The sequence below is a fragment of the Desmodus rotundus genome, chromosome 3, assembly GCF_022682495.2.
Source record: "Desmodus rotundus isolate HL8 chromosome 3, HLdesRot8A.1, whole genome shotgun sequence".
Classification (NCBI taxonomy): Eukaryota; Metazoa; Chordata; class Mammalia; order Chiroptera; family Phyllostomidae; genus Desmodus; species Desmodus rotundus.
Window position 1 is genome coordinate 152,062,011 of NC_071389.1, and position 69,000 is coordinate 152,131,010.

Here is a 69,000-nt window from a genome sequence, read left to right on the forward strand (position 1 = left end):
GCTTAGAACTTTTTACTTTCTGTCTTGATGCTAATTGCTTTGTATCTCTCTATCCTTACCAAAGATTCATCAATAATTTAAGGAATTTGCTCAGACAGAGCTATAGATGAGCCTTCATGTGTACTGGGGAAAGGGGTCAAAATCATGTGGCTAACTTTTCACACAGATAAATGGCCAAATTATTGGTGTGCTTTGGCCTCAAATTATGTGACAAAAGTATTGACTGGTTGAAGTCCTCAAGATTAATCTTCCCCAAACCACCATGAGGGCAGAGACCACCTTTTTTATTTTTGTACCTTCAGCACCAAGCACAGTGCCTGGGACAGTATAGGTATCTGATCATTGTTGAATGAATGAGTGAATGAATGAATGAATCTCCTTTGAGTGTCTCAAATTAGACATGTGTCTATACTACTGCAAATGAGCTTTATTGAAGATTAAACTCCTATGTAAACAGCCAAACCAGATCATAGAGGATAGATAAAATACTGCAAAAGGTTTCTGGACTATCCAGGGGTGTCCAACCTGCGGCCCATGGGCTGCATGTGGCCCAGAATGGCTATGAATGTGGCCCAACACAAAACTGTAAATTTACTTAAAACATTATGAGATTTTTTTGTGATTACACATCACAATGTATTTAATGTGGCCCAAGACAACTCTTCTTCTTCCAGTGTGGCCCAGAGACACCAAAAGGTTGGACACCCCTGAAACCATCTACAGAGATGCAATAAACTGTATTCTCACCATATTATTTCTTACTAGAAGCTCTATAGATCCTGTCTCTCTTCTGCATACCTCATCTCTTTGGGGGCTTATGTCTACATAGATGCATCCCTTATGAGCCTCTTGCTAGAGCTATTACCATCCTAACTTTCTGGTGGTTAGCCACACTTGCAGTGAAAAAGTCTATTGGATTTATGACCGAAACAAATTAATGTCCCCATAATGGCAATTGTGGTGGACTTGTGGGAAAAAATAGGGCCATAATGTTTATGTGTTTATGCATTTTTAATATTTATAGGTTTGATGTTACAGCTCTGATCCTAAGGAGAATAGGTGTGTCTGAGATTAGCTCATTTTAAGGAGGTTATAGGCATGAAGAGTTTCTGCTAACTACCCAAGCTCATAAATGCATCCAAATAGCCTTTTCCACTTTTATGGGGCTAATCCTCACATCCCCACACACATAAAAGGGGTGGGAAGGATCCTCTAGCCTCAGAGGGACTCCTAGCTCCAGCTCTCCCCACACTCTGCAATTGCTGCTTTGCTCTCATCCAGGAAGCCATCATGTCTTGCCGCTCCTACCGAGCCAGCTCTATTCGCCGTGCAGGCAATTTCAGCTCTTGCTCAGCAGTGGCTCCCCAGAACCTGAACCGCTTTCGGGCCAGCTCTGTCTCCTGCAGGAGTGGGTCCAGCTTCCGAGGCTTTGGTGGCTTTGGTAGTCAGAGCGTCATCACCTATGGATCATGCTCACCCCGGATAGCTGCTGTAGGCCCTCGTCCCATTCGCCGAGGAGTTGGCTTTGGCGCTGGTAGTGGATGGGCCTTTGGCTTGGGTAATGGGTGTGGTGCTAGCCTAGGGTTTGGGGCCAGCAGTGGTGTTGGTCTGGGGTTTGGAGCCAGCAGCTGCCTTGGCTATGGCTTCGGTGGCCCTGGCTTTGGCTACAGAGTTGGGGGACTTGGAGTCCCAGCAGCCCCATCTATCACGGCAGTGACTGTTAACCAGAGCCTACTGACCCCTCTCAACCTGGAGATTGATCCCAATGCACAGAGGGTGAAGAGGGATGAGAAGGAGCAAATCAAGACCCTCAACAACAAATTTGCCTCCTTCATTGACAAGGTACAGCTCAATATCTGGGTCTGGGATCATGAGAGCTAACATGCATTGCAGTGTTCTTTCCCTTAAGAAGAAGTGGCCCAGGTCTCGGGCATCAAACTTGACCCCTAGATCCTTTGGGTGTCAACCAAATGCATTGCAGTATGATTTCCAGGTCACTCTGCTGCACAGCAAGGACAAGCCTGAGGAACACTGCATGGTGGGATAGACTAACGCGGAGTTGTATCTTTGGGAGGAAAAAGGAATATCCAGCCAAGTCTGAGGGCATCTGGACAAACCAAGACCTACTACCTAGTCACTTAGAACTATCTCCTAAACAGGCTGGAAACACTAGCTGGGAACACCTGACTTCAGCCAGGTGCCAGCTGTTGTAGCTTTAAAAGGTTTTATCCTTTGAGTCCCCCATGCCATCTTTGAAGTTTTCATAGTTCCTGAGGCTGGGTGGCCACATCTGCCCAGGCTTAGGAGATTGGAGAATGCAGTACAAAACAAAGAACTCATACCTCCATGTGGGGTATCCAGATTCAGCCTAGGTACCTAGATTGAGGGAAATAGTGGGTAACCACCACGGGTAATCACTGATCTTCAGGCTGATGAGAAGAACAGTGATGTGGAACTGACATCCCACAAACCATGTCTCCATGGAGCAAGAATGCTCTGATTGTGTCTGAGCTTCACTTCTGTGAGTTTCAGTTTCCTCATCTAAAATGAGGAGTTGGAGCAAATGATCTCTATGTTCTCCCCCAGCCCTGTAAGTCTCAGCAGATGTAGTATCTGGGATGGTCTGTATGACCCACCTCCTAATGCCATATCCCACCTTGGATGTACTTTACTCTGCTCCTCATTTTCTGTCAAGGATGGCTGACATCAGTTTTTATAAATGGACACATCCCAGCTCAGGCAGAATCAACTTTCCAAACTTCCTGGTACACTGGCTTACACATTTCTCAGAGGGTAGAAAGAGAAATAGTCCCGAGGTGCTTTGTTTCAAAAGCCTCTGTTTGTAGCTGAGCCTGGCTGAGCACGAGGAGGGCATCAGAGACCTGCTCTTCCAGGTTCTACCAAATTAGAGGAGGAATGAAAGTCAATGGAGGAGAGAACAATGTCATCACAGTGTTGAGAGTCTGGCCATCTGAAGAGCCAGTGGGCATGCAGGTGACTCTGTCAAGCATTTCAACTGCCCTTTCTGTGCCCCTGTGGATTTAGGTACGGTTCCTGGAACAGCAGAATAAGCTTCTAGAGACCAAGTGGAACTTCCTCCAAGAGCAGAAATGTGCCAGGAGCAACCTGGAGCCCCTCTTGGAGAACTACATCACCAACCTGAAGAGGCAGCTGGATGTAGCCGACAGCGACCGGGCCCGTCTGGAGGCTGAGAGGAACAACATGCAGGATGTCCTTGAGGGTTTCAAGAAAAAGTGAGTGGCATCTGGACTGCATTGACTAAGGATAGACAGGTCCTAGTCCCTGAAGTGGCAGCCAAGCTCAGATGAGAGCAGCTGGGAGAACCAGGGGTGAATGCAGGTTTTAACACCCAGCCTGGACACAGAGGTCGGGGGGCAGTGATAGGTAAGGGAGTAGAAGGAGGCCCTTTGTGGGTTCTGAGGAGAAAGGAGACTTGGAACTGGCATGGGCAATGACTGGGGATGGGTGAGTTAGCTCCAGAGAAAGGAGCCCTCTGGTTTTGAGAATAGTGCCCAGGTTCAACAACGAGTTGAGTCCTACTTACTCTATGGTCATGGGCAATGACCCTAAATCTTTTCTAGCAAAGGAGCATGGTAATGAACTGGATTTTCAGACCCCATATTCTATTTGAGAAAGTAAAAGGGATTTGGAGAAACCAAGGACTACCGGTTCATATAAGGTCTTAAATAAGGGACAGAATGGCTGAGAACATGTAGGTGTGACAGGAAGCTGTGCACATGGGTGGGGCAGAAAGGTCTTAAGAGGCTCACTGGGGAGTTGGAAGTCACTGGCTCTCAGTTCAGAATGAGAACCCACCCTCTTAATTCTTATCATCCAGGTACGAAGAGGAGGTGGGATTCCGGGTCAACGCTGAGAATGAGTTTGTGGCTCTGAAGAAGGTAAGGGAGAGCAATAAGCCCAGGCAAACTTCTCCTTCAGACAGGCAAATGTTCTTGAGATGCCCCATGAAAATGGTCAGGTGGCCCTGTGGTGTGTCAGACCACTCAGAGTGGAACCCCTAAGGTCATACAGGTTCCCTTTGAAGTCCTATTTTGTCTCAGATTATTTAAAATCAGTTAGATTATTTAGATGACCTTTTAAGAGTCTTGGATTATCCAGATTCTCCTTGCCTTTAAATAAGCATCAGGAAAGTTCCAGCAGCCCCGGGGGAGTTTTTATGTTGCAGGCAGAGAAGAACGACAGTCACTAAGCTGCATTTCCACCCAGTGACTTTATCACCCACCCCGTGGCCTGGCCACCCATCTCCAGACTCTGCCAAGGTGGGGAGGCTGAACAGTGCACAAGTAATGGCATCTTATCTTTCTCTCTTTTATGCAGGATGTGGATACAGCTTTCTTAAATAAATCTGATCTACAGACCAACGTGGAGACCTTAGCTCAGGAAATTGACTTCCTGAAAACCTTGTACATGGCGGTAAGGGCCCATCCTCTCTGAGCCATATAAGATCAGTGGTTAACCTGGACTCCTTGGGGGCTTCACCTGGACTGGCATATTTTCTAACATATGCTGCCATACATCTTTCCTCCCATTCAAATCTATATCCTCTATCTGTGATGTATCTGCCAGTGGAGCAGGAAAGGTAAGCAGGCTCCTCAGCAGCCTGACTTAAGTCTATGAGTAAACTCCTTGGATATATGACCTAAACTCTTCTTGGCCAATCCAAATGTTGGGGTCTAGGAATGTCACTTCCAATCTATTGATCAAAAGACTCTGGAAAACTGATTTGCTAGAAGATGTAAGAAATATTGTGTTTGACCTAATTAGTCAAATGAATCAGCTCTCTTTTGCTTCTAAAGTGATCTGTTTGGTCTGGTATAGATCCAGCCAGAGCTGAATGTCTGGCTCTGAGGGGAAATGCTAAAGAAAGCTCCCTTTGGAGCCTTTACCTTGCAGGGCAGTTCCACACTCCCTGGTTCTATTAAGGACTTAGGATATAAAAATTCCTAGACTAACACGTTCTAAAATATTGTCAGCTCTCAATAATCCATAAATGGCACAGTCACTGTATGCAAAGAAAAGTTTAAGTCCCAGCATGGCTCTCACTCCTCTTTATCTAAAACCTAGGCTTCCATGGTCTTGATATTCACCAAACAAGTTAGGGCCCTACAGGGATGTCTGCAAGTACATACGAGAGTTTACATTCAGATGTAAATGGTTCTTGGTCACGTCTTTTTCTTTGCCCTTGTTTGGGATGCCCTGCTCCATTGCTTTGCTCTGAACTAATGAGCAATGTTCTATGCTCCTGCCACCACATCCTGGGGACTGTGATGCAGCATCCTGGCCACTACTGGGACTCTGAGTCCATCTATCTTACTGATCCTTCAACACAGGAAATTGAGTTGCTGCAGTCACACATCTCAGAGACTTCGGTCATTGTGAAGATGGACAACAGCCGGAACCTGGACTTGGATGGAATCATCAGCGAAATCAAGGCCCAGTATGAAGAAGTTGCCAGGCGTAGTCGGGCTGATGCTGAGTCCTGGTACCAGACCAAGGTGGGCAAAGGGGGGCTGAAGAAGGGAGGTAGGAAGCCCTGGGGTGAGACTTGTGTACAATGAAGTGGGCCCCATGGAGGTCTGAGACTCCCAACTCAGTTGAAGCTGTGGTCTTGATCCAACCTTTGAGCCCTCAGAACATCCCCTTCTCCCCATCCCCCCACAGTATGAGGAGATGCGGGTGACAGCTGGCCAACACTGTGACAACCTGCGCAACACACGGAATGAGATCACTGAGCTGACCCGCCTGATCCAGAGGCTGAAGGCAGAGATCGAGCATGCCAAGGCTCAGGTGGGCAAAGGAAAGCCGAGAAAGCCCCAGAGGGAAGAAGGCAGGGCTCTGAGATTTCAGAATATGCAAGTCTGATGACATGGGAGAGACCACTAGGACCCAGAAATGAAGTGATTAGTCCAGGAAGACTTCCTGGAGAAGGGAAATGTGAAAGGAAAGGAGGGTCTACCATATAGAGGAAAAGGTGGGGGGCTGACTTGAGGTGGGGGGCTGCAGGTAAAGGAGAAAGAATAGCTTTACTCTCTGAACCTCATGGCCTTGGAGCAGCAGACATTGGGAAGTGCAAAGTCAGTGGGAATGGGAACTGAAGAAAAGGAACACTTCTTCCCTGGTGACATTGAACTGCAGGATCATGGTCCCTAAGAAAGCATGCCACATGGGCTCCATCCCTGACTTGGCACCAGGCTGTGTCCCCACTAACAGAGAGCAGTGTTTCTAGCCCCACATGGGGATCCCCTAGTCTCTGCCAAAACCCACACAAACTGCCCTTCCTGCAGCGGGCCAAGCTGGAGGCCGCGGTGGCCGAGGCAGAGCAGCAGGGTGAGGCAGCCCTCAAGGATGCCAAATGCAAGCTGGCAGAGCTGGAGGGTGCCCTGCAGCAGGCCAAGCAGGACATGGCAAGGCAGCTGCGCGAGTACCAGGAACTGATGAACGCCAAGCTGGGCCTGGACATTGAGATCGCCACCTACAGGCGCCTGCTGGAGGGCGAGGAGATCCGGTGAGTGCTCTCAGTGCACCAGGAGGGAATGAGGTCAGACTTAGGCATCCGGTCTAAGTACGGGAAGGGGGCAGGTGAAGAACTGCTGAAATAATCAATCTCTGGAAGCAAGAGAGCCTTTTCTGCAAACATTAGTCAGGTTGACCCTGGCAGGGAATTAGAAGATGACTAAATCTGTGACTCCTGAATACAAGTTTGTAGACAGGCTGTACCAGAAACAGAGGGAGTTTTACTGGATTTGGTTAGCTTGCTAACTGGCCTTGGGATGGGGCTTAAGAACACACTGTTTTTCAAAGCTCTGGATGCTGGTACAGTTAAGGGTGAAAACCCTTAAAGGTCCACTGGTCTACTCAGTCAAGAAAGCTCTTCTGAGAGCAAGCAAGTTTTCAGGGAACAACACTGCTTTTTAACTGATTTATTTCTTTCTCACTCCAGGATCTGCGAAGGTGTTGGACCAGTAAACATATGTAAGAAATTTAAGCCTTTTCCTCTTCACATTTCTCTCCCGGGGCCCTTCAAATTTCCTTTAAACTCAGGCCCACATTGGGGTCAGGAGCCCATGGCTGGGCTGGCCAGGATGGTCAGGGGAGCAGGGACCATCTGGCCCCTGGCCTGGGGGCATCCCCTCAATGGAGGTCTGAGATCTCTCCAGAGCCTGCCTTCCCCAGAGTAAGTAATCACCAAGGTCTGCGGGACCTCCTAGGTGGGAGAGGGTTCCAGAAGAGCAGCAGCCCTTTCATTTTGAGTGACTTTGTCCTTTAGGGACAAGAGTCAGAGGGAGGAATGAAAGGGCCTCTGCCAGGGAGTGCCCTACCTTCCTGATGTCAGGGGATGGGACAAGGCTGAATGGAAGTCCCCTGTCACTGCTGCTTCTACCAAAGCCTTGGCTATGCCCAGAGCATGCAGGGCACCTTGCCTGACACTGCAGGGTGGGGCACAAAGAGGATGAGCCCCCACCCCTGCCCTCTGGAATTATAATCTTCTTGAGAAGTGGAGTCCTACCCGCCATCAGCCTACTCCTCAAAGGAACCCTTGCAGGGAGGAATAGACATGGGCAGCCTCCTTTCCCTCACTCACGGATAATACATGAATTGCCAGAAGTCACACAGCCAGTGGCACAACCAGAATTCAAACCTAGATTTCTGACGCCAAAAGCACAAATGTACACAGCTGTGCGGTAGAACTAAGTGCTCAGCTGGGTGGGTGAGGCAGTCGGAGCCGCAAGTGCTGGATGACAGCGCCCACAGAGGGCGGGGCTAGTGAGGAACGGCCTTCAGTGGGAGGTCAGGCTTGAGTGGAGGCCAGGGAGGGTTCCAATAAGAGGAGAGGCAAGAGGGAGGGGTGCCCCACAGATGAGGGCTGGTCTAAGCAAACTTTAGTCAGATCAGGGACCTGGGACACGGAGGTGTGCCCAGTGGAAACCAAAGGGCTATAAGCAGGGCCACCAGTGGGTCAGAAGAGAGCTGACAAGTGACTCATAAGAGGGGCCATATGGGGACGACCGAGGGGCAGGATATAACTGGAAGACAGGAGCCTCATAGCTTTGTAAAGGCTGCTGCTCCATCTCATACTGCAGCACACTGTCCTCCCAACAAAACCCAGCCTGACTTTGACCATACATAAATGAGAATCAACCTGTGGCTACATGCACACATCTGGAGAACTGACTGAATCCTTCCACTTTACTCTGAATGTTTGACTCTAGCAGAGCCACAGCCTCTGAGTCACCTAGACAAGAGAAGGGAAAAGTGGGTATTAACTGTGTAGATAATAGGGACCACTTCCACCCACGCCACTTCCCTGATGCCACCAGCCCTGGCCCCCACCCCACACTGGGAATCCTGAAGGACTTGACAGCCCCGGCGATGTTTCTTCCCCCTGCAGCCGTGAGCAGCTCCCGCGGTGGCGTGGTGTGTGGGCCTGAGCTCCTGGCCACCAGCTCCACCCCCTCCTGCAGCGGAGTCACCTTCTCCAGTGGCAGCATCTCTTCTGGTGGCATGTGTGGCTCCAGCCTGGGTGGCACCCAGGTTGTCATGGGTGGCAGGAACCTGCTGAGCACAGGCTCCCGGGGAGGCTCAGGCTCAGTGCTCCTGGGGGAAGCCTGTGCCCCCAGCATCCCCTGCCCGCTGCCAACCGAGAGTGGCTTTAGTAGCTGCAGTGGGGGCCGCAGCATCCGCGGTTCCAGCGTCCGCTTCATGTCCACCACCACCTCCTGCCGGACCAAGTACTGAGAATCTAGTGCCAGCCAGCTACTTCCCAGGGAAGAACCATCTCAGTGTCTCCTGCTGCCATCCCCAAGACATCAGGACTCTGGGCTAGAGGGGCTACCTCTCCTGCCAGGAAGCGACAGCTCTGCCTGGCCTGATGCAGAGGGGGATATTTTTCACCACCAAGGTGGTCCAACCGCAGCCCTAACCAGATTGGTTTCTGCTTGACCCCCAATTTCCTTCCATTGGATCAATACTCACCACCTAGCTGAATAGCTTCAAGAAATGCAGATTCAATACAATTACAAAAATCTGTGTCTGGGAAGAAACGGAGCAGCCCAAAGCCAAAAAAGAATGTCTTTGGGCACCATTGCCATCCGGCTTCGAATTCATTTGGAGAATGTAAAGTTGGCTGTCCACACTGCAGGTGTCCTTGGCCCACCATCCTTTGGCTTCTTTCCTCTTCCTTTCCCTGGCAGAAGAAGGTTTTTTTCCTTTTTCTCCTGGCCCAGAAGGATCCACAGTCCTTGGTGGCCCAGGGGATCCCTTAGTACCCCGAGATGGTTCTTTTCCAAGGGGCGTATGTCCTGGCTGCTTCTTTTCCTGGGTTGTTGGTTTAACTTCACGGCATGTGAGCTCATGAGGTGTGTTGGGTGCTCGTGGAGAGGTGGAGAGGTATACCTTACACACCTGTTAGTGGTTTGAGGGAGGCTCAGCCCTGTCCACTGCAGGAGGGTTTATGTCTGCAAGCTTCAGGGAGGCCTGGGGTGGGGTGGGGTACCTGTTTGTACTGCTCTTTGTGTTCCTTGGTTTTCAATAAACTTGCCACGCTAACATCACTAGGACCCTGGCCTCTCCTTCTTGATGCTGGGGTGGGGGCTACAGCCTCCTAGACCCATCCTGGGGACTTGCCAGGGGCAGAGGCTGGTATCCTGGGCACAGGGTAGGTGCTGAGAAAAGAGGGCTCAGGTCCTTCCCAGGAGGGGCTCACAGTTCAGCGAGGGAGAGGACATACAGCAAAGGCTCCAAAAACAAGTGTCAAGCAGCCCACTTCTCTCCAGGCATTGCCCTGCAACCCATCGGTGCCCTTCTGACCAAGGGGAGCCCGTCCATCTTCCCTGGATCCCACCCCACACCCAGGTCCTCTGGGATCACTACAGGGGTCTCCTGAATTTCCTGTCCCCACTCTTGTCCTCATCCAACTCATTCACTGTGATGCTGCTATAGAGGTCTTTCTCACAGAGAAAACTGACCATACTTACAGCCCTCGGTGGCTCCGCATTGCCTTCCAAAGTAGCTCAAACTTCTTACCATGACATATAAACCCCGACTGATGTGCTCACACACCCCCTGCCATCCCCACTTCCCACGTGCCCCACTTTTGGCCTATTATCCTTTATTTGTTCATTCAACATTTGATAAATGCTTAGTACAGGCCAGGCCTGATGCTGGAAAAGTAGCGGTGAGCAAGACTTGGTCCTTGTCCTCAAAGAGCTTACGGTCCTGCTTGACCGATGGACAGGCAAACAAGCAATTGGGACTCAATGTGCTACATGTGTGTTAAGACTAAAGTCAATGCTGCAGGGCATGGAGGAGAGGCCCACTCAGGTTGGGGCATCATTAAATGCTTCCAGGGGGATGTGGTGTCCCAGCAGAGATGTGAAGGATCAGGAGTTAGCCATGCTAAGAAGGGAGAAGTGTCCCAAGCAGAGCAACAGCACGTGTAAAAACCAAGTGGTTGGAGAGAGCATGCCCAGTTCGGGGATCTGGCCGGGGTTGAGTTTGACTATAGCACAGGTGGGGGCAGGGGTGAGCCAAGGCGCAGTTGTGACCAGAACCCTGGACAGAGCTCCACTGGGCTCATATCTCACAGCAGGGACTGTGTGCTGCTTTGCCTCACCTCCAGGGTCCTCCTTAGAGAGCAGGAAGCTCATCTTACACCTTTACATGTGCTGCCTTGCCCAGACTTCATCCAACAACTGGACAACTTACAGGTTGTTCTGCTCACAGCCTAAGGCCTGCCTGACCCAGGACTCACCAGCCACCTACCCTCCCGCTTCCAGGGGCTCCTGACTTCCCACCTCATCTCCCATGTGCAAAGTCACACGCACCCCTCAGGTGACAGCAACACCAAGGTTGCCTCCATCTGACCTTGCTGCTTCTCCTCAGCCAGACTCACATTCACCCTGTGTCAGTTATCAATTTATTGTCTCAGCTCCAAATTCACCCTTATTGCTTACTCTGTGCAAATGGATCTGGCCCCTTTAGAAATTTCCCTTTGCCAGGTAGCATGACATTAAGCCTTGTCAGTAGGCATTTCCATAAACATTGGAGAGGCACTGCAAAGTGGAGCGTTTGCTTCTCTCGGCAGTTTCCCCAGCACAGATTCCTGTGGCGCAAACAGTGTCTCCACCTCAGGCCCAGGCTGCACAGCAACAGCAGCCAGCAGCCAGGAGCTGCCCCAACACTCTCGTGGGGCAATTGCATAGCAAAGTGCCTCCAGGAAGACCCTTCCCTGGGATAAGCTTTTCCCAGCACCTGTAAGGGTGCATTCTGGTAAGTCTGGATGGAAGGTTTCCAGCAAGTTCCATTGGTGTAGCACCCCGGTGAGCAGTGGCTGTGCCCTCTCCAATGGGGTCTGGGTATCAGCCATGGCTTTTCCCTGGGGCTTCTATCACAGGCCTAGATGCTATTCCTTACATCTGTCATTTCTATACTCATTAGAGCTCTTCCTCCCTCAGGACTCCAGCCCCCAATATTATCCATATTGAACTGTGTTCAAGTTTCTGTGTGGTACTGTCCCTTGACTGGACCCTGACTGACATGCCATTTGGATGGCATTGCTTCCAACCTCTGGGGCCAGGCAACAAGCCAACACTGGGACTCCTCAGGACCCAGCCATCAGATCTCTTCTCCTCTCTCGATCCCACCTCGTAGGTGACCTTCCCCAGCCTCGTGGTTTTAAACGCCATCCATATGCCAACGACACCTAAGTCCACACCTCCAGCTCAGACCTTCCATTAACTACAGGCTGGTGTATACAGACCACTGACTGACTTCTCCACTTGCGCGTCACAGGGGCATTTCACAATCAACATGCCCAAACACGAAAGCCTCATCTTCCCTCTTCCCCCTCTGTGCTGCTTCCAGAATAATGGCAACTTCATTCAGTTGCTTAAGAATAAATCAATAAATATTTTAGAATCGTCTTTAACCCCTCTGTTTATCTAACATCCCCATATTTAACCCATCAGCATACCCTTCGGATAACATCCAGAATCCAACTGCTTCCCCCACCTCCGCGACCACCACTGAGGCCCCAGCAGCATGGCTCCGCCCGGACGACCGCAGTAGCCTCCTCACTGGGCTCCCTGCTTCTCTCCCCTTCTTCAGTCTGTTCTCAAGAAAACAACCAAGGTGATCTTGTTCAGACTAAGTTAACTTCCAGGCCCATGCATGATGGAGTAAGTCTCTTATACATAGCCTGTCTCTCCCACTGATTACAGCTAAAACCCCTGGATAAAATTTTTAAAAACTAAACTATCAGAAGACTCCAAAAAAGTAAACAAAAGCAGGCAGATCACGGCAGGATGGCAAAGCTTGCAGCAGTGATCCTGGGGTCTTTCCCTCTGTCCACGTGGCTCCGAGCTGAGGGTGGGCCCCAGTTGTGGGGCTGTGAACCGCCAGCATGACCAGCTAAAATTCCAACAGAAACTCCATCTTTCTAACCAGAGAAAGCAGGAAAAGGGGCCCTCAGGGGCTGGAACGTATGGAGAGGAATCCTCATGTTTTTCTCTCTCCTCCCATGGCTTTGCCTGAGGAGCAGATCCCAGCCATGGAGCTGTGCGGCCACAGTGATATGGGAGCAAACCTCCAAGAGAAGTGTGATCTTCTGGCTGAGGGACCCCTATACCAGGGGAAGGAGGGTGAGGAGAAAGGGATTCCTCTGTGTGGAAGTCCTCTCAAGTCCTGGGCTCTCCCGTGAGCTGCACACGCAGGAGAGACCCAAAGCAGCAGGCCAAAGGCCTTCGGACCCAAGGTCAGATGGAAAGCACTGCCCAAGTCTCAGGCAAACCGCTAAGCACCCCGCACACAGGACAGACACAGAGCAGCAAACAAAAGCTCAGAAAACTGAACTAAGTTTTGGAATCATTGCCCACACAGGAGGGACAGAACTTTCAGTCTGAACCTAAGCAGGCCAATTCCGTACTTAGTACACAACTGAAAATTCTCCAGAGGATTTTAGCAGGGCCGACAGTCTATACATTATAATATTTTAAATGTTCAGAATGTGAACCAAAATTATTTTGACACTCAAGGGACCAGGAAAATGTGACCAATTCTCAAAGGGAAAGAAAATCAGCAGATGCCAATCCCAAGATGATACAGATGTTGAAATTATCACACAAAAACATTAAAGCCCAATTATAACTCTGTTCCAGGAGATAAAGGCAGACATATTTGAAGTGAATAAAAGTTTCTTAGGATAAAACTAACAACAGAACCAAATGGAAATTTTAGAACTGAAAAAATACTACCTTTAAAATTTTTTAAATCATTGATGAGCTAGCTCCAGGGCAAAAAGGAGAGAACAAAAGAAAGAGTCAAAAACTTGAACCTAAATCAATAGAAATTATCCAATCTGAAGAACAAAGAGAAAAAAGATTGGAAAAAATATTTTTAAGCCACATAAAAATGACACATTACCTACAGGGGGACAAGTCCGAGGACCGCAGATCTCTCAGAAACCAAGGTCAGAAACCACGACAGACAGAGGAGAGCAGACCAGCAGTAAGTGCTGCCAACTCAGAATTCTGTATCTGGCAAAAACATCCTTCAGAAGTGAAATCAAAAAGCAAAAAGCAAAAAATAAAGGACATTCTCAGATGAAAGAAAACCAAGAGAATTTGTCACCTGCAGAATGGCAGAAAATAATACTGGCGGAACACAGTAAGCCTCTTGCCTTATCCAGAAAATGGGAAGATATGTCCTACGTCAAAGAGTTGTTGTGGAAATGACACACAATGGCACAACTAACGTGCATGGCACATAGCCTAGCACACAGTGGGCATGCAATAAATGGTTGCTAGTGTTTTGATGATGGTGGTGGAGGTGTTTCTAGTTTCATTACTAGTAGGGAACAGCTTTGATTGGCAGTCAGCCACTCAGGCCAAGCACAGGTGGATGTTGTAGTGGCAGTGGACTCTTTCCAGCACCTGCTGGAACCCTGAGTTACAGGCAGGCAGGCAGACAGCTGCCTGGCTTTTCCTGCTCCTGCTGCCAGAGCTGAGCCTCTCCTCCAACTCTGGGGGTTTGCTGCCCTCTGCTGGCTGCCAACTTCCCAGGTGCCACTGCACAGGGCATTTTCAAAGTAAAGTAACCTAGTATTTGGTGATTTAACATTATGAGGGTAGAGGGGAGCTTAGAGGCTTTTAAAACATTTTTTTCCCCAAAACTGCATTTAGAACACAAACATTACAACAATGAATAACAACTTTAAAAAAGAAGTCCACCTCCTTTCTCAGCAGCCCAACACAGCCCTGTCGTCACTGTTCTGAGTTTATGTCAGTCTCTGCTCCCACAGGTGCTCAGAAAACCACAACCTCGAAGCAGGAAAAAGCCACAGGGGGCTCTGAGTCCCATGGTTTTCAAACTGGGCATGCTCCTCGGGGCCGAAGCGCCAGAGCTTCCCACAGGGTGACATTTTCTGCCAAACATCAAATATCTGAAGTATCCAAGGTATCCATTCATTTATACATTCAGACAGTCAACAAACATTTACTGAGCACTTTCTATATTCCCATCAGTGCTGTGAGTGCTTGAAAGCCATCAATGAACAAAACAGACAAAATCCTTGCTCCCGTGGAGTTTATTTTGGAGTGAGAGGCAAGACTGACTACAATCAGTAAGTAGAATAAATAAGTCAATTACAGAGTACATTAGAAGGTGTCAAATGCTATAGAACAAAGAGAAATGTCCAAGCAAGATAAGCCTGATGGAGAGTGCCTGATGGAGAATGGGAGGACAGGTTGCCTTCTTCAAAGGGCCAGGGGCCTCTCTGCGAGAGGCGGTATTCGAGCAAAGACTCACAGGTGGCAATAGAGAAAGCCATGTGGCTGCGGGAAGAGCATTCTGGACAGAAGGGAGGGTCAGTGCAAATGCCCTGAGTCAGGAGTGTGCCAGTGTGTCTGAGGAGCCGTGGGAGGCTGGTGTGGTTGTGAAGAGTGGGCAGCTGAGGTGAGAGAGGCAGGAAGAGGGGCAGGAAGTACACGGCCCTGGGGGCCATTGTTCGGACGTGTCTTTCATCCTAGTGGAGTGGGGGATTATGGGGGTGTCTGAGCAGAGGAGCGACACAACCCAATGGAATGTTGTAAGGGGGTCACTCTACTACTAGGTTGAGAATGGAGGGTAGGGGGCCAGGCCGAGCAGAGAGACCAGCATGTCAACCTTATCCATTTTTCTAACCATATATCCAGTCATGCGTCACTTAACAACAGGGACACATTCTGAGACGTGTATGGCTAGACGATTTCACCGTTGTGAGCACGAGAGAGTGTGCTTACACACACAGAGAGCACAGCCTGCTGCACCCCTAGGCTGTGAGGTGCAGCCTGTCCCTCCTGGGCTGCGGGCCTGGTCGGCATGGTGCTGTACTGAACACTGCGGACAACTGTAACACGATGGTGTTTGTGTCTCCACGAACATCTAGCATTAAAATGGCACAGTAAAAATTTGGTGTAAAAATGGTGCACTCACACAGGGCACTTACCGTGAGCGGAGCTTGCAGGACTGGAAACCGCTCTGGATGAGGTCTGAGTGAGGGGTGAGTGACTGCGAAGGCCCAGGGCAGCACTACGCACCGCGGTAGACTTTATAACCACTGATCTTGGCTCACTGTAATGTTTTTACTGCACTATGGAAACTTTTTTTTTTTAACTTTTTGATTCTTTTGTAATAACATCTAGCTTAAAACATAAACATATTGCACAGCTATGTAAAAAGATATTTTCTTTCTCTGTATCCTTATTCTACAAGCTTTTTTATATTTTTAATTTTTAATTTTTTAAACTTTTTTTGTTAAAAACTAAGACACAAACACACACATTAGCCTAAGTCTGCACAGGGTCAGGGTCTTCTTCAACCTCCGCATCTTGTCCTACTGGGAGGTCTTCGGGGCGATGACACCCATGGAGCTGTCATCTCCTGTGATGACAAGGCCTTCTTCTGGAGCACCTCCTGAGGGCCCCGCCTGAGGCTCTCCTTGAGGTGTGATTCTTCACAAAAGTATGTCCTTGGTGTCTGCTTGGTTTGTGTCTTTTTTTCATCATAGATTAGCTTGAAGGCAAATAGTACACCGTGAACATTCCTCCCTGTTAGTGAGAACCTTTCGATTCAGAGTCCGTGTTTTCAAACTTTTCACGGAGCTTGCTGAGGTCTGCAAAAGCTTCTACCGAAGCCTTCACTGTGAATAATACTCTTGGGGGTTCTTTTTCTTCTACAGATTCCTTTTCCCTTGCCTCCTCTTCAGCTATGTGTTCCTGTTCCAGTTCCAACAACTCCTCATCGGTCAGTTCCCTGGGGACCGCCTCTAGGAGCTCTTCGATGTCATCGCCATCCACACCCAGGTTGAAGTTATTTGCCATCTCAGCAAGTGTTGGCTTTCGCAACCGCTGCACTGCAACATTACGATGGCTGCGATGTCACGGGCCGATAGGAATTTTTTGGCTCCATTATAATTTTATGGGGCCACCATGACATTTGTGGTCTGTCATTGGCCCAAACAACGTGATGCAGCACAAGCTGTAAGCCAGTGCCCCAGAGCCAAGGTCTCAAGGGACCTCCCTAGCTGTGCTGTGAAAGCTGTCGGGGAGGCCGGACTCCCACAGGGGCCCTGCCTGCCCTCCCAGCACACAGCCCTGAGGGGTCCGGCTCAAACAACCGTCCCCACTCTTCATCACGTAGCTGCTACCATCAACTATCAGTTTCAGGTAGCTGTTTTTCTCCCACGACTTAGGAAAATGGTTCTAGTGCTCAAAAGAAAAAAAAGGAAAAATGTCAAAACCATTAATATGACCATTTCTGAAATTAGAGGCTCTGTATTTTTTAGTATCTGCTCTAACCCAAAGTAGCCGTAGGAAGCATCAAATCCACCAGGGAAAGCTGCCTGCAGGAGGGTGCGGATGTGGCTTTCGGGAGGAGGCTAGAGTGCCTGGTGGAGAAGGTTGTGAGAGGAAAGGTGGGGCAGCCTGGGGAGCAGCTCTGCCACCTGGATGAGGGGCCCAGCTCCCGATGCGCTGGGAGTGGACCAGTGGTTCTTCCAGCTCCTTCCAGTTGCTCCGTCCTCACTCCTCTCTTATAGGATCTCTGAGTCATGCCCAAGTTTTATAAAAGCCAAAGAAAGTGTCACAGAGCTAGAAGACCCTTCACAAGCTGTGTCCCAGCACCAGGAGATGATGTAGATTCAAATACATAGTAAAAGTGTGGAGAAGACCTGCAGAGATGATGGGCGATGCCCGACTTGGATGAGTCGTGTGGGCAGCTCTGCTCAGGACATGCCTTGTCCATAGGGAGCCAGTCAGGGTCGATTCCCGAGAACCAGCCAGCCAGGAAAGACAGTGAGACGACCCGTGAGAACCCACATGGATACAAATACAGAATCACAAGGGTCAACAAGGCAGGACGGGAAGGTGCTGCACTGTCTCATCTTTGGACAAATCCAGAAAGCACTTCTAGAAGCAGGGGGATTTTAAGGCCAGTAGAGAGGGCAGAACTGAAGGGAAGTAGTGAGCCCTTGAGTGGAGAAGAGCAAGCCTTCCCCCAAAAGACATCACAGCTTAGGTAACACACAGGAGGATGACTTGGGAGCATTTTAAATTACAGGAAGGACATGGGTTCTTGAGTGGACATTCCCGACATTAGGTGTGACCTTCAAAAGGTTTGGGAGCAGGAGAGCACAAGACCAAGAGGGTGATAAATGACAACACCCAGGACAAGAGGGTGTGGAGGGGGATAATTGGAGTTACCTGGGGAGCCCTGGAAAGGGCGTTTTATGAGATGCCTGCTGAGACAGCGAGGAGGAGAAATCACAGCCTCCCTCTGACTAGTTCACAAAGGCTTCCTGGCAGAGGTGGCTAGCCATTCTGGGACATTTCAGGCAAAGTGTAACCAGGGAGAATGTTTGGGGGAACAAATAGGGCACAGGTGGGCAGTACAAGAGCAAGAAGCCAGGGAAGGGAGGTCCGGCTCCCATCCCAGCACAGGACAGGGATCTGGTCCTACTGCTCAGAGATGCTGGGTGATGGGCAGATATAAGCATGGAGCTGTGGGTTTTCTGTCCTTCCCTTGGGTAGAGATCCATATGACAAAGACCTATGTGCTGTGGGGTCCAGGGCAGCTGTGTCAGACTGGTCTGGTTTGTGAGTTTCTCACTTGCCCTGAATGAACTGGTAAGAGCCACATAAGGACCTAGCCTCCCTCTCCAGCCCAGCCCCTCCAATCCAAAGTGCAGACAGCCATCCTAAGCAGCCCCCTCCGGCCCTGGTCTCAGCGGCCACCTGCAGTGACACAAACTTTACCCAGTGCCTGTGAGTACATCCCTGTGCTGGGTTAGGCCTGCCCTCACTGCAGACCTGCACGCCCAAGTGCCCACACCATTGTCCTGGATAGTCCAGCTTGTCCTGGGTAATCTTATTTCTGAAACCAGTGGGGCCTCTCCAGGTCTCCTGGAACTCCCCTTCCAGGAGTCCTCCAGCTCCCCTTTCCCATCCTCAGTGTTCAGGCCCAATTCAGGGTAGAAATTTGGGGGTGGGGGGGGATTGTTGGGGGCATAAGGAAGCAGCTGGCATGGGAGCCACCCTATAGGAAAAAGACTTCACTCCTCCTGCTCCCTAGAAGAGGCAGAAATGGATCTACTTCTATCCTCCTCAATAAGCTGAAGGCAAGCGGAAGCTCACAGGAATTGAGAGAAGAGGGTGAGGTTTTATGGGCTCTTGAGGCTGGCTGAGCAGAGGACTCACCCATACTCTACCTCCCACATTCACCCCCCACCCTCTTCCCCACTTTCAAAGGGCCAAATCCCTCTTGGCCCACACCTCGTCAGCTGCAGGTCTATGCAACTGTCAATCAGTGAGCTCACTCTCCAAGGCACCAGAATATACCCCTGGGCCCAGGCCAGCAAAACCCTGTGCTCTACAACATAGCTTCCTCTCTCCACCCCCAGACTCCACCTCAAATTTTTATACTAGTGAAATCAGGTTAGAGAAAACATGAAAGGCTGCCTTGGAAGGGTAAAGAAGTCATAAATAAGCAGAGGAGGTGAAGACCATAGGTGGAGCAAGGAACAGGCCCAGTCTCTGCTGGGGGAGAGGTGCAGTGGGTTGGAGGTGGTGCTTCTGACCGGAAGCAAGAGTCCTTTCTCTGATACAGTTTTCTGATCCCCAAAGCACATTTTTGTGTATTATCTACTTAATCCTCCCAACAACAGTGGGAGATAAGGATGAATTCCACATGACAATGAAAGAAATAGAAGCTCAGAGAGGTTAAGAATTCCCTCAAAGCCACACAGCTAGAAAGGGTCCAGGTGTGAACCAGGTGTTCCAACTTTGATTCCATTGCCCAGGTTGCTAAACCCCAGCAGCTTCCCCATGACTGACTGTGCTCTGAAGATCATCTGGGGCCATAGTAACGTGACCTGCCCCCAACCCACCAGTTCCCCAAGGTCTTCCTGCCCTACTCAAAAGAACAGGTGTGGACTGTGGAGCTAGAAACCAATCAGCCTGGTCCTGGGTGAAGACCTGCATTAGAGACGAGGGCAGACCCAGGACAGAACGTCGTGCATTTGAGGGAAGATTCAGGAAATGGTGGCACGGTGGCAGTGTCTGGTTCTGGAAGGCTCTCTGGAGGGATTGTCATCCTTGAAGGAATGTCATCAGCTCTTCTTCCTGAAGCTGCCAACGTCTCAGGGTTCTCGCTCTTCTCCCTAGGTATAGACCTGAGCATGCCCCAGGTCTATGCTCACTGAACCTTAAAAGAATAGTGATCATTTTCCTAATAAATGGCCCCAGGACACACAGGGTAGCAGGGAAATTAGAAGGAGCCAGAAATCACTGCGCCTTTAGATGAGAAAAGCCACCTTCCCACCCAGCAGTCTCTAAATGTTTCTCCAGGAGTGTCAATCCAAGGCTGACGGAGAGCATGAAGACCTCCTCTGGCTGGTGGTCTTAAAAGAGGGACTCAAAGCACCTGTTTCTTCTTAAATAGCCAAGGGAAGTGGCTCAGAGCAAGTCCACAGCAGCCAGGTTATCATCCCAGGCCAGGGTTCTCCATCCTGCAGCTAAGCGGGAGAAAGTGGCTAAAGGGGAGGCTCCCTCCCCATCACCCACAAATGGCTGTTATTGAGGCCACTGAATGTTATGTGGTTTGCAGTTTTGCTGAGTGAGAAATGAAGGCTCTGAAGCAGGGTCTTCTGGTCTGGAATCCAGAAGGTTCTAAGAGATGGTGCCCCACCCCTGGGTCCTGCAGGGAGCATAATGGCCCCTCTGGTCCTGAACCACCCTCCAGGCATGCTGCCCCTGGGTGGGGTTGGAGTCGTCTCACCTCTCAGCCCCTGAAACAATGATTTACTTGACAACGAATGCAGCGTAGAGCTGGGAGGAAAGAGGTAATGACCTCGTGTGGTCTCACCCAATCTGAGACCCTGGAACTTCTCACTGAGACAGTGGCCCCTGCCTCCATCCCAAGTCCACCCACCTAAGACTGTTGTGGAGTTCAAACCCGTCTCCAGGTGTGGGTTGAGGCCATCTCACAGGGAGAATATGAGAAAATTAATTACTTAATGTATGTAAACAAGCTTTGAAGATGAAAAGTGCAAACGCACAGTGTTCCTAATAACATCTTCAATACTTCTACCGAGCCCCAGAGTCGCCGCTGAGCTCACCTTTAAGACGAGTCCTTGGGGAGTTGCTGGCAAACTCCCCAAGCCAATAAACAACATAAAATGCCTTTTCACTCCTTTTATGCAGCCAACCCTAGCTCTCCCCACCAATAAAAGGACCAGGAAGGATCAGAGAGTCCAGAAGGAACCTAAGCAGTGCACCTACAGCCCGCGAAGACTCCCGCAGCCCGCGAAGACTCCCGCAGCCTTAAGGCTGTGCTCAGACCCACACGATGTCTTGCCGCTCCTACCGGATCAACTCTGGATGTGGGGTCACCAGGACCTTCAGTTCCTGCTCTGCTGTGGCCCCCAAAACTGGCAGCCGCTGCTGCATTACCGCCACCCCTTACCGGGGGGTGTCCTGCTACCGGGGGCTGGCGGGCTTCGGGAGCCGCAGCCTCTCTCACCTGGGCGCCTGCGGGCCTCGCATGGCTGTGGGTGGCTTCCGCTCTGGCTCCTGCAGCCGCAGCTTTGGATACCGCTCTGGCGGCGTGTGCGGACCCAGCCCGCCCTGCATCACCACGGTGTCGGTCAACGAGAGTCTCCTCACGCCCCTCAACCTGGAGATTGACCCCAACGCGCAGTGTGTGAAGCATGAGGAGAAGGAGCAGATCAAGTGTCTTAACAACAGGTTCGCTGCCTTCATCGACAAGGTCAGTGAGGCCCAGGATGGTCCAGAGAAGGCTCCAGCTGTGCCCTGCCTCGGGAGGTCCCAGTCTGTTGGGGAGACAGCATGGCAGCCAGGTTTGAGGCAGAAGAGAGAGAGAGGGAAAGAGAGAAAGAGAGAGAGAGGTGAAACAATTACAGGCAGGACTATCAGTTTTCATCGTTTAATTCCAGCAGTGTTGAGGGCCCAGAGTAGTCCAGAAACCAAGTCTGTGGTCTAAAGTGTTTGTGTGCTTCCGGAGAAAACATAGGAATAGCAGAGCTGCCCCCGAAAAACTAGACTGGGTGCTGGAAAAGTGGGAGCGAATGGGGAGAACAGAAGGAACGTGGCTCTTGGCCCAGGCTGCACAGGAAGTGGCCGGGGCTCGGCTGGGAGCCACTCTCCCCCACTTTTGCTCTGCCTGTCAGCAGTGTGGGTCGTCAGGCATGTGTGTGACTGGATAACAGAACCAGCCTCTAGAGGTGGTTGTGAGGAGTAATGGGTTCGTGCATGAAAAGTGCAGGCACATAGTAAGTGCTCAAAAATATTAGCTGTTAGTATTGTTTCCAAGGACAGTAGTGAATGAGGAGGTGTGAGAGGTGACCCACCAGGCCTGGCAGCCTCTCTCAGTGATGGAGGGCTGGGACCATGGCAGGGAAGGCACGCAGGCTGGCGAGAGGAGGCCCGCTGGCATGGTGTGATAAATGCAATGCTGCTGTGAGGCTGCCGCCCACGAAGGCCTCCTCCGCACCGCCCTTCGTGCTGGCCCCTCGGTGCCCACGGTGCCTCACTCCGGTGGGGTGGACAGGACCGGGCTCTGGGGTCTGGAGTCAGGGGGTCCGGGGGCAACAGAGTGACCTTCCTATTATCACTTTCTCTGTGGTGATCTTATCCTCAAAATGCCCCAGTGGGGTATGTTATGACCTTCATCTTCTGAATAATAAATTGAAGCTGAGAGAATTGAGATGAGCTGCTTAGATGTACGGTGGTGGTCAGGTGAAGGGGACTGAAAGGGACTCCATCAGTGGATGCCAAAAAGCTAGTCATTCCACACCCAAGTACAGTTTCCCTGTCTGCTTGTTGGGGAAGTAACATCCCCCCACCCAAAGGACTGTAAGAACTGAGTGAAACCGATGGGTAGATGTGGACAGAGAGGTGGAGACAGAGACACAGGTACAGGTACAGGCACAGGTACAGGCACACGTACACGTACAGATATAGACAGATGTAGATGAAAGTGTGCATGATGTATCTTGGCACAGGCCCTGGCATCACATAGTATATATTCAATGTGTTGTATAAATGAATTATAATAATAGTTCATTAGAGTAATTACAGTAATGATCAAACTAGTGAAGCACTTACTGTGTGTCTGGGACTGTTCTAAGCACTTGACCTGCATTAACTTGTTCAATCCTCACAACTCTAGGGAAGGTACTACGATCATCTCTGTTTTAGACATGAGAAAACCCAGCACCCAGAGGTCAGACAACTTGCCCACTTAAGAGGGACAGAACCGGGGCTTGATCCAGACTTTTGGTTTCAAGTCTGGGTGCCTTCCCTCACACCCGCAATGCTCTGGGGAGCTGGGAGCTAGGCCCCTTTGGTTGCAGACGCTCAACCCCATGGCTCAGCCCTTGGCTGGCCCTGGCCGTTCAGGGAGCATCAGGGCAGACCGAGCTCTGTGGACCATGCAGCCCCCTAGACTCCCCACTGAGCCTCTTTCCCCATCCCTGGGTGGCAGGTGCGCTTCCTGGAGCAGCAGAACAAGCTGCTGGAGACCAAGTGGCAGTTCTACCAGAACCAGCGCTGCTGTGAGAGCAACCTGGAGCCGTTGTTCAATGGCTACATTGAGACACTGAGGCGGGAGGCCGAGTGCGTGGAGGCCGACAGCGGGAGGCTGGCCTCAGAGCTCAACCACGTGCAGGAGGTGCTGGAGGGCTACAAGAAGAAGTGAGTTCAGCACAACCAGGGGGGACACAGGGGAAAGGAGAAAAACCCACCCACGACCTTATGGAAGCAGCTTCTCTAAGATTATTGCCTGTCAATAGGAGCTACCTGGGACCCCAGGGAATGTCCAGCAGAAACCTAGATTTCTTTGGATTATTTGGCTTCACCCCCACCCCTTGGAGGTCTTGTGGGTCTTAGAGCTGGTTCCAGGAGAGTAAAGAAAGGAATCCCAATAGAGTTCTGCAGCTATCTTTGTTCCTGCCCCTCCCAGTTCATTTGTATTACAAGGGCTCTGTGCTCTCCCTGCCCAAGGCATTATCTCTCTTTGGATCTAGGGTGCACAGATGATTCTAGACTTGGGAGATAAAGTGTGTTTCCCTGATCTCACCCCACAAGCAGAAGAACTGGGGTAGAATAAGCCAAGCTGGTACAAGGGCTAGCCCATGGATACCACAAAATAGACCATGGAGAGAAGAAGAAAACATTTGCAACAAGTTAATCCCTTTTGGCCCCCAGAAGAGCTTGCCTGGGAACTGGGATGGTATTCAAGCGCTGATCTCTCAGCTCTAGTGCTTCTGTCCCCCACACTCAGGTATGAAGAGGAGGTGGCTCTGAGAGCCACAGCAGAGAACGAGTTCGTGGTTCTAAAGAAGGTGAGTGGACTGGTCTCAGGGCAGGGTGGGAGGTGGACCCACCTGCACAACCTCCAGTGGGGGCGCGGTCACCACACTGACCACGGAGGCACCTTCTCTCCTTGGGCCTCCTCCCACACGCGTGCCCCTCCTCCTCTGCACCACCAGGACGTGGACTGCGCCTACCTGCGGAAATCAGACCTGGAGGCCAACGTGGAGGCCCTGGTGGAGGAGTCGAGCTTCCTGAGGCGCCTCTACGACGAAGTGAGGGGGCCCCTGCCAACCAGCCAGGGCAGTGGAGGAGGGCGTGTGGTGACCTGAGGGAGAGTGGTGAGGGTGCACTGTGTGCACCTGTTTGCCCCATGTGTGATATAAGCATGAAAAGAACATGTACACACAAGCAAAAGGGGCATGTTGTGTGGCTGTCACAGACATGTGAGTGTATGTGCCAAGTTGGGAGCCTGGCATACACGTGTGAAGACGGGATTGTCTGTGGTTGGGCCTCTCTGCGTGTTTGAGCTCCTCTGCATGTCGCACTGCGTGTGCCTGGGTGCCGGTCTGTGCCCGTCAGTCTGCACATGGATATGAACGTGCATAGGTGGGGGTGGGCATCAGCATGGGGTTCTAGCTAGAGAGGGGTCTTAATTAATGCACAAATCACTAGTCCTGGCACTAAAACCCCAGTTCCCTTGCTGGGTGACTTAGAGTTAGGCCTTTTCACGCATGCTAGACCTCTTCCAGCTTTATTTTGTAATGTGTCTGTGTGTGAATGAAAGCAGGTGGGAACATGGGGAGTGGGAGTCATGTAACATTTATGACCAGGTTCCTTCCAGAGAATGGGCACTGCCCCCGGGGGTGGAGCACGTGGCCCGGATCAAGCAACAGAAACAAATGCATTGGCTGTTGGTCCCCCAGGAGATCCAGATTCTCCACGCCCACATCTCAGACACCTCGGTCATTGTTAAGATGGACAACAGCCGAGACCTGAACATGGACTGCGTTGTGGCTGAGATCAAGGCTCAGTACGATGATGTTGCCAGCCGAAGCCGGGCTGAGGCTGAGTCCTGGTACCGCACCAAGGTGAGTGGCACAGGACCCCTGCCTCCAAGACATGGCAGCAGGAGGGAGGGATGAGAGGTAAATATTAGAAAAGGCTTCTTTTGGCAGAGAGCTCTCAGGTTGAGGTGGCAGAGTGGGGCTGCCATGGAAGGTTGCACAGACTCAGTGCTGTACAACCCGCACCATCATTCGTGGTGTCCCAGGTGGGTGGGACAGGCCATCCTGAGTCTCTGCTTCCCCCCAGTGTGAAGAGATGAAGGCCACAGTGATCCGTCATGGGGAGACCCTGCGCCGCACCAAGGAGGAGATCAACGAGCTGAACCGCATGGTCCAGAGGCTGACAGCTGAGATTGAGAACGCCAAGTGCCAGGTAGGGTGTGGGGAGAGCTCAAATACCCAGAACAAGCAGACTGCAGCACTGAGCCCTTTGGCCTTCTGGCCACAATCAGGCCCCCCAGTGTGCATATGAGGACGCAGGGACCCAGAGAGAGGGCAGGGGCCCTACCACCTCACACAGCACTTGAGCTGGGTTGAGCTATATCACTGATGCCCACCTCCTTGGCCACCCTGTGACCACCACCAAGGAGAGATGATAAAAAGCTTACCACTCTCCTCCCTATGTTTACATCATATTAACTACTTGGTTATAGGCAGTTAACCTGCCTTCTCTCTGGGACCCTCCTCTCCCTATCCCAATCCATCAGCTCGAGTGAACCAAGCTGTGCCTCCTCTCTCTAATCCTTGTCTTTACACCTCCTTCCACATAGCGGGCCAAGCTGGAGGCTGCCGTGGCGGAGGCTGAGCAGCAGGGTGAGGCAGCCATCAGTGATGCCCGCTGCAAGCTGGCCGAGCTGGAGGCCGCCCTGCAGAAGGCCAAGCAGGACATGGCGTGCCTGCTCAAGGAGTACCAGGAAGTGATGAACTCCAAGCTGGGCCTGGACATTGAGATCGCCACCTACAGGCGCCTGCTGGAGGGCGAAGAGCACAGGTGGGGCTAAGGAGAACCTTGTGGGGTATAGGAGGTGGAGGCCCTGGTCCCCTGGGAGTGAATTTCCTTAGCCCAAGTGTGAGCTACATCTCCATCGACCGCTCGTACAGGTCAAGCTTCAATAATAATAATTATCAAATTCTTATTATGTGTTCAGCCTGTGCTGAGTGCTCACTGTAATCCTTGAAATCTGATGGGGTAGGTATCAGTTTTCCCATCCAAAGATAAGGAGTAAGGCTCAGTGCTCAGTGACTTTCTCACAGTTAATAAGTCCAAGAGCCGGGACCTGCACCCAAGTCATGTGCCTCTGAAACCCACTGTCTCTGAGTAGCTTCCTACATGAGGCTGTAGCTTGGCCTGCAGGCAGGCTTGCCCATTTTAAGGACAATGCACTCTATACAGAGGTGGGCAAAAGTACAGTTGCTTGTATGAAAAAAAAAAGTAATATGGGAATAAACTCTGAGTGTCGGGAACTCACAACTGTAAACCTACTTTTGCCCACCCCTGTGTGCAGGTAGTGGCTCTTCATCGACCACATAGCCTTTTCACACACACCAGCGCATGTGATTCAGCCGCTTTCTGGGAGCCCAGTCATACCGCCCAGCATGGGCCTGGGCTCTCGGGTTGGAAGCAATGGGTCACATCCATAATCTCACCCCCCACCCCTGCTGAAAATCAGAAGGCCTTGTCTCCGTGGTCAGAAAACGGTTAAAAAAAGATAGTGAGCTTTTAATGCAGACTTGGGGGAGCCCTTCCTGCTTCTGGGGGTAGGATCTGTACACAGGATGGCCCTCTCTGTCCCCAAGCAGCCATCATCTCAAAGAATCGAGCTCAGTGTCCAGAGTTAACCGTTTTCTTTCTCTATAGGCTGTGTGAAGGTGTGAGCGCCGTGAATGTTTGTAAGTATCTGCTGGAAAGCCCCCCAGAAAATGGCTTTGTGGATGGGTAAAGCTGAACCCTACAGTCTAACCCAGTGAACCTGGAATGTTCCCTGACTGGGGGGCTGCCTTTCATCCTGCCCTGGCATCTCACTGGGGACACCAAGGGACTTATAGGGAAAGTAGGATTAAGGGCCCTCCCCTGGTGGCGATGTGAACTGCAGCCTATGGAAATCTGGAGAGGCAACTGGATCCCACTGGTTTCCCACGGGCCCCCTTGTCTTTCTTGCCCCATTCCCCTAGAAGGGCTGAGATTCTTAGAGGAACAGGGCCTGAGTTATTAACCACTAAAACCGTTTGAGGAGAAGGAAGGTCCTGCCATGTGGAAGCCAGTTAGGGCCTGCCCCGGGGTTGGTGAGATCAGGGCAGGCATTAATCCCTCTGTGTCCCCTCTTCCCATAGGCGTCAGCAGTTCCCGCGGCGGAGTCACCTGTGGGGGCCTCACGTGTAGCACCACCCCTGGGCGCCAGATTGTCTCTGGCCCCATGGCCACAGGGGGCAGCATCACAGTGATGGCACCGGACTCCTGCACCCCCTGTCAGCCCTGCTCCTCCAGCTTCAGCTGCGGGAGCAGCCGGTCCGTCCGCTTTGCATAGGGTCCAGGGCTGCCTGTGTCCATTTGTGCACAGATGGTGTGTGAATGGAAAATGTGTATTTGCTTCTGGAATCTTCCACATGTTCCTACAGAGGTGCAGACCCTGGAACTGCTCTGCCACCTTCTTTTTTTAGGGAGTTGTTTCCTGGTTTTCCTCTTGGCTTCAGTTAGAGTCATTCCCAGCCCTTCACTTAAGTCCAATTTGACTCAAAAACACCCATGGCCAATTTGTATTGTTCGCCAGTCACACAGCGTGGCTGAACATCATGGGAGCTTGATCTTCCCCCAGGGCAAGAAACGAGCGTAACCCTCCTAGGGTCTCCCACAACCTGAGAATCGGAGAGGAAGCTAGCTCCCCCATACCCAGGGGCTCCCTCTCCTGGTTGAGAATGTCTCAGCAGGGAGCACCTGCCCAGTGATCATTTTTGTGTTTCTCTGGTCTCTCTAATTGACTGCCATCCTCTGGGTTAGCCTGTTCCAGCCTTCTCAGTGACCTCCCAGCTGAGCAGCCCATTATGGGGGGGAAAATCCTTTTGATTTTTTGGACAGGTACTGCTATTCAATGCACCTTATACATTTCAGAGAACACTCCATAGTTGCTCCAGATCTGCCCCTGCCCATGTAGGAGGGGTCTGCCCAACATGGAGAGAATGGGATGGGGAAAGTTAGGCCACTTCCTGGGTCTCCCGCTTGTTACGACTGTCTGTGGGTGACTTGCCTTCTGGGTTGTCTCAATCGGTGTTTCAATAAATGCTGCTGCAATGCAAGGATACGTGATCTTATGAACACAATGTGTGCCCCCTCCAACGTCCGACTCTCCGCTCCCTCTTGCCCCATCTGTAGCTGGCCAATCCTTTCCCCCAACACATGCAGTGTTTCCCCCATTCCCCAGTGACTCTGCCACTTCCTATCCACTTTCACAGCCTGACTCCAATTCTGTACTTCTCAGTCCACTCAGGCCTGGACCACAGCTCCAGCTTTCCCCATGACCTCTTTCTCCTTGACCATACCTACATACCCCCAGCAGCCAGAATCCCATCCCAAATTCATCACTCTCACCCCTTCCTGCCTGGTTCAAACCAGTTCCCAGCCTGTGTGTATGCTCCTTATGCCAAACACAGGCCCCCTCCATCTCTTCTTCTTCCACCTGCTCCTCAACCTGGCACAACCCCTTCACCCAGTGCTGTTGTTCCTAGATGAGGGTGCCACCTAATGGAGACAAGTCTACCCTCTGAAGACACCAAAGACCATCCCACATGGACACATAGGCCACCCCACACCCTTCCTCCCACTTGCCTTTGCTCAGTGCTCTCTGTACTCTTCTGCCCTCCCTGCCCCGCCCCCACATCCTCCTCCCCAGGCACCACAGTGTCGGAACTCTGAGGATCTCTGGTTCTGTCTTTGTGGCTCAGGGTCAGGAGTGTCATTGGGTGACACCTGGATCAAGGTGTCCTGAAGCCTGGTGATCTGAAGCCTGGATCAAGCTGGAGGTTCCTTGAGAGCAGGAAGTGTCTCCTCCTGGCTCTGAACCCCAACTAAGCCCCAGGATGGGGGTCCATGGCATGTCAGGTCTGGGATGGTTAGGTGAACTCAGGCAGCTGGTAGAGCAGGAGTTGTAGACATCAGCCCTCTGGGACTCACCTCCATTTATCCATTGGAGGTGAGACCAAGATTGGCTGTCACTATTCACAAATTGGCTGCCACTATTTCACACAGATGTCCACTTGTCAGCCCCCTCTGCTGCTCCATCCCCCCAGCCTTTCCCTGGAAGAATAAGTTAAGATTCTGATGTATCTCACTTCAAGCCCAAAGGATTGCAGCTCCACTGGAGGCAGCGGCCTCTTCTGAGTGCTTAGGCTGCTATTGTTTAAAGTTTGTCAGCTGACACCAAGCTGGCTTCCTCCAAGTTTCTTGCCCGCTCTGTTCCTTTTTCCCAGCTGGCTGGGCCTTGAGGACATGATCATAGTCACAATAGGCTAACATTCGATTTAGGGCACCTCATTCAGCCCCAGGAAGGATAAATCTCGGGGGCTGAGAAGCCGGTAGATCAAAGTTTGAGCATCAACTCTTCCGTGTCTCAGGGACACCTTGAGCAAGAAGTGACCTCCATGCTCCAGCAATCAGCCCAGGGACCTGTGAGATGAGCCTTGTCCAGCCCAGCCATCTCCTCTGGTTCTGGGTTGCTGGAGTGAGACCGTGCTTGGGGAAAACACCCTGATGTTACTATGGGTCTGAGCCAAGCATAACAAAAATGCCAAATCTGATACCCACTCCCAAATATGACACCACGCATTGAAAAGTCAAACAGCCAGGAGCTTAGAGATATTAATGAGCTTTTTAATAAGTTTCCATGCTTTGTGTGCAGAGACCAGTCAACTGACTCAATCAGAGAGAAGTGCCATTGGTTGGAGGATGAAACTTCTCCCCTGGCCCTCCTTGCAGCCAACAGCAAAATGCAGAGCAAACTCTTCTGGTTCAAAGGATTCCAGGGTTCCCACAGCCCTCTGCTGATAGAAGAGCTATTTCCCATAGAAGTGAAAGGATGTGATACAAGGGTAACTAAGAACTAAAGTTGTATTAAGAAAAAAACAATTTAAAGGAGAAGCTGAGTGGTGTCTAGAAGGAGAGTTCAGGGAACAGTCAGAAGAGCAGGCGGTGCACATGACCGAGTTGGCCCGTGTGGGTGATCCCAGCGCTCTTTCCTGGGCTCCCCTCTCCTCTGAAATGCCATAGGCCAAGCTAAGACCCTGTCTGAAAAAATCAAACCTTCTGCCTGTTTTCTACTTTTATTCAAATACTCCATGTACCCCTAAAAGTGCACAGGGTCTCCAAAGGATGAGAAAGTATGCATTACAGTCCTTTCAAAACCTCAGGGACACTTGGGCCTCAGTATCTTCTTTTCTCTCTGAGGCCACAAGCACTCCTCACCGTCTCAAGTCCCCTCCACTTTGTACCATTGTCACCAACACTCACTCCCAGACTGGCTCCAGCTCCCAGCCCCAGTGTCTCCAACTGTCCCTTGCTTCAGCCTTTGGGACCTCAGGAAACATAGATTGGTATCATTATTCACCTGAGCCAAACATAGTGAGAAATGTGAATTAACCACAAGATTAAGGAAATCACACCGTGTATTCTCCTTTGCAATGCATGTGGACACAGGAAATGACCACGTGGGAATTCCCCGTGTGCATACTCACAGCCCTGCCACTCTCAGGAATGTGGACATTAAAGGAGACAGAACTGAGTGTTTTGTTCATTGCAAATTGGAGCGACAAGGACACCTGCACTAAGTTCTGCTCTCTTTGGGAGGGGAGACTTGCAGTGGGAAAGGCTTAGTGCACAGCTGCCTCACACCACTTTCCTGCCCCCCACCCACCAGACCCCTCTGTGCCCCCAGAAGTCCCTGCCCACTTCTACTTTGTTCAAAAGCAAAGTGGACCCCAACATGCCAGCTCTTCTTCCCTTGGTGCTCTTGGACAGTGGTGGTGAGAGATGAGCAGCCAGGGAATGGAGTGTGGTGGAGGCAGCTCTCAGAGGATGAGGCTGGTCATGCAATATGGAGAAAACACCAGAGGCACACATATGTGTACATATACATATCCTCCACCACCACCATCAGAAAGAAAAGGCAAACCCTCCCCTAGACTCCCCCCACAACCCCTCCCGGAGCATCAGGCACCTGGTGGGACTCCTTTCCCTCCTCACAGAAGACCTGGTAGTCCCTGAACCTGATTCCACCCCTTGGTGGGATCCAGGCCATGACATGCCCAGAATGCAGACCCTCTGAGTCCAGGAAGTGGAGACTAGGGGACACTGCACTGAGAAAAATCTTGGTCCTCCCAAGGTCCCAAAGGATCGATGTGCTCCTTGGGCACATGTGCTGGACACATCGGAAGGACTGCATTGCCAGGGAGAAAACAGCTTGAAGGTTTTTCTATGTCTTGAGATCAAATATATATTCTTGTGGCAGAATATCTTCTACCCATTCATGTCTTTTTTTAAATCTTGGTTTTTAATCCCAAATAAAAAAAGATGGGAGAAGTAGAGTTCTTCTTGTAAAACAAGTGAAAGAAAGTTGCCCATCAGAAAGCCCTCTCTCCACCTCATCATACCTGGGGGACACGCTTGCATCAGCAGGGACACTAAACAGACTGCCCCAGGCGGGACTTCTCGGGGACTGTCAGCTCAAGAACAGGTCAGAGACAGAGCTCCCCAATCAATGGCCCCCATCCAGGCCATCGGGGAAGACACCCTCCAACCAGAGGTCTGAGTTTTCGTTCTGGGTTCCCACATAGGACACCTGTCTAAACCACCCCATAACGAGGTCTGTCCAAGATTCCTGGAGAGCAGAGGCTATGGGGAGGTGTTTCTACAAACACTTCCAGCAGGTCCCTCTAAGTTGCCTTCCATCTCTTTTCTCTGGAGGGCCAGACTAGTGAGGTGGGATCAGTTAGAGCCCCTCGTCGGGAAGCATTCTGCTGAGCAGGGTGTTTAGCCTGAAGGGAAAATTGGGGTAAGACAGTGGAAAGTCTATGAGCTTTGGCATTGTCTACATTCTCTGTTTGGATCCTGGACTAGCTGTGTGACCTCAGTAAAGTTGCTTAACTTCTTTGGGCTTTAACTTCCTTACCTGCAAAATGGAGATAATAAGACTGTTGCTGGGACAATGAATAAAATACGTATGTGATGTATTTAGCAGCTGCTTGTGCACAGGCTCCCTTCTCTCCCCTTTTCTACCTTTGTCTCCACCACACCCAGCCTGGGTGTGCTAGGCTGGCTCTGACCTTCTGCAAAGAGATGAACCTGATCCTGTGAGAGTCTGAGGGAGAGCCTCCTCCACAGTCAGAGTTACCGACCCTCCTATTCCCTTGGCCCACAGCAACCAGCAGTTCTCAGCTTCGGTTCTTATAGGAGTCACCTGAGAACTTGTTAAATTCAGATTTCTGGGCTCATCTCCACCCACCCCCCAGATGCTGATATAGGTTGTGATCTGGGGACCACACTTGCAGAAGTACTAAAACAATCGGGAATGCGGTAGGTAGGGGTGGGGGGATGAGAAAGGCAGACATTAACTTGGTTAACTAGGAGAAAACCACTAGCCTTTCACATTTAATTACAGACACACCAAAAGACAGAAGGAGCCGTAACAGGAATTACCCAAATATAGTAAAATTCCAAAGCACCCAAAACAAAACTCTCAGCAGAGGAGCCTCCATCAGCATTCCCATCCTGACGTGTGAGTAGTTGGGGGACAATCTAGGGACATACAGTCTCTCAGATCAAGTGAGGGTCTTCCAGAGCCTCGGCTGCCCTTCCCCCATGGCCCCTCACCCTGAGGTGATGACACACAGCCCTTCATTGGGGGCACGGAGACTGCCCAACACACTGCCATCCCCCGACCTGGTTCCTGTCCCACAGGGCCTGGCACTTGGCCAGTGCCTGGGAAATGTCTGCTAACCTGAAGAAGTTAGTTGGGAGGAAAAGTGATTACACTGTCTATATCGAAAAGCCTTTACGTCCCTTTCCCGGACCACGAGGAGGAGGGAATCAATGGAAGTGGCAATGATGCCAAGCCCAGGGTTTGCACTCAGAGGAAATCACAACTCCAACAAGGAGGACACTGAGCATCAGTCTGGGTTCCCAGTAAGAGGAAATGATGAAACTGACATTTGGGCCTGAGAAAGAAAAGATTCCCCCCTGCTGCTCCCCACCCTTGCCCCTATCAGACCTCATCCACCCAGAGTCCCAGCACCCCACACCCACTCCCAACACCTAACCCCCACCCCCTACCCCTGCTATGCAAACCGCACAGATCTTGCACTGGAGCAGGGCCCTGCTGCAGAGGGGAAGCACAGGGCGCTGCTGCTGATGGCCATGCCGCCCAGGCCACGAGGGACAGTGGAACTGAGGTCCCCGCAGACCACACCGCCCTGGGAACGGCTCACACCTGTGAGTGGAGACACTGGGTCAGAATTCTCTCCATCCCAGACACGGTCTAACCCAGAATTTTGGGGAACCAATAATTAGCTCTCCTCACACTTCAAGGGACCAACCACATGAATCTTTTAAACCCATTGCCATTTGCTTCTCGAAGGAGCTTGGTTAGCGAATTGGACACCTAACTCTGCTTGAACCAGTCTAATGTTGAGATGTGTTTATTCAATCTTTGAGCAAAAACGGATTATCACAGCAGAGGAATCATCTAGAAATATGGTTACTGGGAAGATGAGAACAACAGACAGACACCTAGCCTAGGCTCTGTGTGCACATGGGATTATCCGACATAAAGATCTGAGAGTCGCCTGCAGTGACCCCAAATGATCAGAATGGACACCTAGTATCTCTTCTTATCAAAACATTGTACCACTTAAGGAGTGTTTTGTGTGAGATTGAAAGACTTAGGCTGATTCTGCAGAACCAGTTGCAGGGGGCAGGCAGAACTTGCCACATTCATCAGCCTAGACTCCATGGATGTTCCAGATGGATCCACGTGGGGTCAGACATTTTGGACCATCAATTTGTGCAGATCCCAGAGACCTCATCTACCACCACCCTCCCTAGAGCCCCACAGACAGAGGTTCAGTCACTATTTAGATGCAACCTAATATTAAGACTAGACACCCAAAAGAACCATGTCCACACACACCCCCAACTTACAGATGTTGACTGAGCCCACGCCTTCACACAGCCTGCAGGGGAGAGGAGAGAGTGAGCATTAGAACCAAGCTCCCTGCCCTTGCAGCAGGCCTATTCTCCTTCCTGAAGCAGGGGAGAGGGGGTGAGGGGCTGGGGTCAAGCTGTCCACCCACTGCAGATAGCATCAGGGTTGGCTCTGCTCCCCGGGATCCCCAAAGGACAGGCATATTAAAAGGCCAATGGCCACAATATGCAAAGCAGAATCCACTAAACTTTTTAAAATCTCATGTGTCAGAGACACTACATCATTCATTCTATGACTGAGTTATCAACACACCAATGATTATTATCACAATGAAAGTTTCCATGTGCAAAGGCCGAGTGCTTCACAGAATGCTAGTGAATGGGTTGGGTTAAGGGCACAAAGGAGGAGACAGCTCTGGTGGCTTCACCCAAAGTCCCGAGGAAATGAATGTAAAAGTTTACCTGCCTCGGTCAGGCATGGTGCAAGTCCAGCAGCACAGCCAGCTGCCTTGGGTGCTGCCCGTGTCAGATTTCAGACACTAACCGCATTCATGAGGAGCATGGGTACAGCCCTGCCTGGCTACCCTGGATTGAGATATTCTTATTCTGATAACAACCAGCTATTACTTTTGCTTACTATGTTCCATTAACTTATTTAATCCTTGCAACATCCTTAAGTGATGGGTCTTATGATTACCTGTTTTGTAGATGAGGACACTGAGGCATGGGGGTTCATAGCTAGAGCCGGGGTGTGAACCCAGATCTGGCTCACAGTTTGTGATCTGAACCTTGTACACTCTACTCCCCAGAGTAGCCTGCTGCCCACTGGTGGGACCCATCTAGGAGGCAATGATAATGTGGCAACCTCAAGGCTAGGAGCCCAGGCACTGTCCCAGGTGTAAAGCCACACTGTTCCTTCCCAAGCAGACTTCATCTACCTCCAATTCATGGTTGGAACTGTCTGAACACCCTGAAGTGTCCTGTCCCTTTTCTACCTCGTCCTCTGAGATGCCTCCAACAGCCCCCCTGGGACACTAACCTCCACCACCCCCACCACCCCTGCACCTGGGGGATGGATCTGTGCCCACCTCTGTCTTCCCCTGTGCTGCTCATTTCTATTCACCAGTCCTGAGCACCAAAGTATCTAGGTTTATAGGATTCATGTCTGCACCTCCCAAATCAAACGGCCTTTAACAAATCTTCTGAATGCTTGCAGTCTTTACAACCCACTGAGATGTGACTGCAGAAACGTCCTTTCAGGCAGCAGGGTACAGTCGTTGCCTTGGAATGGGCTTTAGGTACAGCTGAGGGGAGGGCAGTATAGGAGGGAAAAGATCACCGGAGTGCTAACCAGGAGACTGGCATCATTTCAGCTCAGCCACTAACGAGCTGCAGTTTTGGACCAAGCCCTTCCCCTCTCTGGGCCTCAGTTTTTCTATCTGAAGAATGGGGAAATGGCTGGACCACATGATCTCTAGAGTATTTCCCAGTTTTAATGCTGTCAGCCTGAGTGGGGATGGGAAGTGACCCTGAGTCCCATCCTCACCGGCTCTCCTCGCCCTCCAGCAGCTTGCGGTAGGTGGCGATCTCCACGTCCAAGCCCAGCTTGGAGTTCATCACCTCCTGGTACTCCTTGAGCAGGCACGCCATGTCCTGCTTGGCCTTCTGCAGGGCGGCCTCCAGCTCGGCCTGCTTGCAGCGGGCATCACTGACAGCCGTCTCACCCTGCTGCTCCGCCTGGGCCACAGCGACCTCCAGCTTGCAGCGCTGGGGGAAGGAGGGGAGAGAAGGAGTTTAAGGGGCACAGACTGTGGGAGGCCTGGTGGGTCTCCCATACCTTGATCATCCTGTTTCGCCTCCATTCAAAAAGGTCAACTTTTAAATTAACAAGGCAGGGAAATAATAGCCATTTGGAACTTTCTTCCTTTATTTTTACACCACTTCATTGTAAAATTCAAGTCCATGGTAAGCCATTAGAGGGAAGAAATGTTGGCTCTGGAATAGGACTGACAATAATTAGTGATACTATTTTATATTTGTTTACTGTCCTTAGTTTACAGGGCACTTTCAGAACAGGCATTGTTGTTCCCATTATGCAGATGAAGAAACTGAGACTCAGAGAGGCCGTGACTTCCCCTAAGCTACCCAATTAATTATTGCCAACCCCAGGTTTTCAGAGGCCACTGTACACAGTCTCATTCTTTGAGATCAGCAAACTAAAAACTCAGTTTTAAAAATGGGCTAAGGACTTGAATAGACATGTCTCCAAAGAAGACACAGATGTTCATCAGGTATATGAAAAACACACAGAATATCACTGATCATCATAGAAAAGCAAGTCAAAACTATAATGAGGATCACCTCACACCTGTCAGGATCTCATGTTGTATTCTTAAAACAATAAAATAAACATTTTTTAAAAGCATGCCAGCATGTAAGTAAAGATAACTTCTAATCTTCTCTAATTTCACTTCTGGAAAGTAAACCATCCTCACACTTCATTACCTCAGCCATTAGCAGCAACGGTTTGCTTGTGACACATCGTGCACAGTGGCAGAGAGCAGCGACCGGAAGGGGAGGACAGGAAGTGAGCCGGGCGTGTGGGAACTCAGCCTTATGGCAGAGGTGGAATCACAAGCCCGTGGGTAAAGAGCAGACTCCGTGATACATGTTCTTGCTACAGTATATGTAGAACATTTTAATGAAAACTCTACTTCTTGTATATACAAAAAATAAATTCCAGATGGATTAAAGGCCTAACCGCGAGAGTCAAAACTATAAACTAGCACAGGACAAAATGTGAGAGGCTACATCTATGACCGCAAGCCTTCGTAAGTATAACACAGACATGGGAAGAAGTGATGGGTTTGGTCATGTCCAGGGGAAAGATTTCTGTTCAATAAAGGGCACCAGAGCAAAGCAAACAGACAAGTGACAGGCTGAGAGGAGATTAATTGCAGCATGTGTGACTGATTAAGGACTACAATCTAGATAGAATGGGCAGAAGAATAATGCAAATCAGCAAGAAGAAGACAGGAATCACAATAGAAAAACAAGCAGATGATATGAATAGGCAATTCTTAGAAGAAGTACAAGTGAATAGTAAGTGTATGAAGGGACATTTGATGTCACCAGTTAACCAGAGAAACGAAAACTTAAATACCAGTTACATTCTGGTTCACACCTATCAGACGAACAAAAACTTGAAAGTCTGACGACAGCGCGTGCTGAAACTGGAGCCCTCGCACGCGGAAGGTGGGAGCGTGCACTGGCACCGCACCCCGCGAATACTTACAGGAAGTAAATAAGTGAATGTCTTACACCCCAACAATTCCACTTCCTGCTCCACACTTTCAAACATCTCTCATGTAGGTGTAAATGGAGATGTGTACAAAAGTGTTCGTGATACAACTGGTTGAAGTGGAAACTAAATGTCATCAACAGGGGAATGGGGAAAAAGCTACGGTTTATGAGTATTGCAAAATTCTCCAAAGGAGAAATAACAAAACAGATTATTTATAGCAGCATGCAAGGCTTTCAAAGACATAATGGCAACTGGCAAAGGGAAGAATCAAAATAACATTTATGGTATAATAACATTATGTAAAGTTAAAACACTAAAATGTTTAAAGTATATAGTATTTATATGTAAATATATGTGTGAAAGAGGAACCGTAAGGACATATATTAAATAGACGGACCAATCTTCTGCCCAGAATGTTTTGTGACTGCTGCTCCTTCAGATGCAGGTGGTTAAAATATAAGCCTCTCCAAAGACTGCAGGAGCCCTTCAAGGTAGAAGAAGAGCAGAAAGCAGATCAGAAGCAGCAGGTGTGCCAGGTGGCTCTCCGTGTCCCCATACCTGCTGCTTGGCATTCTCCACCTCGGCTGTCAGCCTCTGGATAGTGCGGTTCAGGTCGTTGAGCTCATCCTTCGTCCTACGGAGGTTCTCCCCCTGCTGGGTCACTGTGGCCTTCATCTCCTCACACTGCGGGTTGGCAGACAAACATGAGGAAAGTACCGATGATCGCTGCGTGGATGGAGCGTGTGCTGGGAGATCACTGACCTCTGCTCCCCAGCCCAGATTAACCAGACTACTGCTCTGAGATAGCCCCACCTCCTTCCCCTGCTCTGAACCTGGACCTCAGCTGCAGCCCCTCGGAGTGCCTGGGTGCATTTCCCAGGGAAGCTCCAGGTTCATGGCTATCTTCCCTGCCCAGCAGGGCAGCCTAGTCCTCCAGTTTACCTTGGTTTGGTACCAGGACTCCGCCTCAGCCCGGCTGCGGCTGGCCACGTCGTCATACTGAGCCTTGATCTCGGCCACAACCGAGTCCATGTTGAGCTCCCGACTGTTGTCCATCTTGACCACCACCGAGGTGTCAGAGATCTGTGACTGAAGGATGTGGATTTCCTGTAGGAGACAACAGCCAGGGCCTTCAGCTCCGAATCCCCTTCCAATTCCTGTCTCTCCAGGTAATCAATTCTTAGAAGAAGTACAAGTGAATAGTAAGTGTATGAAGTGTATGAAGGGAAAGCACTGTCCCAACTCTGAAACTTTAAGAATTAAATTAGAAAACTACTGGCTAGTCATGGAAATTTTAAGTGTAGCTTTAAGAGGAAAGAGCTGGAATGTGGGCCATGGCCTCCAGGCAACGAGTAAGATAGAATTCCATTAACACTGGGCTACACAGAGGCATGTTTCTCTGGTTGTGAACAAACTAGACTCCTATGCTTGAAGCCTAAACTCTCCAGATTAGCTGGAACTGTCTGTATTAGTCCAGCCAATCAGGTAAGGGCCAGATTTGGAGTCCTGGGTTTTCACAGTATAATTATTATCATATCTATATGGCTCTATTATCAAATCTCTACTTCATGTTGTGTAGACAGGTGGTGAATTGCAGCCTTTCAAACCATTAAAGGAAAGACAGCATCCACTGTCATTTTGAGAGGAGGCCTAAACAAGAGAAAAGTCTCCTTCACTCACAAAAGGAAAGGACGTTGAGATCCTAGACGAGTAAGGAATGGGCCACTTTCCCTAGAACCAAGGAACAAGGACAGGCCACACCCCAGGAAAACCCTCCTCTGCCTCCTCTCTCCATTGCTCTTCCAGAGACAGGGAGACTCACCTCCTCGTACAGGGCCCGCAGGAAGTGCATCTCCGCCCTCAGCGCCTCCACATTGGCCTCCAGGTCAGCCTTGCGCAGGTAGGCGCTGTCTATGTCCTGGTGAAGAAGACAGGAGAGTGGGGCATTCAGTGTCCCTGGACACTGCACTCTACAGTAGCACGCTGATGCCACCTCCTGGCCTGGCCCCACGCCCCTGCTCATCCAACCTACAATTGCAAGTCACCTTCAGGGCCCCGCTAGTAGGGACAAGGCCTTTGTTATCTGCCACTGCCATTACCTGCCATCGCAAACATCAGTGAGACCACGTGGGGTAGAAAGTGAAGAGAAGTCTGACCCCTAAAGACGTTTCCCAGTTCCTCCAGATCTGGGGACTTTGATGAAGCGGCTAGCCTAAATCGAAACCCAAAACCTCAGGCTGCTGCCACTAAGCCGCACTGGCCCACAGAGCATGACCATGTGGTGGCCACAGAGTCCCCAGTGCACCTCCCCAGTGGGTCATCCTTGGCACCCAGGTCAGGCAACACCCAACAGCCAAGGAGCTGACTTTGCTGCCTGAGACCAAGGTCACGCCTCTATGGGCAGATGTTTTGTTGTTTTCTTTACTGGCCCTCTCTCCTTTCTGTGATTCCTCACAAATAAAATAGCTGGTAAACACTTTATTTGTCAAGCTACCCAAGTATACACTTCAACTCAACAATTTGAAACCAAAGGGAAATTATTAACAGTTTTCTTTTCTTCTGTTTTTTCATCATCCGCAATTGCCACAGCTCACAAAATCACTAGAAAACTGAAAACCAACTGGGAGGCGATGTCGACATGAGAGTGAAATGGATTTAAAGTGACCATTTCAGTGAGTCAGAGAGTTTACAAAAGGTCAGACAGCAGTATGATGAGCTTCCTTTCTAAGAAGCCTCATCGACATGGTCTCAGTTCTCACGCAAGGGCCATGACGGCTTCCGAACCTGGACCTGGACCAACCTCCATTTGCCAGGGGACATGAGTGCCCTGCTACCCCGACTTTGGTCATGTCTCGAGCATCCACCATTCAAGCAGTAGCTGCTTGACTCACAGGAAGAGTCACTCACCTTCTTCAGCACCACAAACTCATTCTCAGCCGTGGCCCTTAGGACCACCTCTTCTTCATACCTGAGGGGAGAGAGTACAGGCCTGTGGGCTGTGGGCTGGGGGCTGGGGGCTGGGGGCTGGCTAGTGAACCTAAGTTTTCAAGACTCCCTGGTTCTGCCTTTGACTTTCTGCGTGCCTTGGGAGAAGAGGCTTAGCCTCTCTCAACGTCTATTGCTCAGCCACAAAGAACCCATCAAAGGACTCTGAACATGGTGGCCAAGTCCCTGGTTTCCAGTCCAAGCTCGGAAGTGAAGTCCCTGCAAAAGCTCAGGCAAGTCATTTACTCTGTCTGCACCTTGTGTTAAATTGTCTGGTATGCAGCAAGGCACTGAGAAGTCTGTGGGATGAATGAGAGAGTTGCTCCAAAGAGTCCTGCATCCCTAAAATTGTGCACAACATAAAGCTCCATGAAGCCATTCCCGTGATGTTCTTTTCCCCCTCCCCCAATATCCAAGGACTTGAAATACTGGAAGCAACCCGCTCTGCCCAGACTGCTGGGGGACACTTCCACAGTCCTCCTCCACCAGCCTTGTTCTTTTGCTCTTGTCCATGAGGCCTTATCCCCAGAGCAGTCTCACTCCTGTTGACAAGGGAGACCAAAGTTCCCAGAGCACTGTTTTCACAACTTTGTAATTACAGGGTAATTTGGGGCTGCTATAAACTCTGAGCTCTGTGATTACCAGCCCTCACATTCCCAGAGTGGGAGACGGACTTCGACACCTGCAAACAGAATTGGGTCGGTACTTCCCCCAGGGGAAGTGAAGACCCATTTTTGTGTCTATCTGGATGGTAAAACCTGACCTTCCAAGACCAGGAATCCAATTACTTCCAGAATTACCATAAGTGATTATGTCAAAATCACTCTGTCTGCATCTACCAGATAGAGTGGGGCAAGTTAAGTGGGGTAAAACTAGATAATGGCTAAACTAAACAAGGCAGGTTAAAATAAAAGATTTCCATGGACTTTTGAATTGCAGAGCCTTGCGGAACAAAAGCCTGATGATTTAAGCCTGGTGTAAATAAAAGAAGTATCCGACGTTATCGGATATCTTGAATGGCATCAGCCCAATCATTTCAGGAATTCTCTTCCAGGATCTTTCCCTCCCACCCATCCTGACACCAACTGCCTCTCACATTCAGCTTTCCTGCCCCACTGATCTCAGTCCTCCTGTTTTGTTTCTTCTCTCTCCATCTCTGCGCCAGTCTGCACCCCGGATGCACGTCCCACCCCTCCCAGGCTATGAGGACCCCTTCTCTCCCGACTGTTCACCAGTCCCAAAGATGAGCTAGCTGCAAGAGCTTGGAGCCCAGACAAGACGGAGCAGACTGATAAAGAGAACCATCTGACTGGTAGCCTGGAATGACCCTGACCTTCAAACACGTCTGTCTCCAGGATAGTTGTATGGACCCAGCCAAGATCTACCCCACTTCTATAACCACCCCTGGCTCTGTCATGCTTACTTCTTCTTGTAGCCCTCCAGCACCTCCTGCACGTGGTTGAGCTCTGAGGCCAGCCTCCCACTGTCGGCCTCCACACACTCGGCCTCCCGTCTCAGCGTTTCGATGTAGCCACTGAACAGAGGCCCCAGGTTGCTCTCACAGCACTTGCGGTTCTGGTAGAACTGCCACTTGGTCTCCAGCAGCTTGTTCTGCTGCTCCAGGAAGCGCACCTGCCGCCCAAGGATGGGGAAAGAGGCTCAGTGGGGCATCTGGGAAGGTGCCTCCCCCCCCCCCCCCAGAACTCTCTCTCTGCCCTTGGGGATGGACCCAACTTGCAGCAGGTTGAGGCCTTCTCCCAAAGACCAAATCATCTACAGTGTCTGAAAGCACAGTTCACAATCGTTCCCTAAGTAACTTCCCCTCACCCCATCCCCATCTCCCAGAAAAAGCACCCAATTCACATGGGATTTGTTTATTCCGCACAGAATGAAATAACATCCGATCCTGAAAAAATACTGTAGACCACATGTGGTAGCTCAAAATCGGCCCTCCAAGGTGGCCACGTTCTAATCCCTGGAACCAGGGGCTGTGTGGCATTACAGGAGAGAGGGACCTCACAGATGGAATTAAGGTTACAGACCTGAAAATCAGGAGATCATCCTAAATTATCCTGGTGGACCCCACAGTAGTTATGTTTCAATGTGGAAGAGGAAGGCAGAAGAATAAGAGAGATGTCCAAAGAAGGAGGCAGAGGAGAGATTTCGAACACGAGAAGCCAGAAACACTCAACCACTATTCCCAGCTTTGAAGATGGAGAGGGGGCCGTGAGTCAAGGAATGCAGGCAGGCAGGCAGCCTCTGGAAACTGAGGACACCCCCCACCCCGTCAACTAGCCAGCAAGGGGACAGGGACCTCAGTCCTACAATCACACGGAACTCAGTTCTGCCAAGAACCTGAACATCCCTGGAAACAGGCCTCCCCCTGGGTCTCCAGAAAGAACTGCAGCCCTGCTGACAGCTCGGTTTCAGCCTCGTGAGATAAATGTATGTTGTTTTAAACTGCTAAGTTTGTGGGAATATTTACGGCAGTGATTTAAAAATGTTGCCACCATGACCCTCCCTCACTCTGCCTCTGGGGGCCCGGGAGGGAGAATCCTGGAACAGCAGTTAGGAGATCGCCCACTGCCTAACTCGCCCCCAAGCAATCCACTGCGCCTCGTTCTCTCTGAGTCTCATTGTAAACCAAGGCAGCGGGAACACATTGTCCTCTACACGGGCAGCTCCCAGGCCCTGTCTGACCCACAGGCATGTTTTATTTGACTGCACTGTTTTATAAAAATCTGATTAACTACCAACATTTAATAACTGAGTGACTTTAGGCAAGACTCTAGAGTTCCCTGACCTTGACAAACCGGACGCTCACACAATGCTGGGCCGGTGGCTGAGGTGAGTGGCAGCCACAGCCTCTGCCCCTGTCAGCGGGCACACCTCTCAGCTTGGTTTCATGCACCAAGCACCGTGCAGTTGCTGGTCCTAAACTATGATCTCCTCTCAAGCCCTAAACTTCTGGGAGCACAAGCCTTGTATAAAGAAAGGAACTCTCAATGAATGGCCCATGCTTGTGGAAAAAGCAACCAAAACCCTGGTTATCCAAAAGGCATCTGCCTGGGGTCTCCACATGCAGGCCCAGGTGGTGAGGGCAGCTCTCTGGCCTGCCTGCTCTGCAGGCTCAAACCCACCACATTGATGCACCTTGCATGTCTGGTGCTCGTCCTAAAGGAAGAATGTTGGGAGGAGGTGAGTGGCTGGCAGCAATCCCAGGGGAGGGACTGACTCTTCCCAACAGAGAGAGCAGTATACCTGGGTGATGCCCAAAAGGCCACATGTAAAGATTCCTTTCGAGCCTGCATGTTCACGGTCCTCACCGTGCTTTTGAACAAATTAGGAAAAGGTACCCCCCCTGGCAGATGTAGCCCTCTGCCAGGGCACACAGCCTGGTGAGCAGAGCAAGCGCTGGATTTCAACCTCCCCCTCATCTGTCTTGGTGGGAGTATTCATGCAATGAATAGCCCTCACGATCCTAGGGTCAGCTTCTGCGGGCCAATAGAAGAGCGGTTTGGACAGCCAGTAGCATGCTAAGAACTGATGCACAGCACCTTCGCTTGCAGGCATGCCTATTTCTGGCGTTGGTGTTTGTCTGGGAGCAAAGCTCCCACCCACATTGCCCGGTGTGCACCTTCTGGGTGTAGCTGTACACACCACTGAGCCCTGGAAGATGAACCTTTCCTTCCTTGGACTCCAGAGGCTGTCCTCCCCCAAACATCGGATTGCAGGCTCTCGGGGGCTATCACTGAATCAAAGGAAACCAGAGCTGTATATCCAGCCACAGGAGGGCTCTGAAACCACAACATTGGAAAAGCACGATTCAACAGTCCCTCTGGGGACCTCTCTTAAGTTTCTCAACTCATTGTCTTTCATCTATGTAAGTGTTCGGTAGGGGAGGGCACCTGGGGCAGAAGTCCTGGGAATTCACAGCCTTCCTACGGTGTCCCTGCCAGGAATGAGTAGGAAAGGAGCTTTTGGCCCTTCTTTGTCCTGGCTCCCCTCTGCATGCTGGGGATGGCAACATCTCTTTCAGGAGCAGTGTCAGACACCAGCCTTAGCAGAGATGCCCACCGTGCCCACCCACTCGCTGTGTGATGGCTGAGACCCAGAGGGGGGGGCCCCAGACACACATTCAGATCTTGCTGGGAAGGGTCAGCAGCAGGAGTAAAACTTCCTGCTCTGGCCAGTGGTTTCACATCCATTATTGCAATTTTGACTCTCATGACAACATCTGAAAACCAATACCCTGATTCAGTCATGTTCCTGAGGCCACATGCTCATCAGTAGCAGGGCTGGGACCCCTAGAATTTGAGCCCAGCCAGTCATTGGGTTCCAAGTCCCTTGCCACTTCTTAAGCCACAAGCCCCAGGGGACAAGCCACAGACCCACCTTGTCGATGAAGGCAGCAAACTTGTTGTTAAGATGCTTGATCTGCTCCTTCTCCTCATGCTTCACGCACTGTGCGTTGGGGTCTATCTCTAGGTTGAGGGGCGTGAGCAGGCTCTCGTTGACTGTTACAGTGGTGATACAGGGCGGGCTGGCCCCACAAAGGCCACCTGCTCTGTAGCCAAAGCTTCCCCCACTGCGGAGGGGGCGCATGCAGCTCACCGCAATCCGTGGGGACCCCACCACACACAGGCTCCGGCTGCCAAAGCCCCCGAGGCGCCTGTAGCCCGGACCCCCACGACTGCCCCCTCGGTAGGCCATGGCACTGACCCAGCTCTGAGCCCCAGGCTTGGGCACGACGGCAGAGCAGGAGCTAAAATTCCTGCCCGCGTAGCCAGAGCTGATGCAGTAGGAACGGCTCGCCATGCCTCTGCTCTGTAGGCAATGCCAGGGAAGGTGGAGGGACTGAAGGACACCAGGTCTCGTGCCAGAGACCTGTGAGTGCTCCTGCCTTTTATAGGGCAGACAACAGGCCTCCGTATAACATGAAAGGCAGGAGAAAGTTATTAATGCCATTTATGAGCGTGAGAACCACCCCCAGGGGAAAAATTGAGAAGGAAAACTGAAACTTGCCACCTTTAATGGTATATCAAGGAGACCCTGAATCCCAATAAACCTGTCCCCTGCATGTTCAACCCCACAAGCCCAGACATATCTATCTATCCAGTCCTAACTCTTCTCTAGTCCTATGAGCAGACCTCAGGTCATTATCCCACATAGGCAAGCAGAGGCCTGGGCCAGCACATTCCTGAGACTTGAAGGGCCCTGTGTCCTACCAAGGTCCCCAGCCGTATTTCCAGGCAGATCACATGTTTCCCTTCTAAGGCTTCAGGGATGCCCAGCTCATCCTCCCAGGGAGAGCGCACATGGAGTGAGCCTCGTCAAGCCTTCCATTATTGCTCTGAACTACAGTTCACCTTACAGTAGAGTCATCACAGTTGGTACGCCCCCTTGGATTCAGAAAGCATGTCTTCTCTACTTTTATATCCCTCGTGGCAACCAGCAGATAGTAGGTCCTCAGGAAGTATTGCCTAAATGGAATAGACTACATGCAGGAAGGAGCAGCCACTAACTGGAGAGGTTCTTCATCTGGTCATCTAGAATATTAGCTGGTCCTCCACCATGTGCCCAGTGTAAGAGGTAGTTTGGAGGAGGTGCCTTTATTCACAGGCAAGTGCTGAGGTCCCACCAGAACAAAGCATTAATTTAGATGCTGAGGGAAATCGAGCTTAGGTGCACAGAGTTTGCCCTCAAGGAAGCTGGGTCTTGTGGGGAGACCAGACAGGGGCAGGAAAGACCCATGGCAGGAGAGGGAAAAGATGACTGAGAAAGCAGAGGGAGTGCTCTTGGTTTTGAGGAGCCACTCACTCATGGCAGGGGAGGGTCACGAAGGGTGGAGACCTAAAGCAGGTCCTAGAGGTTGGTGAGATTTGGCAGAGAGAAGCGAGGCAAGGATTCAAGCCTGACCCTCTGGTCTTGAGAGGGGCAATTACCCAGGTCTTGAGATCCCTTGCAAAGCCAAGGCCCTCTCACCTTCATCCTATAGCACTCAGGAAGAGCTGGATGGAAATGCAACCCAATGGGGAGAGCACCTGCCTCCTTGAAAGAGTACATTGGCAGCCCCAACTATAATCATGCCAATGCTCCCAGCTCCCCAGGCCCTTGAGTAAAGCTCTCATTGCAGAGGATCTCTGTGCACCAAAACAAGAACAAGAAAGAATCTTCCAGAATGCCCCCTCTGCAGGGGGCAAATGAAATAAGAGAGAATGGGGAGTCTTTCTGGTCTTTCTCTTTCTCTCCCTCTGTCTCTCTGTCTCTCTGTCTCTGTATCTCTGTCTCTCTGTCTCTCTCTCTCTCTGTTTCTCTCTCTCTCACACACACACACACACACACACACAAAACACTCCCTGTGGGGAATGTAGGGATGGATCCAGAGGAAGCAGGTGCTGCCCCAGGAGTGCAGGTCTGAGATAAGGACCTTGTTTCTGCATCTGAGGACAAGCTCCAAGAATGAGCCGCCAAGTCAGGAGGGTGGGCTAGGGAGACACCCTGTGAACTGAACTCCCATGGAAACGGCTTACTCCAGTCCTTTGTTCTTGAAGCCACACACCTGCCTCAGCAGAAGCACAACTCCCACACTAGCCTCACTGATAAGGAGGAGTCGAATGTGCCAGAAGGCGAGAGAGCTCCTCCATGGTAAATGTGCTGAGCAAGGCCAGCAAAACAGAAATTGAATTCAAAACTGATGCTCTAGAAGGGACCTGCTTCACATTGGTCTCTATTTGTTTCTCTCTTCCATGCAACAAGTGTTTATTGAGTACCCACTATGTGCCAGGCATCATTCTAGGAGCTTGGGATGCATCAGTGAATAAAATAAAGATGTGGGAGGTATCAACAGTAAACTTAAATGAACACACTACATGTTAGATGGTGATAAGTGTTATCAAAAGAAGTAATAGAACAGGATAAGGAAACTCAGGAGAGCTGGGATAAAGGCAGGGTCCAACTGTAACAGGTGGTGCAAGTGGGCTGCACTGAGAGGGTGGCGTTGAACAAAGATTTTAGAGGAAGTAAGGGGATGAGCCCTGTGGGCAGAGGAAAGAGCCAGTGCAAAGTCCCAAGGTGGGAACAGGCCTGGTATGTTCCCACCAGGAGCAAAGAAGCCCTTGTGGTTTGCAGAGCAGGAGCAAGAGAGCTCTGTGTGCAGTGAGTTCGGGAGGTCCAGGGAGGCAGGCGCTCCACTCCGACCCTGGAGGGCCAGCAGGCCATGGGAGGACTTCAGCTCCCACTGAGCGCAGTGGGGAGTTTCGGGGGGGGGGGGGGGCTCTGTGCAGAGGACAGACGTGATCACATGATCACAGTGATGTGATGGCTGCCCAGAAAACGGAGTGTAAGAGAGGCAACGGCGAAAGGAAAGAGAAGGTCAGGAGGGTCCCGAAGTAATCCCAGGGAGCTAATAGAGGCTTGTGCCAGGACAGAAGCCCTGGGCAGTGTGAGAAGAGAAAAGCTTTGGCTGAAATTCAAAGAAAAATTTGAGAATAGATTTCGTGACAGATTGAATTTGAGATGTGAGAGAAGGGGAGGAGTCGAGAATGCCTCCACATTTTCTTGTGGGTTAAACTTTTCTCCACAGTAGAGTAAAGCAGTGACGCAGTGGGGAAATGCCAAGGTGAGCACCCAAGTGCTTCTCCTGGCTCTGCTGACTCTGCAACTTGGTGCAAGGCGCCTCCCCACTGTTCACAATGGTACATGTGAGGGTTGAACCAGACGACCCGCAACGTCGCCTAGGAAAGCCATGAGTCTATTTTTTGTTGGAAATCCTTTAGAGTCCATCATTCCACTGGGCCCATGCTAAATACACTGGATGGATGGATGGATGGATGGATGGATGGATGGATGGATGGATAGATAGATACACACACATATCACTTAATCAATTCCCAGCACTACACATGGGTCTATAAAACCTCTTGTAATCTCTTTTTGTGGGAGTCTTAGTGCATCCATTCTGCCAACTCAGGCAGGGAGGTGTGACTGTGTAAGAAAAGTCTTGTTTGGTTTCGGTGCCACCCCCCTGTACAAATCTCCATGCAGAAGAGCACCCTACAGAGTTGGCATCATTCTTGGAAGGCTCTGTGCTGAAAGTCAGTTAATTGGGTGGGGGTGGGGTCTGGAAGGGCCACAGGGAGGGCTGGAGAGTGACGAGAAATATTAGGGTCAACTTTGATCTGCAGGTAAATTATCGGGTTGTCAGTTTCTTGCCGGTATTGTGAAATCTGCTTAGTTATCTCCTAAGCCACACTTTCTGCCTACACAGACTCAGTCTGATGCAGTGCTGGCCAGGCTCTGGCTGCACTTTCCCTCATGTGCACTGACCACCCAGGAATGACCTGCTCCAGACATGTCCTCCAGATGTCATGTGACCGTTTTATCATTTCCAAAAGTGCTTCCTTCCCCAGCGTGACAATCAGGAGATCACCATCTCTCCAACCTCAGGGCCTGCTTTTGCTCTCCAAGGACCCACATTTCTGACAATTGTGCCCATCATTTCTACCGTCGTCCAGTCCCCCTAGAGCGATGTTGTCTGACCCGAGGCCTGCAGAGCCCTAAGGAGATGCGGTGTCACTGTCATGACCCTGACCTCTTCTCTCACCCTGTGACTGTCTCCTGCTTTTCCAAGGGGGGTCTTGGATTTCTTCCTGACCTCGCCAACATCGTGAGGGTGCCTCCCCAAAATAAAAATCCAGAAGGGAGGATCTCAGCTTGAGTGATCTGCTGTGCTCAACCTCTGAAGGAATGTTGGCAGTCCCTGGCCAGATTCCTCAGCTGGAACACCACCAGATTCCGGGCTGGAGCGTGGGAGGCCCTGTCAGCGGAGGACACAGCTGCCAGGGAACTCTGATCATCCCCTGCCAAGGCGGCCCGGTCCAGTGTTCCTGTTTGGCAGCAAGCCTTTCCCAAGTACCTGAATGTGTCTGACAAGGGTATTATGGCCACACAAGCTGGAGCTCTGTGGCTTAGGGTAGCATGGTGGCCATTGAACACCTGTTCTCCCCCCCATCCATGAGTCCTTGTCCTGGCCTCAGCCACTCATCCACTCAATCACCAATTACTTACCAAGTGTCTGGGTGTTGTACATCTTACTAGACGTTAGAGACATCGAGATGGGCAAAAACCTGTTCTGTCCCCAAGTGGCTCACAGCCTAGTGGTCCCAGTGAAAAAATCAGTCACCTACAGTGAGATAACAGATATGTGCAGGATACCTGAGCCTAGTCCTGAGTTCCCAAACACAAGGGATAGAGTGCACAAAGGTATGGAGGCATGAGCAAGAATGACCCATCCAGGGCCGGAGCAGCTACTGGAGTGTGGCTGGAGCACAGGGCATTCTCTGAAAGGTGACAAGACGCAAGGTCGGAAACATAAGCAGGCCAAGACACGGGGCTCATGGGTGAGCCTTCTAAGCGTGTATGTAGACTTCGTCCCATCAGCAGTGCAGATTTTCCCTCTAATGGTGACGTACAGAGGCAGGTGGGTTGGGATAGATAATGACAAATGCATGGATGGATGAGCGGTAGGAAAGTGGCTGGGTGTGTGGTCAGATCAACAAAGTAGTAGGATTGAAGAGTAGATTGTGAGAACATCATAAAAAGCAGAAAATCCAGTTAGCAAGCTCTTCGGTGAAATGAAATGCGAAATAGCATGGGCCTGAGCTAGGACAGTGTTGGAGAAGTGGAGAAGAAATGGAAAGAACCACAAGGTGTTAGAAGGACTTGTCAATTTAGTGAATGTGGGGAGAGAGGAGAGGAGTCAAGATGATGATTCTCGGGTTGGCGGCTAGTCCCCGCAAGAACCTTGGACCTGGCCACCACCCCTCATGGTCACAGGCCCCAAAGATGGTCTGGGAGGAAAGCTGAGCTGTAAGGGTCACAGTCTGGCAAGTGCTCAGCAGCATGGAGGGCAAGATGCGGCCAAACATTGCAAAGCAGCGCCAGTGTCGGAGGACTTCACGGGACTCAACCCTCAAACCCAGGGCTCATAGGACCACCACCAACCCTGGAGGCAGCCCTGGAGCCTGCTGCTCCCACCAGCTGCCACTCCGGTGGAGCCCTGTTTGGCAGTGCCTCCCTGATGCAACGTGGGTTGAAAAACCTCAAAAAAAAAGGAGGTGGAAGTGTATGACGAAAGACCTCACCCCAGTGAGCTGAGCCGTTAGAACCAGAAACAGGCTAGCCAGCCATGGGGAGGTGGCTTAAGGGTGGAGAGAGAAGAGGTTTGAGAATAGCTTAAAACTGAAATTTTACAATGAGTTTAGAACTCCTTAAATTCTGGAGTGAGATGATTCTAATAATAAAGAGAGGTTGCAAATTATAGACCCCAGACAAGAGGTAACTCGGCTGTGTAGTAATCCACCCCGAAACCAAGCAGCTTTAAAAACCAGCCTTTGTTTCACTCGTGAATCTGCAGTCTGGGCAGCGCTCAGCAGGGCCAGCTCACGTTTCTATCTGAAAGTGCCCCTGCTCCCCTAGGCAGCACCCAGCGGTGCACGGTGTCCAGAGCAGTGGCCCCTCGGCCTTCTGATGCTCAGACCACACAGGGAAGAGGGGCCACTCTAAGCCTCCTCACTGCTTCTGGAGGGACACTGCTGGCTAAGACAGCACCCAGCCAGCATCCGGTGTGCCCGGGGCCCCAAGGCCCAGCCCTGTGGGGAGTCCTGAAGAAGAGGGGGCTTGGTGTCTGTCATGGGGGTGGGGGTGGGGTGGGGGAGAACTGTGGAGGGAACAGGGAAAGCAGCTGTGCCCCCAGGCGCTAAGCAAGGCTGCTGGGGAACAGGCTTGAGGTCGTGGGGTGCCCAGAGAGGTGGAGGACCGCCAATGGGCTGAAGCTGCAGGGGTCTGAGCTTTGGGCCTCTGCATAAGGGGCTCTTCCAGGACTGTCAACCTGGTCCATGAGACAGGGAGGCAGCCAGCTGTCCCAAGGGTGCCGTGGGACACGGTGCCCTCCAGAGCTCCCCAACTCCAACCACTCAGAAGGCTCGCCAGAGAAGGAGGAATTTCAGGACACAAACAGGAAGAAAACTTGGCCCCGACACACTTCTAATTGCCCCTTTCCTGTCTTACTCCAGGAGCTCGCCCAGTTGCAGCACATCCATGTGATGTACAACCTGTTTCACAGACCAAAGCTCTGAGCTCTGGAGCTCAGAGAAGCCTGTGGGGCTGTGTGAGTCACCGCTGTGCTGCACAGGTGCCTGAGAAGAGGCTCTCCTGGAATGCCACACTGCTCCCACTAGAGAGCACCCTAGGCTGGCTGCGGAAGGCACCCACTGCCATCAGGGGGAAAGCCCTCTTCCTCCAGGAAGCCTTCTCAGGTTGATTGACACACTGTGTGGCTTCCCTGGCTCTTTCCAGCCTGGATTGTTCACTCTCCCAGCAGCTTCCCTCCAAGTGCTCAACACCCCATGGTGTATCCTCCCAGGGGGGCCCGCAGTCACCACCCCAACATGATAACCTCCTAACAGATCTGTGTACCAGGCTTTCCTCTTCTGTTCCAACTTATGACTTGACAGTTTCAGATCCCTAAAAACCTGCTTCCAAGACACATCTGCCCAGGCATCAAAGGCTCCGCAGATGTCGGAAGGCTCTGTAGCCGATCCTCTAGGTCATCTCCTAGTCCTTCCCACTCCCTTTATTTTATGTTCTGTTTTTCTTTGGAGCTTCCTAAGCAGAAAGCTGTACCCATCAGCCTCCGGTCCTTCGCACAGTATCCTCACCAGCCCACAGAAGCCCCTTCTCTGTTTCGCTCATCTGTTCCCCTCATTTCCCTCCCTCCTCCCATTCTCCTCACCATAGACACCCACTATAACACAGGACGCCACCCCAGATGTGTGCCCGTTACTGTGCTGTAAGTAGCAGTGCTTTCGGAGTGCGTGTGTTTTACTCAGATCAATGGTACTGTTCTGACATTTTTAACCCAACACATGTTGGCCACATTCCTGCCCCACCCCCCACGTGTGAGGGTTCCCATCCTCCCAACTGCCCATCATTCTGATTGTAAAAAGACACCTCATGGTTCCAGGCTGCATCGTAGGATGGCGAGAGTCATTCTCTTTCCATGCACATGTTGGCCGTTTAGTCTTTCCCTTTGGGGAACTGTGCAGGCTCTGGCTAGCTTTCCACTGGGCTTCCTGTCTTGGACTTGCTGTTCTGTAGGAGTCATTTACATATTGTAGATGTTAAGCTTTTTTGAGGGTATCAACTTTCTTGATTTTTTTTCTCTATAGTCTTTCATTGAACTACAATTCTTAATTTTGATGTGGTCATATCAATCAATTTTTTTACCTTGTCATTTTGGTTTTTAAGACTTACTTAAGCCCTGGCTGGTGTGGCTCAGTGGATTGAATGCTGGCCTGTGAACCAAAGTGTCTCTGGTTCGACTCCCAGTCAGGGCACAGGCCTGAGTTGCGGGCCAGGTCCCCAGGAGGGGACACATGAGAGGCAACCACACATTGATGTTTCTCTCCCTCTCTCTCCTTCCCTTCCCTTCTCTCTAAAAATAAATAAATAAAATCTTTTTTAAAAAAAGACTTACTTAAGAAATCTCTCCCCACTCCTAAGTTACAAGGATGTTCTCTTACATATCCCTGTGTTTGCTTTACAGTTTAAATTTCCATGTCCAGACCTTTCACCCATCTGAGGCCTCCCGTCGTACACGGTATAAACTGGATTCCCACTCTAACTTCCCATATGGTGAGTCCATCTTTACTGATCTCACCAGCCGAATAAATGGCCCTTCCCTATTGCCACCTTTATCAAGTACCAAATGTATCTTGTATTACATAGCCTGTTTTGAGTTCTCTATTCTGTTCCAACAGGCCATTTACCAACCCCTGCACAAGTACCGCATTTCTCTCTTATTATGGCTCTTTAACCCTCAAACATTCTCTCTGCTTTCCTTTTTCATAAATGGCTTTCCTCTAAATAGATGTTACTCTTTCATATAAGTTTTAGATTGATTTTATCAAGTTCCTCAAAAGAAATACAGCAGAATAGGAACAGACATTTTTACAAATAACTTGGCAAACTGGCAGCTGTGACCTGCCTACAGACATGAAAAAATCCTTTTGATTTAGAGCTCTTTAAAAACAAGTTAACCCAAAATCCTTTTATCGACTAAAAATAATAAAGTTAATAAAAGATCTTACAATAAAACAGAAACCTGGCAGAATTTTTATTGGGTTTCCATTGTCCTTATAAATTAACTTAGTGGGAATTTATATCTTTAGAACATTAGGTCAAATTACTACTGAATATAATTCCACTTAATCACTTTTTCTTGTACGTTTTTTTTATGAGTCTGGCATTGCTCCCCAATAAAGATCTTGTGAATACTTTGTTGTTACATTGTAAATACCTCATTGTTTTTTATCACTTTTAAGAATGGTATCTTTATTTTGCTACTTATTTTCAAAGTGGTTGTCACTGATACAGAAAAACACTTGATTTTCGTAAGCCGACCTTGTAACTAGCAGCACTGCTCGGCTCCTCCCACTGTCTTTATAGTTTATTGCTTTAGTTCGTTGAGTTTTCTATGTAGTTGATCCCATTGTCTGCAAATAATGCCAGCTCTCTGTCTTCTAACATTTACACACATTTCCGGGAGCTCCGACACAGCGAGCGGGCACTAAGAGCAGCCGCCTCCTCTCCCTCCCAGTCCTCACTGCACTGTGCCCACAGTCCATCCCTCACGGCCAGCTCCCTCCGCACTCCACCAGAGCTCACCCACTGCCCTTTGAATGTTCCTGTGCTTTTCTGCTCCTCTCCACCCGGCGCTGCCTCCACCCTTCAGACTCTCCCAGATCCTTTCCATCCTTCAACTCTGACCTTTCCCACCAAGCTTCCCTGAACTGTACCAACTCACAGGGAGCTCTGGCTGGAGCCCCTGAGACAAGATGCACTCTTTCAGTCCATGGACAATCAGTCATGAACTGTTTTGAAAAAAATACTGATTTATCATTTCATTTGTGCCTATTTACAAGTCTGCCCAATTAAGCAGTCAGCTCCTTGAGGACAGGGATGTATTAAACTCCTCCTTATCCCCTGCGGTACATAGTACCTGTTGAATAAACAGGTGGGGAGTAGGTGAAGGGATCACATTTTATTAGCTCCGGCACATAGACTTCAGTGTGTTGTGAGTTCAAGGCCAGAAGGCAGAACTGCAGATGGAAAGTTGGAGAACCATGGCAAGCAAGGCCCAGGAGGTGTCTGTCCCAGGTAGGAGTGGGGCCTTCTCAGCCTTCCGTGGGTTTGCACGTGCACCACCTCCCGCCATCTCGCAGAGGCCCAGGGGCCAGGGCTCTAATCCTCCTCTACCAGGTGAGGGAACAAGGCTCACACAGATAACCAACTTGTCACAGAGCCAGTAGGAGTCAGAAGTGGATTTGCACGCACACTCCCTGACTCCCAAACCCTACTACCTCACTGCATGGCCTCCCCACAGAAACGTCACTCCTAGAACCAGATAGGTGACAGACAGGCACATCCCGGACCACGACTGTCCCCTTGGACCCAGCAGTTCCGCCTCCAGGAACTGATTTTAAAGAAATTAGTGAGGATGTACATGAAAATATACAGATGAAAGATCATCACAGGGTTATTTATCATAAATCCATTAGGAAGGGACGAGAATTAAAAGGTCCATGGATACTAAGGGAGGAAGAAATGATGACAGTCAGAGCATCCGCAGGTCAGAAGCCAGGCAGGGAAACAGTTAGAAGGCCGTCAGAAGAGCACAGAGCTATGAATAAGGCCAGGTGGGGGGGGTCGCAATTCCAGGGAAGCAGGCAGGGCTCAGAGGAACAAAACGACAGAGCTGGCAGTCATCCCTGGCAACAGGGACAAGTCAGCCCCGAAGGCCAACTCAGGCAGGTGGGTGAAGGGCAGGCACGAGGCACAGGCCTTGGCAACTGAACCCGCTTGGGGCTTGGCCAGAGCCCTACAAGCCCTCGGTAAGGACGGGAACCCATCACAGCCAGTGGCTCAGGTGGAAGGAAGCAGCCTGGCGGGCTGGGCTGCTGCTATCCCTTTGTCAGCTTCCTGTCTAAATCTGTTTTCAAGGGGTTCACCCGGCCTATAATTCTCTTTGTTCTGGGCCATTTACAAATAGGTGCTTTAATTAAAGCTTCCAGAGGTGCTGATGATTGCCTTGTAAAAGCCGCTGGGCTGTTTTGTGCTCGTGCATGATGGCACCCACAGCCCGCACACTGTCCCTTCACAAGGTCCTGCTGCCAGTGTGTAACAAGGACAGTGACTTCGTTAGTAGGGGACAGGGTGGAGGGGGCACCTCCCACCACCAGATACTCCATTACCCACCCCCCAACGGCCTAGCAAGGCATGGGCCGCCATTCATATTTCACAGGTTATGAAACTAGAGAAACGTAAGTTGTCCCGGGTGCCACAGCTACTAAGTGGCAGAGCTGGGCTTCAAACCTGCCATCATCTCCAACCAGGACAGGGGCCTGGGCACACTCATGGTCCCCCCAAACCAAGGAGGTGGGCGTGTCTACACAGAGACCCTCAGTGAAGGGTACAACTCAATAACCCAGGTCACTGGGCAGAGACGTGAGTGGGGTCAGAGGACAGAGGCACAATGACCAGCACAGTGATAGAGAAATGTTTTATGAAGAATTCGCCGCCTTGCCTCATCCCTCAGCACTTTACCAAGAAATAAAGCGTTAGACGTGGATTGAGACCCTTCCTGGTGCCCACCAGTTCCAGTGCGGACTGAGACAAGAAGAAAGATGTGCTTCTTTCTGGAATGTCTGGCAGATGCTTGACCCAGCAAAGTCTCAGCACGAAGGCACCCACCAGCCACGCCTCCCGCAGAAGTGCTCCAAGACTCCCACCGGCCATTCAGCCAGGATCAGTCACGCCCCAGCCCCCAGGCTTGCCTCCTTGTGCGTCTCTCACACCAGAAGTCCCCAGCCCCCAGCCCACGCCAGCAGGGCTCCCACCCCAGAAACAGGAGTCTGTGCAAATCTATCTGCAGGGCCAAAGGCAAGGCTGAGAGTGCCCTTCTTTTAGAATCCACCCAGAGGTTGCCCAGCTCCCTGGCAGATTTCCATAGCTCCATCACCTGCCTCCCAGAAGAGAGGCGTCCTCCCTCACTCTGGGGTATAACTGGCCACTCACCCTGAGAGGAAGTAGGGAGGCGCTGGTGAGGCCCTGGGAGGATTCGTGAAGGGCTATTTTTAGCCTAGGTTGGGTCAGCATTTGGTCATGGCTGGCCAGAAAACAGGCCCATCAGAGGAGTCATCTTTAGGTTCAAAGATGGTCAAGAGCCATGCGCTTGGAAGGGTTTATGGACTCAGGTCCTCGGGTTAGGGGGACCTCCTGGCTTGGCCTCCCTGTCCACCCATCAAAGCTATCACTGTCCTAAGCCAAATGAGTGAAGAGGCAAATTAAGGGAGTTTGGCTGAGGGACAACCCTATCACCTCCTACCTCCTGTCACCCTATGGGCCCTGTGAGGGAAGGAAGTGATGCCACTTTAGGACCCTGGTGGCCTCCCCCACCCCATCTCCAGCACCTTTCACCCTTCCTGGCAAGTGTGCACACCAGTATTCATTGCCCAACTTCCCCGCTGGGAACCCGAAGGGCTCCCACACCCCCACATCAGAAGCCAACGCAGCCCGGGCCTCGCAGCATTGCCTCCACCTGTCACTTGTTCCCCCTCCCCACTGACCGAGTGTTGGCAGCCCATGTGCATGCCACCCTCTCCTACCTCCAAACGCACAGGTCTCTGCTGGATTCCCAGAACCCAGCAAGTGTCTCCTGAATAGTTGGAACTCAAGCCAAATTTACTGAATAAATGAGAGAATGACTGATTACACAGTCTAGTCTCCAAATCAGAGCTGGATTCCTTTCTTGTCTCCTCCCAACCCTATCCCCACATCACCCCAGTGTTCCTTAAACCCACTTCCAAGAAACCCTCCTTGATTAAGCCCTGTAGCTCTGGGGTACTCCACACTCCCACTCCTAACCCTGTTCCAGCAGCAACAATGCCCAGAACTCTGAAGAATGGCCCTGTTTTTCTTCTGAACTCTGACTCAGTGTCCAATGTCCCATCTGGTGTCCTATGGCTTCTGTCTTCCAAGGGACACCCAAAGTGCAGGGACCATGCTCCCTCCCAAATCACTACCCCCGTCCCTATCCCTGCCTGGTCTCTAGGTAGGAACAGATTAGGAGAGGCTCATATTGACAGTGAAGAAAGGGATATTCTTTCTTCCTGGGACAGGCCAATCACTCCACCTGAGGCCAGGTCAGAGGGCCGGGGCCCATAGCCCAGCGGTGCCCCTTCCAGAAGAAGGTTTGGGAGCACGCTCTACCCCAGTTCACTGCACCCATTCCCTGCATCAGAGCATGGAATCCAAATGATGCTTCCAGGAGCCCTTCTCTCATTTCCACTTCTCCACGTCCTCGTGGGCAGGGAGAGGCCATAAGGAAGCTTATAAAGGGCTTTGAAGATGAAACAGGCCTGTGGCTGGGGATTGTTGACACAACGACACTGAAGAAGCAAGCAGGGTTGGCTCTTAAGAGCCCAAGGTGATGCCAAGCCAATAAAATGCAGCTATTGTCTCTTTGCTGTCCCTTTTAACGCCAGCTGCCCCAGTGCATAAAAGGCCTGCCACAGCCCAGAGAGCACAGGCATTCGGCTCTATCCTCTGCCAGCTTCTCCACTCTTCAGACATCCCTCTGTCTCCAGCATGACCTGTGGCTTCAGCTCCGTGGGCTGCGGATTTGGCCCCAGGACCTTCAGTTGCGCCTCGGCATGTGGACCCCGGCCCGGCCGCTGCTGCATCACCGCCGCCCCCTACCGCGGCGTCTCCTGCTACCGCGGCCTCACAGGGGGCTTTGGCAGCCAGAGCCTCTGCGGGGGCTTCCGCTCTGGCTCCTGTGGCCGCAGCTTCGGATACCGCTCTGGCGGCGTGTGCGGACCCAGCCCGCCCTGCATCACCACCGTGTCGGTCAACGAGAGTCTCCTCACGCCCCTCAACCTGGAGATTGACCCCAACGCGCAGTGTGTGAAGCATGAGGAGAAAGAGCAGATCAAGTGTCTCAACAGCAGGTTTGCTGCCTTCATTGACAAGGTTGGTGTCCTCGATCACACCCTTCCTGAACCTCACATTGCTCAGGACTCAGGCTAGGCATTGAGGGGATAGTCAGAGGCAGAAACGTAGCCAGAAGAGCTTCCAGTCCTAAGGGAGAGGCAGTTATTCCTCTAGGACACAAAGAAAGATAAGAATAAGATCAAGAGCTGCCAGTCTGATGCTTGGGACAAACTGAAGACACAAGCAGAACCAGGGGGAGAACCTGTAGGGCTGAAAGATAACATCTTGTGAGCAAAGGGCCACCATGTGAGTGTTCAATGTATTTGAAGCAAATAGCTGCTTACATGGCAAGGAAGTGCTTGCTATATCCAGGGCAGGGCTAGTGAGTGCAGTACTGGAAGACCGCCTGGAGGGAGTCTCGTGGCTCACACAGAGCTCTTTCATACCTGTAGTTACTTAGTTGCTGAACAGGGGCCAGAATGGTTTGTCAAGCCACTGTGCCTGAGGCTGGGGATCCAGGAGTGAGCTACAGATACAATTCCTGCTCTTCTGGGCCCTATGGGAGGCAGGCAGTATGAGGTCTGGGCGCAGCTGAAACCATCTGTGGATGTCAGTGTCCAGGTCAGGGGTGCGAGGTGCCAGGGAGAGAAAGCTCCAATGAGGAAGCAGTACTGGGGCCAAGCAGAGCACCAAAGTCAACCTGGAGAGAAACATCCACTGGAAAAAAACAAACAGAAAATCTGAAACCCCTAACTGCCCGAGAGATCAAGAATAGAAAAGGACTTCCCAGGGGTGTGGCAGTTATTAGACAAAGGGCTCTCTGAATGGGGTAGTGGGCCAACCTCCAGGCAGGGAAGCAGAAGAGAAATTTTCCTTGGGCCCAATAGTCAACAATTACTACAGTGAGAGAGGCACCCCCCACCCTTGCAGGGAGGGAGATCAGAGTTTGAGTTCTTCCTCTGCTATTGTGGGAGCCCAGGCCGGAGATCCCTTCGAACCCTCACCTGTAAAATAAGGGGGTGGAGCACAGAACATGTTTGTCCAATATCCCAGGTGACTATTATTCTAATTGCATCGTTGTTGTAGGTGTTCAATAATTGGCACGTACTTTATTTTTCAACTTTTATAGTCCGCTTTTCTAAAAGGGTCAAACTGTTCATTTGCACACTGACAACTACACCTGACTTGGTGTGGTAGCTGTTCAGCGTGCAGGTGCCTTTCGGTACCTGGGCTCCTTAAACCCTCATGGTGAGGTGATCACTCTGCGGAGGGGTTACTGGTGTGGCCAAGGACACATTAGTAACCAGTGGCAGCAAAGTATGGACTCAGCATGGTTTAGTGCTTTTCAGGACACCAGGTAAATTGCCTTAAAGAAACTAAAGCTAGCTCACAAGAAGGACTTGCAGGTGGTGAGCTGACTTGGAGAGATGGCATAACCCCTACCAGGGAGGATGCTGGGTCAGAGAGTTGGGGGTCTGAAGGTCCTGGTGCCGGGACCTCCTCTTGCCCCTGATCCTGCAAGAAGAGATTCTCAGGCTCTGCCTTTGGGTGGCAGGTGCGCTTCCTGGAGCAGCAGAACAAGCTGCTGGAGACCAAGTGGCAGTTCTACCAGAACCGCAAGTGCTGTGAGAGCAACCTGGAGCCGCTGTTTGAGGGCTACGTGGAGACGCTGAGGCGGGAGGCTGAGTGCGTGGAGGCCGACAGCGGGAGGCTGGCCTCAGAGCTCAACCACGTGCAGGAGGTGATGGAGGGCTACAAGAAGAAGTGAGTGCAGGAAGGCCTGGCTCAGGAAAGGGCTTGCAGGAAGCTCCCAGCACAGGGGAGTGTCCGAGTCTGTGCCTGGGCCTCTGCCGGGGATGGGGAGAGAACCAGCACTCTTTCCTCAAGGCTCACAGTTCTTTGGGTGGGTTCTGGCCCCCTATGGGTGGAGTTCTTCTTGGCTTCCTACCAGCAGCTCAGGGAAATGATGTTCTCTCCCTTCCTCCATCCACCAACCAGACTCTTCTCTTAAGACCCCAGGAAAATTTAATATTCCTGGTCCCTTTGAGCCTAGCCCTCAAAGCCATGGACATTCCTCCTATGTTTACTCCTTTACTCAACTAACGCTTTCTGAGCACCCACCGAGTGCCAGCCAGACACTGGACTGGGTTCTGGAGATTCAGGGACAAACAGGGGACACAGTCCCTGTCCTTGTGGTGCTTACAGTCTGCTGAGAGGCAGGCATGGCGTAGTCACAGACAGGCCTCAGTTACCGTGTGTGAGGCACGATACGAAGGGTACAAACCACACACTCTGAAGGAATCTGGTTTCGAGGGGCACCGGCTTCCTTCAGTAAGGCTCTCAGCCATGGATGTCCCAGTCCACCACACCCCTGCCTCTTGCTCTGAGCTGGCCCACCCACAGAGCAGGAAGAAGTGATGGGTTTGACTACTCTTGGCTGAGCCCAGGAGGAGAGTGACAGAGAGGGGACCCCAAAGCCAGGTGCAAAAGGGAGGGTCAGGGGAAAGGTAAATGGAGACCTGGTGAGAAAATAAGAGAAAATGGGAGGTGTCCCATGCCCTAACCCCCACCACACACACACACACACAGACAAACACACACACACACACAGAGCTTCCAGATCCTGCCCTCCCACCCCCACTGAACAGCTCAGAGGTGCTTCAGGTCTCCAATGCATCCAAGTCGCCTGGACCAGCAGCCTGCTTTTTCCCTCGTGCTGCCCCATTTCTTGTGGAGGCAGGGCGATAAGCTAGGGGAGATCTAGGAATCAGGCATGTTTGCCTGCCTGCTTCATAGCCTGGTTGAGAGCTGCTCAGCGGGGGGTCCTGTTCTCCCTGTCCCCCTCAGGTATGAAGAAGAAGTTGCACTTCGGGCCACAGCAGAGAATGAGTTCGTGGCTCTAAAGAAGGTGAGTGCCTGAAGCCAAGCCCCACCCTGAGTCCCTAGCCACCCCATTCTCTGCCCTGCCACATGGCAGCCAAGCCCTCAGAGCGTTGTCCAGAGAGCTGACCTCATGGCCCCTTGAGCCCCACACAGGACGTGGACTGCGCCTACATCCGCAAGTCAGACCTGGAGGCCAACGCAGAGGCTTTGACCCAGGAGATCGACTTCCTGCGGCGACTGTATGAGGAGGTGAGGGCTCTCAGCCATGACAGGCACCACAACCCCTGCCTAGACCCAACAGAACGGCTGACAAGGGAACCCATGCTTGAGGCTGGAGGGTTGGACAGGAGCAGGAAGGAGCAGAGGCATAGAGAACAAAAAGAGACAGAAGTAGTAAGAGGTAAGAAAGTGTGGTTTCCAGGGTAGACAGCCGTGTCTTGGGGCCCAAAGCAGGGGCCACGTGAAACATCACGCAGCCTCAACCCCATGTTCTCCAGCCCAGATTTCTCTGGAAGCCCACAGCCTTCCTCTCCGTGGCCATTCCAGGAGAACGTGACGTGGCCCCTACACAGGGTCTGGCCCCGAGGAAGCTTCCACAGCCTGCTGACTGGAGGAAGCTGCCTAGGCTCACCTGGGCCTAAACAATCCCAGAAGCAAGCATTTGAGAAGGAGTTGTATTTACTTCTAACAGGGTTTTTTTTTGGGGGGGGGGGGGTGTTTAATCTAGACAAAAAACTATTCAATTTCATCAGGAATTTTTTTCTCCCTAAACAAGAGACTTTGGCTCCAAATGGGCCAAAGAGATGATAGACATCAGCCTCGAAGTGTGAGGAAAGCTCAGGTAAATTGGTTGTTCTCTTCCCCACTCCTGCCCTATAGGAGATTCGCATCCTCCATGCCCACATCTCAGACACCTCAGTCGTCGTCAAGATGGACAACAGCCGAGACCTGAACATGGACTGTGTCATTGCCGAGATCAAGGCTCAGTATGACGACATCGCCAGCCGCAGCCGGGCCGAGGCCGAGTCCTGGTACCGCAGCAAGGTGAGTGGCACTGGACCCTTGCCTCCTAGTCATGGCATCAGGAGGGATTGGATATAAATATTAGAAAAGGCTTCTTTTGTCTGGAAAGACCCCTGGTCCCTGGGGATGGTAACAGAAGGGCAGAGGGCTCTCAGGCTGAGGTGACAGAGCGGGGCTGCCATGGAAGGTTGCACAGACTGAGTGCTGTACAACCCACAGTCATTTGTGGTGCCCTGAATGGGTGGGACAAGCCATCCTGAGTCTCTGCTTCCCCCCAGTGTGAGGAGATGAAGGCCACAGTGATCCGTCACGGGGAGACCCTGCGCCGCACCAAGGAGGAGATCAACGAGCTGAACCGCATGATCCAGAGGCTGACAGCCGAGGTGGAGAACGCCAAGTGCCAGGTACAGGTCCTCTGCACCCTAGATCACCAGAGGGGCTGGGGGCCTAACCAGGGTCTCACAAGCCATGTATACTCCATCTGGATCTCACCATTTGTTCTCCAGCTCATTTGCATGACTAGAGTCACAGGTTGTGGTCACTCAGTGGGACCCAGGTGATGAAGGCGAGAGGCCTGTTCCTGGGGTTTTCCCAGCTGGCTGAGAGAGACTGGACACACCCAGGGAATGGACAGAGAGACCTGGGGACCATAACCCTCCTTGTTCTCTTCTGGGTCCCCAGAACACCAAGCTGGAGACTGCAGTGACCCAGGCGGAGCAGCAGGGTGAGACTGCCATCAGCGATGCCCGCTGCAAGCTGGCAGAGCTGGAGGCCGCCCTGCAGAAGGCCAAGCAGGACATGGCGTGCCTGCTCAAGGAGTACCAGGAGGTGATGAACTCCAAGCTGGGCCTGGACATCGAGATCGCCACCTACAGGCGCCTGCTGGAGGGCGAGGAGCAGAGGTGGGGCCCCTCTGCAGCCCAGTTGCCCCAAGAATCCCACATGCATAGACCTGCCCATTTTTGATTCCTACACTTCTCAGTCTCAGTCTCAAGAACTGGCCCCAAGCTAGATTCTGGGATGTTTGGATCCTAACTTTCAAAGGACCGGAACTCGGATCTAGCACACAGAGGGAAAACAAAAGCCTGCGCCACTGTGTTGTCTACAGTTCCAAAGAGCACAGGCCTTGCTCGGCTCAGAACTAGACACCCTGCCTCTCAGTTCAGAACATCCTTGAGTTATTTTATCCTCAACTCTTCCAATATCTACTCCCTCCCTTGTTTCTAGAAGGTCACCTTGTCTTAAGGTAGAGTTGCTGGCCAAACTTGACCCTGGCCTCACGTCACTGCCCAAGAGAATCTTCCCCTTCCTAAAACCAAACCTATACACGTATGCCAGGCGTGGTTGTTCAAGCTGTGTACTGCGCAAAGACGGCCAGCTGAGGGTGGGTGAAAGCTGAAATCCAGCCTGTACGCTGCTTGCCAAAGGCTATGTGCCCTGGCATTGCTGCACCTGCTAGAAAGACACTTTTTAAAGTCCCATAAAGGCTTAAATATAGACCAGAGATAGCTCTGAGAGGACCCATTGCAGCCCCTGGGGAAAACTGGAGGGTCTCATTCTGATCGCCTCTTCCCCTTTCTTACCTTTTCCCCACTCAGGCTATGTGAAGGCGTTGGAGCTGTGAATGTCTGTAAGTACCTTGAGCCCTAAAAAGGAAAACTGTAGGTTGGATAACAAGAATTTCCTGGATATGATGTATAGAGACACTGGGAAGAATGTTTCTAACAATTCTCCCAGTCAATAGGGGTAGGTTGGTCATGCAGCAAGAGAGACTGAAGTTGACTTGCAGTGAGGACCTCAAGCCTGAATGGGGTTGGAGAGGGAAAGAATAACACTATGTCACTGCAGGAAGGGACCTTAGATGTCACTCAGTATGATCCCCACCTTGTATAGGTGAGGAAGCCCAGAGTGGAGGAAAGGGCTTTCCCAAGGTCACAAAGCAGAACCAGGGCCAGAAAACCCAAGGTTCTTGGTTCCCAGGCTTGGTGCCTCCCACACCTTCAGAACTAGAATTGAAGGTCCTTTGAGTCCTTCCCTGGCGGGCTGGCCAGATCACAGAAGCAAAAGGAAGGTGGCTGGAGGAAGTGGCCACCAGCCAGGCCTCCTGACCCAGCCTTTGTTCTCACAGGTGTCAGTAGCTCCCGTGGTGGGGTCGTCTGCGGGGACCTCTGCGTGTCAGGCTCCAGGCCTGTGACTGGCAGCGCCTGCAGCGCCCCCTGCAGCGGGAACCTGGCAGTGAGCACCGGACTGTGCGCGCCCTGCTGCCAGCTCAACACCACCTGTGGAGGGGGACCCTGTGGCTCAGGGAGGTGTTAGGCTGCCCTAAGAGCGAGCCCGAGAAGCCCCTTCTGCCTGCCAGACGTGCCACTGCCTCCGCCCCCAGCTGAGAACAGCGGCCCCTGGGTAGCTTTTCCCTGTGCTCTGAGAATAATACACCACGCAGCTTGTTCGCACCAGACACTCTCCTGCTCACCTTGTCTTACCAGAAGGGGCTGCTGCTTGGAATGGACCCTTCTCCTCTGCCCTCTTCTCTGGCCCCTCCCAGGAAGGAGGGCTCTCCCTTCCTGGAAGGAGCACTGCTGGAATGCCTCCCTTGCCTCTCTGGTCCCTTGTCCTCCATTTTCCCAATAAAGTGGGGGACCTGCCTTCTGTGCTATGATGTCTTGCTCTCTCAGAGTAAGCCCATGCCCACCGACTGGTGAGCACCCCGGCTCAGCAAGGTGACCTAAGGACTGGGGTCATCCTGGTCCCAACCTGGATACCCACAGAACAACCTCTCCCCGAAGAGTGCCATCCTCCCCTGGCCAAGCAGAGCTGACGGTACACACAGCACCTTCCCCTAAGTCACACATGCCAGTCTGGGAGTTTGAGACTTGTCCCTCTGACTGGTTCTGAAGGAAACCAGAGGAAGCCATGGTATCTTCTGGAAGACAGAGTGCACATGTGTGTCTTTGTGTGTGTGTGTGTGTGTGTGTGAGAGAGAGAGAGAGTTTGGTTTTAACCCCCTTCCCCCCACACACACCTTCACCGATACCACCACACATGCAGCACAGCAACCTCCAGAAGTGCCAACAGCCACCTCAGATGGCCACCCCGTATCAGTCTGGACCTCACACCATCCATTCCCACTACTGCCCATCACACAAGGGAGATGAGACTCTTAACACCCACCTGTTGCCCATCCTCCCCCCACCTACCCATATACACACCTCTTCGGCACCCAGGAAATCCTCCTCAAATGCTCTTAATTGGTAAGAGCATCTACTTCCCCCTGTCATCTACTCACTTTTTCAACTGCCCCACTCACTTCCCTCATCCCTAGATTCCTCAGAGCTTTAATCCCAAGGCTGAGACAGCTCCTCTTCCCCTGAATGGCCTGACCTCTCCTGTCCTCTGATCAGAAAGATGCTGGGAGCTCCCAGGACACAGACATTGAGAAGCCCCAGCCCCACTGTGAAAGAACCAGGCATGGACTAGCCCTCCACAGCCCCAGGCCATCCTGCGCAGTCCTTATCCTTCTTTCCTCCCTTTGCCCAGCCCCACTTCAGCCCCAGTGCTAACCAACCAACCCTCCTCCAGTCCCTGACCTTTCTAGCCACATCACCATGCTGTCCTGAAGGACGTACCACCTTCCCACACTCCCTCCTGGAATCTCTAAGGCCCTCTTGGCTTCTCACCAGTCACCCTCTCTCCTTCCCATTTCCTGAGCCAGAATCTCAGGTCTTTCACTTCCTTGTTCAACAGGCCAGGCTCTCAGCTCCTCCCAAGCCATTCTGCTCCTTGGCTCACACCCCTCACCCAGGAAACTTTTCCCTCAAACATTAAAGTGTCTCTGGGCTCTTCTCTTGCCTCTCTGCACGTGCTCCCCAAGCAATTCGTCTCTTGCTTTCAGTTACTACCATCGTTAGCGTCCTCCCTGGTTAAAATCGTCCAACTGTGCTTCAGAGACCTGACGACTCTCCTGCTGCCCTGGCCTCATTCCTCAGCTTCAGACCCACTCGCCCCAGCTGGGTCCTATGGGACATCTCCACTTGGCAGTCTTAGAGAAAGACCCTTCCAACAGTCCTAGAGATCCCTCCAAGCTGAACTCACTATTTCCCACCTTCTCTATCCAAGTCTCCTCCTACCTCCCCTGTCAAGATCATCAACACAGCTGCCCAAATCTGAACCTATGATCTATGCCTGCACCCTTGACCTCAAATCTAATTAAACTCCAAGCGCTTTCTTTTCTACCTTCTAAGTATGCCTATAACCCATCTCTTTCCTCTCTCCCTGCTGCTACCACCCACAGTCCAGCCAGCGCCATTTTGGTTGGAGTCATGCTCTTCTCCCCTTCCAATCCACACTACACAGCAACCAGAGATCCTTATAAAACCCAAGGCTAACCTTCCAGGGGGTCCCCCATTGCCCTTAGGATGAAGTCCAGGCTCTTGAACATAGCACACCAGCCCCACATACCTGGCTCTGACTAATGTCTCAGGGCTACTCACCACCCCCCATTGACCCCAACTTCCTCCCCTGCTCTGGCTCAGGGTGCCCTGAACATCTGTCAAATGAGGACTGGACCAGAGCCTTTGAAAGGGCCTTTTCAGTTCCGACTTTCTTAGGTAATGACTCTGAGCTCTGCTGTGGGATTGTAATACTCCCTTTCCAGGGCCTGCAGGAGGATACTATAAGGACTGCCAGCCTTGGGAGCTCATCCAGATGCCACCTGGGGAGCCCAAGGAGGCTCCATGCCTCTGGAGTGATGTGCCTTCTTTCCAACCTACCAGCTCAAGGGACCAGGCAAGACTGATGTTGCAGACTCTCCATCTGTTAGAGCCTCCTGTCCTGAGTCCCTGAGCCCCACCTCCTCTGCCAACACTGCCACCTTCATCAAGGAGAGGTGGGTTGCTAAGAGGCCTTGGCCTTGGTACTAGGGGGAAATAAGAAGCACAGTTAGAGGATTATTAACCAGGGAAAGCTGGTTACCTCTTGAAGGAAAGAATATTGAAGCTGAGACCTAAAGGAAGACCAGGAGTTCATTTATTCAATCGACAAATGATTATTTGGTGCTTAATATGTACCAAGTACTGTTATACAAACTTGGGCTCAAATAAGTGAAAAAAAAAAAATAGTCAGACGCCTGTCCTCCATGAAGCTTGTATTTTACAGCAAAACAAAAACAAAAACAAAAAATAACTAAACACAAGTAGGCATTAACCAGGAAGAAGAGATGTGTCCTAGACGTGGGGAATGCAAAGGAAGAGGCAGAGTTGGTGAAGGAGTGTGGAAACTCCCAGGAACTCTACTAAGTTCCTAATGCTGGTACAAGAGCCTGTCCACCAGTGCTCCCTAGAAGCTTAAAATGGGCCCTTCATTCCTACCCTCTGCTCCACTTCCCCCTCCTGCCCCAGCCCCAACTCCACCCCATAAAGGCCTTCTTCATCCAAGGTCATTTCTCATTCCTACTTCCTTCTGGGCACTTTTCCATCATCTTGAAGAGGTAGGTGGTATGGGCCAATTAATGAGGCCTTCCATGCTCCACAGAGAGCCAACTGCCTCCTCTCTGGAATGTTCCTGCTGACTGCTGAGGAATATGATCCCTCTGCACTGACAGCGGAGATACAGCCAGCCGTGGTAGTGACAGTACCAGAGGGACAGGCCTTTGGCATCTGCCCTGCACAGCAGCTGAAGTGCTTGCTCCTCTAGTAGGCCAGTTGTCACTCCAAAATGCGGATAAACTACCTGAGGTTCCAAACCTGAAGAGGCCTGGCCACGCACTGGTCCCGGTGACCAAACCAGGACCAGAATCTAAGATTCCAGACTTCCAGGCTTTGGTATTTCTCCACCACCTTGTTCTGCCCTTACCAGTCAGAGCCTAGGAAATCTGTGCTATTATATTATAGTAACAAAAGCAACAACAATAATAAATGCAATTTTTGAGTATCAATTATGTGCACACTGTACTTGAAACCTTTATTTGCATTGTCTCATTTAACCCTCCTGTGATAGCTCTCTTCAGAAATGGGCCCCACGTCTCCCCTCTCTGTGTGGCACTCCTCATCTCAAAGATGGAGCCTACTTGCCCTCCCTTGGAATCTGGACTGGCCCTGGGACAACTTTGACCAAGAGAATGTGGTGGAGGTGACATTTTGGGGCTCTTTCTTGGGTGCACTCACTCAGGCCTAGGAGTAGGGGCTGTTCCTTACGTCTGCAGCAGCTCCTGTATTCACAGAATTTCCTCTCAGATTTACAGAATTTACTCCCATAAATATAGAACAGGCAAATAGCTGAACCAGCTTTTAAATAACTCTATTTTTTAATTAACAAAACCCTTTTAAATACATAATCTTACTTAGGGAGCTAGAAGGGATCTTAGGAATATGGCTCAGCCTCCCTCATTCTACAGCCAAGGAAACTGAAGCTCAGAAGGTGGAAGCCATTCACCCAGAGTCACACATTTGGGAAACGGCAGAGTCAGGACTGTGAATTAGAAGCCCAGGTCCCCTGACTCTCCTACACCTGCTTGTCTCACATGCCTTCCTTCCATTCTTACCTCCACATGTTTTGTCATGCACTTCCCCCTCCGGAAGTGCCCCTGTGGGGCAAAATCTC

General features: G+C 51.3%; 4 protein-coding genes across 4 annotated transcripts; 3 read left to right on the plus strand and 1 right to left on the minus strand.

The window, feature by feature from the left end:
• The first annotated feature begins 1,226 nt into the window (after positions 1 to 1,226).
• KRT84 (keratin 84) lies at positions 1,227 to 9,577 on the plus strand. The gene is made up of 9 exons (XM_024575468.3): positions 1,227 to 1,842; positions 3,046 to 3,254; positions 3,860 to 3,920; positions 4,360 to 4,455; positions 5,373 to 5,537; positions 5,704 to 5,829; positions 6,327 to 6,547; positions 6,983 to 7,014; positions 8,432 to 9,577. Exons 1-9 carry the CDS (start codon positions 1,291 to 1,293, stop codon positions 8,776 to 8,778), a joined length of 1,809 nt encoding a protein of 602 aa, XP_024431236.2. The 5' UTR covers positions 1,227 to 1,290; the 3' UTR covers positions 8,779 to 9,577.
• Positions 9,578 to 20,823: 11,246 nt separating this feature from the next.
• LOC112318341 (keratin, type II cuticular Hb5) lies at positions 20,824 to 28,256 on the plus strand. The gene is made up of 9 exons (XM_024575560.3): positions 20,824 to 21,339; positions 23,077 to 23,285; positions 23,875 to 23,935; positions 24,083 to 24,178; positions 24,830 to 24,994; positions 25,218 to 25,343; positions 25,741 to 25,961; positions 26,829 to 26,860; positions 27,302 to 28,256. Exons 1-9 carry the CDS (start codon positions 20,920 to 20,922, stop codon positions 27,493 to 27,495), a joined length of 1,524 nt encoding a protein of 507 aa, XP_024431328.2. The 5' UTR covers positions 20,824 to 20,919; the 3' UTR covers positions 27,496 to 28,256.
• A 5,033-nt stretch (positions 28,257 to 33,289) lies between these two features.
• Positions 33,290 to 45,261, minus strand: LOC112318611 (keratin, type II cuticular Hb5-like). Its single transcript, XM_024575832.2, has 9 exons — positions 44,839 to 45,261; positions 41,867 to 42,075; positions 40,366 to 40,426; positions 39,281 to 39,376; positions 38,401 to 38,565; positions 38,017 to 38,142; positions 35,701 to 35,921; positions 34,152 to 34,183; positions 33,290 to 33,441 (listed from the first exon to the last, which is right to left on the minus strand). Exons 1-9 carry the CDS (start codon positions 45,259 to 45,261, stop codon positions 33,290 to 33,292), a joined length of 1,485 nt encoding a protein of 494 aa, XP_024431600.2.
• A 12,798-nt stretch (positions 45,262 to 58,059) lies between these two features.
• LOC112318325 (keratin, type II microfibrillar, component 7C) lies at positions 58,060 to 65,049 on the plus strand. Its single transcript, XM_024575541.3, has 9 exons — positions 58,060 to 58,536; positions 60,053 to 60,261; positions 61,345 to 61,405; positions 61,534 to 61,629; positions 62,260 to 62,424; positions 62,682 to 62,807; positions 63,085 to 63,305; positions 64,002 to 64,033; positions 64,532 to 65,049. Exons 1-9 carry the CDS (start codon positions 58,153 to 58,155, stop codon positions 64,717 to 64,719), a joined length of 1,482 nt encoding a protein of 493 aa, XP_024431309.2. The 5' UTR covers positions 58,060 to 58,152; the 3' UTR covers positions 64,720 to 65,049.
• Positions 65,050 to 69,000: the final 3,951 nt, after the last annotated feature.

Coding starts and splice junctions, on each gene's coding strand:
- KRT84 (XM_024575468.3), top strand. CDS start 1,291: ATGTCTTGCCGCTCCTACCGAGCCAGCTCTATTCGCCGTGCAGGCAAT. Junction 3,921..4,359: donor AGTTTGTGGCTCTGAAGAAG/GTAAGGGAGAGC, acceptor TCTTTTATGCAG/GATGTGGATACAGCTTTCTT. Junction 4,456..5,372: donor TGAAAACCTTGTACATGGCG/GTAAGGGCCCAT, acceptor CCTTCAACACAG/GAAATTGAGTTGCTGCAGTC.
- LOC112318341 (XM_024575560.3), top strand. CDS start 20,920: ATGTCTTGCCGCTCCTACCGGATCAACTCTGGATGTGGGGTCACCAGG. Junction 24,179..24,829: donor TGAGGCGCCTCTACGACGAA/GTGAGGGGGCCC, acceptor TTGGTCCCCCAG/GAGATCCAGATTCTCCACGC. Junction 24,995..25,217: donor AGTCCTGGTACCGCACCAAG/GTGAGTGGCACA, acceptor GCTTCCCCCCAG/TGTGAAGAGATGAAGGCCAC.
- LOC112318611 (XM_024575832.2), bottom strand. CDS start 45,261: ATGGCGAGCCGTTCCTACTGCATCAGCTCTGGCTACGCGGGCAGGAAT. Junction 38,566..39,280: donor TGCGGGCCCTGTACGAGGAG/GTGAGTCTCCCT, acceptor TGTCTCCTACAG/GAAATCCACATCCTTCAGTC. Junction 34,184..35,700: donor CTGGAGGGCGAGGAGAGCCG/GTGAGGATGGGA, acceptor TCTCCCCTGCAG/GCTGTGTGAAGGCGTGGGCT.
- LOC112318325 (XM_024575541.3), top strand. CDS start 58,153: ATGACCTGTGGCTTCAGCTCCGTGGGCTGCGGATTTGGCCCCAGGACC. Junction 58,537..60,052: donor TTGCTGCCTTCATTGACAAG/GTTGGTGTCCTC, acceptor TTTGGGTGGCAG/GTGCGCTTCCTGGAGCAGCA. Junction 62,808..63,084: donor TGGAGAACGCCAAGTGCCAG/GTACAGGTCCTC, acceptor CTGGGTCCCCAG/AACACCAAGCTGGAGACTGC.